Genomic DNA, 64,491 nt, shown 5'->3' on the forward strand with positions numbered 1-64,491 from the left:
TTTGGGAGGCTGAGGTTGGAGGATCACTTGAGGCCAAGAGTTTGAGACTAGTCTGGGCAATGTAGGGAGATCCTGTCTCTACAAAAAATTAAAAATTAGCCAGGTGAGGCAGTGTGCACCTGTAGTCCCAGCTACCCGAGAGGCTGAAGTAGGAGGATCACTTGAGCCCAGGAGTTTGAGGCTGCAGTGAGCTATGATTGTGCCACTGCACTTCAGCCTTGGCAGTTGGGTGAGATCATCTCTCTAAATAAATAAATAATTTTTAAATGGTTCTTTGAAAAGGTTACTGATACTGAAAAACTCCTGACAAGATTAATAAATAAGAGAAGTCACAGATAACCAATAACAGGATTGAAGAAGGGGACATCATTATACATGTAAACAGATGACAAAAAGCTAAGAGGATATTATAGGCTGGGCGTGGTGGCTCACGCCTGTAATCCCAGCACTTTGGGAGGCCGAGGCGGGCGGATCACGAGGTCAGGGGATCGATACCATCATGGCTAACACAGTGAAACCCCGTCTCTACTAAAAATACAAAGAATTAGCCGGGCGTGGTGGCACGCGCCTGTAATCCCAGCTACTCAGGAGGCTAAGGCAGGAGAATCGCTTGAACCCAGGAGGCGGAGGTTGCAGTGAGCCAAGATCATGCCACTGCACTCCAGCCTGGGTGACAGAGTGAGACTCTGTCTCAAAAAAAAAAAAAAAAAACTAAGCAGATATTACAAACAAATTCATGGCAATAGATTAAAAAATCTATCTAAACGTTCAGGTTGCTGCATGCATCAATAGTTTGATTCTTTTAATTCTGAGTAGTATTCCATAGTATGGGTGTACTATAATTTGTTTAACCATTTACCTGTGGAAGGAATCTGGGCTTATTCCAGTTTTGAGCTATCACAAATAAAGCTGCTATAAATATTTGTGTCCAATATTTTTCTGGAATAAATGCCCAGGAGTGCAACTGCTGGATAATATGGGTAATACGGTAGTAGCATGGTTAGTTTTGTAAGAAACTGCCAAACTGTTTTCCAGAGTAGCTGTACCACTGTGCGTTCCCACCACCAATGTAGGAGTGACTCAGTTTCTCCACATACTCACCAGCATTTAGTATTGTCACTATTTTTTATATTAACCATTCTGATAAGTGTACAGATTCATTTTTAAAAATATTTCATACAGATTTTGTTAGTATTCTGGAAGGATAAGTTGATTTGCAACATGCTAAATGATACTGTAACCTGTTAAACTCATTCTGTAATTGGTATTGAATCAGTTTTTTGACAGATAGGATCCAGACATCTAGACAGTTTTAATTTAATTTTTTTAAATTAATTTTTTTTTTTTGAGACAGGGTCTTGCTCTGTCACCCAGGCTGGAGCACAGTGGCATGATCTTGGCTCACTGCAACCTCTGCTTCCTGGTTCAAGTGTTTCTCCTCCCTCAGCCTCCTGAGTAGCTGGGATTACAGGTGCCAGCCACCATGCCTGGCTAATTTTTTTACTTTTAGTACAGACAACGGGGTTTCACCATGCTGGCCAGGCTTGTCTCGAACTCCTGACCTCAAGTGATCCACCAGCCTCAGCCTCCCAAAGTGTTGGGATTACAGGCAGTAAGCCACTGCGCCAGGCCTAGATAGTTTTTAAATCAACAAAGGTGAATCTGATTTGCAACCAGGGTTATGAACCACTGGTCTCAGAAGACACAAGCTTTGAGGGAAGTGACCACAGTCAATGATGGGAAGAGACAATGGGAATACACAGTGGGATAGCAGAGATGAATGATGTTGCATAAACATAAACAAGGATGCCATTACCCTGGGAAATAACATTTTTTGGAAAATAATTTTTAAACTTTTGAAATTATTTTTTTCTTTTTTTGAGAGAGTCTCGCTTTGTAGCCCAGGCTGGTGTGCAGTGGCGTGATCTTGGCTTGCTGCAACCTCTGCCTCCTGGGTTTAAGCGATTGTCCTGCCTCAGCCTCCTGAGTAGCTGGGATTACAGGCGCGAGCCACCACGCCCAGCTAATTTTTGTATTTTTAGAAGAGACAAGGTTTCACCATGTTGGCCAGGCTGGTTTTGAACTCCTGGTCACAAGTGACGAGGCCCGCCTCGTCCTCCCAAAGTGCTGGGATTACAGGCATGAGCCACTGTGCTCAGCCCTGGAAATTTAAAATAGATTGATTGTAAAGAAATCTACTTGGGCAAAAAAATTTTAAATTTAAATACCGAAATAATAACGGTTCCTTAGAGCCATAAAGCATTTATTAACAAGAAATACAGTTGATAAAAGATATGTATGATTGCCCAACTTACATAGAAAAGAAAAAAATTGAAAAAGTTCAGGTGGTGAGTAGTCAAGTTAATTGATTATTAAGGATATCAAAATCTCTGGGCGGGGCGCGGTGGCTTATGCCTGTAATCCCAGCACTTTGGGAGGCCGAGGTGAGTGGATCACTTGAGGTCAGGAGTTCGAGACCAGCCTGGTCAACATGGTGAAACCCCCGTCTCTACTAAAAATACAACAATCAGCTGGGTGTGGTGGCAGGTGCCTGTAATCCCAGCTACTGGGGAGGCTGAGGCGGGAGAATTTCTTGAACCCGGGAGGCAGAGGTTGCGGTGAACCGAGATCGCACCACTGCACTCCAGCCTGGGCGACAGAGCGAGACTCCTTCTCAAAAAAACAAAATCAATCAATCAATCAATCAATCAATCAATCAATCGGCTTACCTAGGAAAATTGTGGATTGTGTCGCTAGGGGGCGCTGAACCTCTACAGAGCAATGCAGGAAGGGCAAATTTAAAATTCTTAGAACCCTACATGTAACACTTCTCTATAAAAGACAAGGAACACCAATTAGAAAATTAGAGTATGTTATTTAAAAAAGAGCAAGTCTAAGAGTAAGACATTTAAGAGAAGGAGAAAGAGAAGTTCTGCCCACTGCCTCCTCTGCCTTACTCTGGTAAGAGGAAGGCAAACAGCCTTTTCCAAACAGCCCCGGCCTCTCCAGTGGGTTCTGTCATATGCCAGCAAGAATTCTGACTAATACCAGAAGCGACGTGCTATTTGGAGAACTGGTGGTCATGTCACCCAAATGGCTAGTCAGAGCCAGTCAGGGCGGATAAGGTCTGAGTAGTCAAACTTGCTCACCGTCTTGTGCTCCCCACCTGGATTTATGAAATCGGGATCCACCCAGTCACTGAGGCCAGAAACCTGAGCTCCATTTTCCACTCCAGTATCTCTTACTGATAATTTCACTAGCTTTGCTACCTGGCTATCTTAGAATTTAGACTGAAAAATCCTTGTGCTCCATCAGAATAACTGCTTCCGCAGCAAACTGAGTTCTAACCTTTCTATCTTCTCCACATTTCCCAGTATCGCCATTGACCGAGTCCTGGTCTCGAAATGCTACAGGTCCCTCAAGAGAATTTTTAGGACACTATCTACAAGTCTATGAACTCAAGTTTGAGTATTGTGTCTCCTCCTCCCTCCTCCTCCTCCTCCTCCTTCCTCCTCCTCCTCCTTCTCCGACAGGGTCTCCTTGTCTTGTCCAGTTTGGAATACAGTGGCACAGTCATAGCTCACTGCAGTCTTGAACTCCTGGGCTCAAGCAATCCTCCAGTCTCAGCCTCTCAGAGTGCTGGGATTACAGGTGTGAGACACCGTACTGGGCTGAGTATTGTATATTTCTTTCTTTCTTTTTTTTTTTTTTTTTCTGAGACATGGTCTCATTGTGTCACCCAGGCTGGAGCACAGTGGTGTGATCTTGGCTCACTGCAACCTCAACCGCCTAGACTCCAGTGATCCTCCCACCTCAGCCTCTTGAGTAGCTGAAATTACAGGCCTGGCTAATTTTTGTATTTTTGTAGAGATAGGGTTTTGCCATGTTGTCTAGGTTGGTCTCAAACTCCTGGACTCAAGCGATCTGCCTGCCTTCGTCTCCTAAAGTGCTGGGATTACAGGAGTGAGCCACCGTGTCAAGGCTATGAGCACTGTACACTTCTAAAAGAAAAAATTATTACGCTTTCAGGATTGATTACAATTATTATACTAAAATTGTTTTTAGCATAATGCTGCTTAAATGTGTCTAAACCCAATATCAGGTGTAAATTTCTTTTTTTTTTTTGAGATGGAGTCTTGCCCTGTCGCCCAGGCTGGAGTGCAGTGGTGCAATCTTGCTTCACTGCAACCTCCACCTCTGGGGTTCAAACAATTCTCCTGCCTCAGCTTCCTGAGTAGCTGGGATTACAGGCACTCGCCACCACGCCCAGCTAATTTTTGTATTTTTAGTAGAGACGGGGTTTCACCATGTTGGCCAGGCTGGTCTCAAACTCCTGACCCCATGATCCGCCCACCTCAGCCTCTCAAAGTGCTGGCATTACAGGCGTGAGCCACCGTGCCCGGCCAAGTGTAAATTTCTTATGCTTATAACTCTTATGCAACTATAAGAGCAAAACAAACCTACATATTAAATACAAAACAAATTACAAGTAATAAAATTAAATTGACAGCATTAACATACTATGATGGCTGATGCTGATTTGTTGAAACTAAGTCATCTCTCACATCATAGATTTCACAAAGCTGCTTTACAGCAGGTTCTTTTGCATTTGGCAAGTTGATACTACCTTTGGGCAGAGAAATGACTCAATCATAAAATTTTTCTCTAATTGAATTACACCCATCACTTGGTTTATGCATTCTCAGTTTATAAATTTTAGATGAAAAAAATCTGAATATATATACCTGTCATTTATTTTAAACATTTTAGATATTGTGTGTTTTCAAACCCAAGACGCTCTATGATATGACGTGGAAGATACATTCTTCCGTTACTTCAACTACCACCGTGATGAATAGAGAACTGATGGTGGAACTGGGGAAAGAGGTTACTGGCCCTTGTTTTATGGAGAACTGATGGTGGAACTGGGGAAGGAGGTTACTGGCCCTTGTTTTATGGAGAACTGATGGTGGAACTGGGGAAAGAGGTTACTGGCCCTTGTTTTATGGAGAACTGATGGTGGAACTGGGGAAGGAGGTTACTGGCCCTTGTTTTATGGAGAACTGATGGTGGAACACTGGGGAAGGAGGTTACTGGCCCTTGTTTTATGGAGAACTGATGGTGGAACACTGGGGAAGGAGGTTACTGGCCCTTGTTTTATGGAGAACTGATGGTGGAACACTGGGGAAGGAGGTTACTGGCCCTTGTTTTATGGAGAACTGATGGTGGAACACTGGGGAAGGAGGTTACTGGCCCTTGTTTTATGGAGAACTGATGGTGGAACACTGGGGAAGGAGGTTACTGGCCCTTGTTTTATGGAGAACTGATGGTGGAACACTGGGGAAGGAGGTTACTGGCCCTTGTTTTATGGAGAACTGATGGTGGAACACTGGGGAAAGAGGTTACTGGCCCTTGTTTTATGGAGAACTGATGGTGGAACTGGGAAGGAGGTTACTGGCCCTTGTTTTATGGAGAACTGATGGTGGAACACTGGGGAAAGAGGTTACTGGCCCTTGTTTTATGGAGAACTGATGGTGGAACTGGGGAAAGAGGTTACTGGCCCTTGTTTTATGGAGAACTGATGGTGGAACACTGGGGAAAGAGGTTACTGGCCCTTGTTTTATGGAGAACTGATGGTGGAACTGGGGAAGGAGGTTACTGGCCCTTGTTTTATGGAGAACTGATGGTGGAACACTGGGGAAGGAGGTTACTGGCCCTTGTTTTATGGAGAACTGATGGTGGAACACTGGGGAAAGAGGTTACTGGCCCTTGTTTTATGGAGAACTGATGGTGGAACTGGGGAAGGAGGTTACTGGCCCTTGTTTTATGGAGAACTGATGGTGGAACACTGGGGAAAGAGGTTACTGGCCCTTGTTTTATGGAGAACTGATGGTGGAACTGGGAAGGAGGTTACTGGCCCTTGTTTTATGGAGAACTGATGGTGGAACACTGGGGAAAGAGGTTACTGGCCCTTGTTTTATGGAGAACTGATGGTGGAACTGGGGAAAGAGGTTACTGGCCCTTGTTTTATGGAGAACTGATGGTGGAACACTGGGGAAAGAGGTTACTGGCCCTTGTTTTATGGAGAACTGATGGTGGAACTGGGGAAGGAGGTTACTGGCCCTTGTTTTATGGAGAACTGATGGTGGAACACTGGGGAAGGAGGTTACTGGCCCTTGTTTTATGGAGAACTGATGGTGGAACACTGGGGAAAGAGGTTACTGGCCCTTGTTTTATGGAGAACTGATGGTGGAACTGGGGAAAGAGGTTACTGGCCCTTGTTTTATGGAGAACTGATGGTGGAACACTGGGGAAAGAGGTTACTGGCCCTTGTTTTATGGAGAACTGATGGTGGAACTGGGGAAAGAGGTTACTGGCCCTTGTTTTATGGAGAACTGATGGTGGAACACTGGGGAAAGAGGTTACTGGCCCTTGTTTTATGGAGAACTGATGGTGGAACTGGGGAAAGAGGTTACTGGCCCTTGTTTTATGGAGAACTGATGGTGGAACACTGGGGAAAGAGGTTACTGGCCCTTGTTTTATGGAGAACTGATGGTGGAACTGGGGAAGGAGGTTACTGGCCCTTGTTTTATGGAGAACTGATGGTGGAACTGGGGAAGGAGGTTACTGGCCCTTGTTTTATGGAGAACTGATGGTGGAACTGGGGAAAGAGGTTACTGGCCCTTGTTTTATGGAGAACTGATGGTGGAACACTGGGGAAAGAGGTTACTGGCCCTTGTTTTATGGAGAACTGATGGTGGAACTGGGGAAGGAGGTTACTGGCCCTTGTTTTATGGAGAACTGATGGTGGAACTGGGGAAGGAGGTTACTGGCCCTTGTTTTATGGAGAACTGATGGTGGAACTGGGGAAAGAGGTTACTGGCCCTTGTTTTATGGAGAACTGATGGTGGAACACTGGGGAAAGAGGTTATTGGCCCTTGTTTTATGGAGAACTGATGGTGGAACTGGGGAAGGAGGTTACTGGCCCTTGTTTTGAGTGACTGTTAACTCTGGGGGGACTGTGTTTGCTGAAAAGCCAGTCAAGGTGTTTCTGTTGAACACATGCCCAGTTCAAACTCTGGCTAGCCTCAAACTCCTGGGCTTAAGTCATCCTCCAGCCTCAGCCTCCCGAGTAGCTGGGACTACAGGCATGCGCCACCATGCCCTGCTTGTATTATTATTTCTTTTTTTTTGAGATGGAGTTTCACTCTTGTCGCCCAGGCTGGAGTACAATGGCGTGGTCTCAGCTCGTTGCAACCTTCACCTCCCAGGTTCAAGCAATTCTCCTGCCTCAGCCTCCTGAGTAGCTGGGATTACAGGTGTGCACCACCATGCCTGGCTAATTTTTGTATTTTTAGTAGAGACAGGGTTTCATCATGTTGGCCAGGCTGGTCTCAAACTCCTGACCTCAGGTGATCCACCTGCCTAGGCCTCCAAAAGTGCTGGGATTACAGGCGTGAGCAACCACACCAGGCCTGTATTATTATTTCTAACATCATAATTTCAAACGAGACAAAGAAAATATGGAAAAAGTATTAATTTAAGTTGTGAAGCCTAATTTTAAAAATCCTTATTTTAGGCCGGGCATGGCGGCTCACATCTATAATAATCCCAGCACTTTTGGAGACTGAGGCGGGTGGATCATTTGAGGTCAGTTCGAAATCAGCATGGTCAACATGATGAGACTGTCTCTAATAAAAATATGAAAATTCGGTGGCCCACGCCTGTAATCCCAGCCCTTTGGGAGACCGAGGTGGGTGGATCACCTGAGGTCAGGAGTTCGAGACGAGCCTGGCCAACATGCTGAAACCCTGTCTCTACTAAAAATACAAAAAATTAGCCAGGCATGGTGGTGCGTGCCTGTAATCCCAGCTACTCTGAAGGCTGAGGCAGGAGAATCGCTTGAACCTGGGAGGCAGAGGTTACAGTGAGCTGAGATCGCACCATTGCTCTCCAGCCTGGGCAACAAGAGTGAAACTCCATCTCAAAAAAAAAAGAAAAAGAAAAAAGGCCGGGTGCAGTGGCTCACGCCTGTAATCCCAGCACTTTGGGAGGCCGAGGTGGGCGGATCATGAGGTTAGGAGATCAAGACCATCCTGGCTAACACGGTGAAACCCCGTCTCTACTAAAAATCCAAAAATTAGCTGGGCATGCTGGCAGGCGCCTGTAGTCCCAGCTACTTGGGAGGCTGAGGCAGGAGAATGGTGTGAACCCGGGAGGCAGAGCTTGCAGTAAACTGAGATCGCACCACTGCACTCCAGCCTGGGTGACAGAGTGAGACTCCGTCTCAAAAAAAAAAAAACAAAAAACCCATACACACACACAACGAAAATTAGCCAGGCTGGTGGTGCACGCCTGTAATCCCAGCTACATGGGAAGCTGAGGCAGGAGAATTGCTTGAACCTGGGAGATGGAGGTTGCAGTGAGCCGAGATAGCACCACTGCACTGGGCGACAGAGCGAGATTCTGTTTCCAAAAACAAAAAAAAAATCCTTATTTTAAGTGAAAAATTAGTAGAATTAAAGTAAATCAAGACAATATAAACATTAATGGTGGTGAAAGCTTGAAGCTCTAGTACAAGAGATTTGGGGTAGTAATAGGTCCAGAAAAAGCACTAAGACACTTGTCTTGAAACTGCACTTTATAGCAAGGAACCTTTAAAAAAATTAGTTTTCAGCCCCGATTCAGTGGCTCACACTTATAATCCTAGCACTTTGAGAGGCTAAGGCCAGAGGATTGCTTGAGGCCAGGAGTTCAAGACCAGCCTGGGCAACACAGGACCCCACCTCTAATTTAAAAAAATAAAAATAAATTAGTTTTGAGATATAACTTACATACAATAACATTCAATAATTTAAAAAGTACAGCTTGCTGAGCTCTGACAAATGTTTACAGTCATATAACAACTGCCAGAATCACGATAAATACCACAGAATATCCCCCATCGCCCTGAAAACTTCCCTTGTTCTTCTTTGCAGCCAATCCTATACCCTGCCTCTGACCCCTGGAAACTTCTGAGCTGCTTTCTGTTTTGCCTTTTCCAGAATGTCATATAAATAGAATCATATAGTATTTGGATATAAATGGAATCATTAGTATTTAGTCTGCTAGGCATATACTTGCTTCTTTCACATACCATAATGCTTTTGAGATTTGTCCATGTTCTTGCCTGTGTCCACAATCTGTTCCTTTTATTGCTCAATAGTATTCCAGTGCACAGACACACTGTGAGTTGTTGAACAGTTGAGGGACATTTGTGTTATTTCCAGTTTGGCTATAATGAACAAAGTAGCTATAAACATTTGGGTCAAGAATTTTGTGTGAACGTATTTTTTCATTTCTCTTTAAAATTTTTTTATTATTTCTTTTTCTTTTCTTAAAAATCCCAAATGTGATAGTATTTTATTTTTCTTGAGTAAATACCTAAAAATAGAATTGCTAGGTCATATTATAAGCATATGCTTAGCTTTAAAAGTGGCCAAACTGCTTTCCAAAGCGGCTGTACCATTTTGCATTCCTACTAACGATGTATGAGAGTTCCAGTTGCTCCGCATTCCTGTCAACATTGTCAGTCTTTATAATTGTAGCCATTCTAGTGGGTGTATACAGGTGTTACATTGTAGTTTTAATTTGCATTTACCTAATGACTATTCATGTCATGCACCTTTTCATGTACTTATTGGCCATTTATATATGCATATTGGTGAGGTGTCCAAATCTTTTGCCCATTTTTAAATTAGTTTTTTTGTCTTCTTTTTAAGTTGTAAGAGTTCCATATGTATAGATTCTGGATATAAGCTCTATAGTAGGTATACATTCTACACATATTTTCTCCCAGTCTGTGGTTTGCCTTTTTTTTTTCTTTTCTTTCTTTCTTTTTCTTTTTCTTTTTTTTTTTTAGACAGGGTCTCACTCTGTCACCCAGGCTGGAGTGCAGTGGCACGATCTCAGCTCACTGCGCCCCGCGTCTCCTGGGCTCAAGCAGTTCTCCCACCTCAGCCTCTTGGGCAGCTGGGACTACAGGCATGAGCCATCACACTCAGCTAATTTTTGTATTTGTTGTAGAGATGAGGTTTTACCATGTTGCCTAGGCTGGTCTCAAACTCCTGAGGTCAAGCTATCCACTGGCCTGGGCCTCCCAAAGTGCTAGGATTACAGGCGTGAGCCACCATGCCTGGCCAGCTTTTCATTTTCTTAATAGTTTTTTTTTGGAAGAACAAAAGTTTTCCACTTTGATAAGGTCCAATTTTCCAATTTTTTCTTTTATGGTTCATGTTTTTTGTGTCTTAAGAAATCTTTGCCAAATGCAAGGTCACAAAGATCTTCTTTTATGTTTCCTACATTTTAGAGCATTAGCTCTTATTTTTAGTTTTGTGACCCATTATTTATGATGTAACAGTTGAGGTTCATTTTTTGGCATATGGCTTCCAATTGTTCCAGCAATACTTGTTAGAAAGACTAAAATTTCCCCCATTGAATAACCTTGGTACCTTTGCTAACAATTTGTTTGCCATGAACGTGTAAACCAGTAAGCATATGAAGGGATGCAGAACATCATTAGTAATTAGGGAAATGCAAGTTGAAACTACAGTAAGATTCTACTTCATACTCACTCAGAAAACTATAATTAAAAAAAGACAGGCTGCTGGGAATGTAAAATGGTATAGTCACTTTGGAAAGCCATCTGGCAGTTCCTCAAAATATGAACACATATTTACCATATGACCCATCAGTTTCACTCCTAGGTATATACTTGTTCATAGCAGCATTATTCATAACAGCTCAGAAACAGAAACAGTCCACATACTCATCTGCTAATGAGAAGATAAACAAATTGTGGTATAGTATATGAGTACAGTGGAATATTACTCAGCCCTAAAAAGGAATGAAGTACTGATGCATGCTAAAACATTATCGTGAAAACATAATGCCAAGTGAAAGAAGCAGGCCTGAAGAAACCTCATATTGCATGAGTCAATGTATATGAAATGTCTGGAGTTGGCAAACTACAGAGACAGAAAGTAGAGTAACAGTTGCCTAGGGTAGGGGTGAAGTGGTGGTATAAGGTGAAATGGGAAATAATTGCTAATGGGTTCCAATTGTTTCCAGTGAGGTTTCTTTTTGGGAGAAGATAATTTTTTTTTGTTTGTTTTTAGGCAGTCTGTTTCTGTTGCCCAGGCTGGGAGTGCAGTAGCACAATCTTGGCTCACTGCATCCTCTGCCTCCTGGGCTAAAGCAGTCCTCCTGCTTCAGCCTCCCAAGTAGCTGGGACCACGGGCATGCAGCACCACGCTCAGCTAATTTGTGTGTGTGTGTTTGTTTGTTTGTTTTGGTAGGAGTGGGTTTTCCCAGGCTAGGGGAGAGAAATTTTCTAAGACTAGGTTGTGGTGATGCTGCAGGACCCTCTCAATTTATTAAAAGCCATTGACTCGTATACTTTATTCTTTCCGTGAACTTTGTAGAGAAGTAGATTTGTGTACTTTAAGTGGGTAAATTGTATGGCATGTGAATTATACCTCAATAAGGTAGTTTTTAAAATCAAAAAATATATAATGGTTGAATTTAAAAGATTGTTCCGGCTGGGCATGGTGGCTCATGCCTGTAACAGCACTTGGGGAGGCTGAGGTGAGAGGATCACTTGAGCCTACGAGGTCGAGGCTGCAGTGAGCCATGATCGTGCCACACACTCCAGCTTGGGCAACAGAGCAAGACCTCGTCTCAAAATAAATAAAGTTTTGTTCCTTAAAGTTATATTCTTGTTTCCACTACTACTATAAAACAATTATTTCCAGTGTTTGAAACAGCGCTGTGTGTCTTCTCTCTGACATTGTTAAAATTTTTTCTGAAGTCACAACACACACACATAGGCATACTAAGAAAGAAAAAAAAGTTTAGTAAGTAAGTTTAGTAAGTTTCATTGATAGGTTAATTACATAAAGAAACAGCAAGTGAAGTAAAAATAAAGTACACTGGAGAACCTGCAGACCACTGGGAATCCCGACTGACCTGAGTTTCAATCTGGTTGTTCCCCTGACGCATGGGTATCACCTGACCAGTGAGAATATGGAACTGCTGCCTCCCCAAGCCCCTCCTGTACGGGAAGACGTCAATCCTGTGGGCTTCCAAGTTCTCCTGCATATGATCCTGTTTTTATATTAGAAACAACATTTCCCCAGAGGTTTAATTTCTGCTTTGAAAGATCTATGTGAAAGAGCCAAGATACAGTTAAGAAGGAAGGAATGTGCCATCATCTGTGTGTTTAAAATTCTGTTTCGAGGCTGGGCGTGGTGACTCACGCCTGTAATCCCAGCACTTTGGGAGGCTGAGGTGGGCGGATCACCTGAGGTCAGGAGTTCGAAAACAGCCTGACCAACGTGGTGAAACCCCGTCTCTACTAAAAGTACAAAAATTGGCCGGGTGTGGTGGTGGGCACCTGTAATCTCAGCTACTCGGGGGGCTGAGGCAGGAGAATTACTTGAGCCCAGGAGGCGGAGGTTGTATTGAGCCAAGATCACACCACTGCACTCCAGCCTGAGTGACAGAGCAAGACTGTCTCAAAAAAATAAAAATAGAGTCTGTGAACTCAGAAGGCATACAATTCTTATAAACACTTTTCACTGTATTAAATTTATAATGTTACATATTTGATGGTGCACTCTGTAGAAATTCTAAGTACTTAGTAGCTAAACGTAAAAAAATTGCACTCAATTTTTAGGCCACTACATACCTGTGACCAGTTGTGTCAATATTTGTAAATCAATAGGACTTGTATTTACTTGATCACTCCACGCTCTGGATGCTTCTTTATTCACTGACTAGAATTACAGGAAAATAATGCCCAAGTAAACTTCGGGTTCGAGCATTTTTTATGGCTATGGAGAGGACTTGATGGAGGCTGTATTCAGCCCCAGCCCAGCCCCGTTCCTCACCAAGAATCAGGGATTAGCAGGGGCTGTCATCAAGTACTGGGGAGGTGGTCTGTATTTTTCCTGCATGCTCTCCTGGGCCTAGATTCGATCTTGCTCCTCGGGCTGGATATGACCCAGGTGGTACTGGTGATGGCAGCATATCTTGTTCACTCCAGCCGAGACTCTATACTGTTCCATAATGTCGCCCTGGCCTAGCAACTTAGTCTCTAAGTGAACTCTAGCTCAGTGAAAGGGACAATCTTCCCCAGCTGGGAATATCCCACAGGAAGAGGGCTGACTAGAAAGAAGGCCTGCCTCTGCTCAAACCCCAGACTGAGCTACAGGTTTCTCTTGTCCCCAGCCTCTCACCTCCATAAGCCCTGCTCATGGCTGCTGAGGGGCTTGTCTTCTGACCAGTTCTGGCTGCTACCCTCTCCTGCCACCAGGGCTTTTGTGCAGTAAGGATGGCATGAGGCATAATTGCTAGTCAAGACCAAGAATGTGAGTTATTGCTAAGTTTCTCATACATGATATCAGTATTAGGGTTATACTGGAAAATGTCCTTTTTTAGGAGACGCATGCTGAAGTTTTGAGATCAAGTGTGATATGGTTTGAGTGTCCCCACGCAAATCTCATCTTGAATTCCGTGTTGTGGGAGGGACCCGGTGGGAGGTAATTGAATCATGGGGGCAGGTCTTTCCCGTGCTATTCTTGTGATAGTGAATAAGTCTCATGAGATCTGATGGTTCTATAAGGGGATTCTAAAATTAGCTTGTGGTGATGGCAGTAGGACCTCCTCAATTTATTAAAAACCATTGACTTGGCCAGCGTCTCTACTAAAAATACAAAAATTAGCCGGGTGTGGTGGCAGGCACGTGTAATCCCAGCTACTCGGGAGGCTGAGGCAGGAGAATCGCTTGAACCTGGGAGGCGGAGGTTGCAGTGAGCCGAGATCGTGCCACTGCATTCCAGCCTGGCAACAGACTGAGACTTGGTCTAAAAAAAAAAAACACACCATTGACTTTTATACTTTATTCTTCTGTGAACTTTGTAGAGAAGTAGATTTGTATACTTTAAGTGGATAAATTGTATGGCATGTGAACTATACCTCAATAAGGCAGTTTTTAAAATCCAAAAATACGTAATTGTTGAATTTAAGTTTGTTCCAGCTGGGCATGGTAGCGCATGCCTGTAACAGCACTTGGGGAGGCTGTTATATGCTTGTTTCCACTAGTACTATATGGGGGAGTTTCTCTGTACAAGCTCTCTCTTTGTCTGCTGCCATCCATTTAAGATGTGACTTGCTCCTCCTTGCCTTCTGCCTTGATTGTGAGGCCTCCCGGCCACGTGGAACTGTACATCCATTAAATCCTTTTTCCTGCATAAATTACCAAGTCTTGGGTATGTCTTTATCAGCAGCATGAAAACGAACTAATACAGTAAATTGGTACCAGTAGAGTGGTATTGAAAAGATACCTGAAAATGTGGAAGCGACTTTGGAACTGGGTAACAGGCAGAGGTTGGAACAGTTGGGGGAGCTCAGAAGAAGGCAGGAAAATGTGGAAAAGTTTGGAATTCCCTAGAGACTTGTTGAATGGCTTTCACCAACATGCTTATAATGATATGGACAATGAAACTGAGGCTGAAGTGGTTGCAGATGAAGATGAGGAACTCGTTGGCAACTGGAGTAAAGGTAACTCTTGCTATGTTTTAGCAAAGAGACTGGTGGCATTTTGCCCCTGCCTTAGAGCTTTGTGGAACTTTGAACTTGAGAGAGATGATTTAGGGTATCTGACAGAAGAAATTTCTAAGCAGCAAAGCATTAAAGAGGTAACTTTGGTGCTGTTAAAGGCATTCAGGTTTTTTTTTTTTTTTTTGATATGGAGTCTCACTCTGTCGCTCAGGCTGGAGTGCAGTGGTGCAATCTCAGCTCACTGCAAGCTCCACCTCCAGGGTTCATGCCATTCTCCTGCCTCAGCCTCCTGAGTAGCTGGGACTACAGGCGCCACCACCACTCCCTGCTAATTTTGTTTTTGTATTTTGAGTAGAGACACGGTTTCACTGTGTTAGCCAGGATGGTCTCCATCTCCTGATCTTGTGATCTGCCTGCCCTGGCCTCCCAAAGTGCTGGGTTTACAGGTGTAAGCCACCACACCCAGCCAGCATTCAGTTTTAAAAGGGAAACAGAATAAAAATTTGGAAAATTTGCAGCCTGACAATGCAATAGAAAAGAAAATCCCATTTTCTGAGGAGAAATTCAAGCCAGCTGCAGAAAATTGCTTAAGTTAAGAAGAAGCCAAATGTTAATCCACAAGACAATGGGGAAAATGTCTCCAGGGCATGTCAGAAGTCTTCATGGCAGCCCCTCCCATCACAGGTCCTAAGGAGGAAAAAACAGTTTAGTGGGTCAGGCCCAGGGTCCCCGTGCTGTGTGCAGCCTAGGGACTTGGTGTCCTGTGTCCCAGCCAATCCAGCCATGGCTAAAAGGGGCCAACATAGAGCTTGGGCTGTGGCTTCAGAGAGTGCAAGCCCCAAGCCTTGGCAGCTTCCACATAGTGTTGAGCCTGTGAGTGCACAGAAGTCAAGAACTGGGGTTTGGGAACCTCTGCCTAGATTTCAGAAGATGTATGGACACACCTGGATGTCCAGGCAGAAGTTTGCTGCAGGGGCAGAGCCCTCATGGAGAACCTCTGCTAGGGCACTGTGGAAGGGAAATGTGGGGTAGGAGTCTCCACACAGAGTCCCTACTGGGGCACCCTCAGGTGGAGCTGTGAGAAGAGGGCCACCATCCTCCAGACCCCAAAATGGTAGCTCCACTGACAGCTTGCATCATTCACCTGGAAAAGCCACAGATTCTCAACACCAGCCTGTGAAAGCAGCTGGGAGGCTGCACCCTGCAAAGCACACAGGGGCAGAGCTGCCCAAGACCATGGGAACCCACCTCTTGCACCAGTGTGACCTGGATGTGAGACAGAGAGTCAAAATAGATCACTCTGGAGCTTTAAGATTTGACTGCCCTGCTGGATTTTGGACTTGTATGGGGACTGTAGCCCCTTTGTTTTGGCCAATTTTTCCCATTTGGAACAGCTGTATTTACCCAATGCCTGTACCCCCATTGTATCTAGGAAGTAGCTAACTTGCTTTTGATTTTACAGGCTCATAGAGGAAGGGACTTGCCTTGTCTCAGGTGAGACTTTGGACTGTGGATTTTTGAGTTAATGCTGAAATAAGACTTTGGGGGACTGTTGGGAAAGCATGATTGGGTTTGAAAGGTGAGGACATGAGATTTGGGAGGGGCTAAGGGTGAAATGATATGGTTTGGCTGTGTCTTTACCCAAATTTCATCTTGAATTCCCACATGTTGTAGGAGGGACCCAGTGGGAGGTAATTAAATCATGGGGACAGGTCTTTCCCATGCTGTTTTCATGACAGTGAATTAGGTCTCACAAGATCTGATGGTTCTATAAGGGGGAGTTTCCCTGCACAAGCTCTCTCTCGGGTTGCCTGCCGCCATCCATGTAAGACATGACTTGCTCCTCCTTGCCTTGCACCACGATTGTGAGGCCTCCCCAACCACGTGGATCTGTAAGTCCATTAAACTTCTTTCCTGTATAAATTATTCAGACTCGGGTATGTCTTTATCAGCAGCATGAAAACAGACTAATACAAAGTATCAAGGTACCTCACTTTCAAATAGTTCAGCCAACAAGACACACACACATACATACATACAAAACATATGTGCTGTGCATTACTGTTTTTCACTAATTCTTTGCTTGTAAATAGGAAAATTGTGGTCAAGGGAAGAGAGAGCTGGTCATAGGCTGATGGCACCAGAACTACACATGATTCTGCCAGAATGTGACTGATTAATCCTGAAAAGTATTTCTGCCCTTGGCAAAGAGTATCCTGGACCGATTTGGACCAGGATGTGGGCCTCCCTACGGTAGGTGGCACTGTATCAGCTTCAAGTTTGTGTATCCAGGACCACAAACTGATTGTAATTTGGAGAGGGTACATGAAATGTGAAATAATTTGGTAGGCCAGGGTGGGCGGATCACCTGAGGTCAGGAGTTCAAGACCAGCCTGGCCAACATGGTGAAACCCCATCTCTATTAAAAATACAAAAATTGGCCAGGCGCGGTGGCTCATACCTGCAATCTCAACACTTTGGGAGTCCGAGGTGGGTGGATTACTTGAGGTCAGGAGTTCAAGACAAGCCTGGCCAACATGGTGAAACCCCATCTCTACTAAAAATACAAATTAGCTGGTGGCGGGCACCTGTAATCCCAGCTACTCGGGAGGCTGAGGCATGAGAACTGTTTGAACCTGAGAGGTGGAGGTTGCAGTGAGCCGAGATAGTGCCACTGCACTCCAGCCTGGGTGACAGAGTAAAACTCCATCTTGAAAACAACAACAAAAATTAGCTGGGTGTAGTGGCAAACCTGTGTAATCCCAGCTATTCAGGAGGCTGACGCACAAGAATTGCTTGAACCCAGGAGGCAGAGTTTGCAGTGAGCCAAGATCATGCCATTGCAGTCCAGCCTGGGTGACAGTAAGACTGTCTCAAAAAAAAAAGAAAAAAAAAGAAAAAAGAAATGTGAAATGAGCATGTTTAGGCGTCTGTGAGTTCAGCATTGGTTAGGAGAATGTGTAGCCCTGTTAGCTGGTGTTAAAAATAATCTGAAGAGGCCGGGTGTGGAGGCTCATGCCTGTAATCCTATCCCTTTGAGAGGCCGAGGTGGGGATCACCTGAGGTCAGGAGTTTGAGACCAGCCTGGGCAACATGGCAAAACTGAGTCTCTACTAAAAATACAAAAATTAGCTGGGTGTGGTGGCGGGTGCCTGTAATCCCAGCTACTCAAAAGGCTGAGGCGGGAGAACTGCTTGAACCTGGGAGGTGGAGGTTGCAGTGAGCTGAAATCATACTACTGCACTCCAGCCTGGGTGACACAGCAAGACTTCATCTCAAAAAAATAAAAATAAATAAAATAAAAATAACTTGAAGAACAAGCAAAGGGTTGGGTCTAGTTGTCAGGCAATCCTGCCACCAGTTCCCTTCAGGCTTTTTTTCCTAACCACATTTTAACTTTCTGGATCTCCTTTGATTCATTTAATATCTTATGAGTACTGTTTGTGTTGGCTGGGGAGCCTAGGACAGGCCACACAATATGCTCTGAAGTGAAAGAGGGTAGTCTTTACCTTCAAGCATCTTACACTCCAATAAAAATAGAAAAGCACATAGTTATCCCTCAGTACTCATGGGTTCCACACTCTGTGGAGTCAATCAACTATACAATGATAAAAAATAAAATAATACAAATAAAAAATACAGAATACTATATATAGCATTTCCATTGTATTAGGGATTATAAGTAATAGAGATGATTTAACGTATATGGGAGGATGTACATAGGTTATTTGCAAAATATTATTTTAACATAATTCTTTAAGATTCATTAATCGGATCTGCAAAGATCCTTCTGCCAAATGTTTATAAATTTACTTATCATTAAATATTAATAATATTATATTATTTAAGTTACATAGCAATCTCATATTCACAATTAATATTTTAAATTAATTAAAATTTATATTTAATGGTAATAAGTAATACAGGTTCCAGTGATTAGAACCTGTTATCTTTGGAGGATGTTTTTCAGCCTTCTACAGGTGGGGGACATTGAAAGCTTGCTTCTGGGGGGTGACCACTGAAGTTCCTATTTGTCACCTTGAGTGGCCACTTGACAATTAGAACTAAGCTATATTCAAAATGATGTCCTGTTTCTCTGTAAACTTAGGCTGGGGTGCTTCTTTTGCTTACCCTGCCAGCATAGTCGCCTCAGCAGTATGCACCTGACTGTTCTTGGACTTCTCAGCTATGTAAGCCAATACATTCCTTTTTATTCTGTTAAGCCAATACATTCCTTTTTATTCTGTTAAGCCAATTTGAATTTGGTTTCTGTCACCTGCAACAGGAGTCCTGACTAAAACTGAACTTATGAAAAAGAGATCTCCACAAACAAGAATAATGGTAACCAATCAGATGGTCTCTTCAAAGCTTTGAATATAGGCCAGGTACGGTGGCTCACACCTGTACTCCCAGCACTTTGGGAGGCTAAAACAGGAGGATTGCTTGAGGCCAGGAGTTTGAGACCAGTTTGGCCAACATAGCAAGGCTCCTCTCTATAAAAAAATTAAATTAAAATTTAAAAAACTCTAAATATAAGAGTAGGCAGTATGAGTGAAAGCTGAAAGAACATGCAGAGAAGACAGCAATCCAGGCCTTAATGAAAAGGAACCTAACTCTTGACACCCTATCTAGGCCTCTATTCTCTTTTTTATCTTCTGCTTAGTCAGAATTTCTGCTTATTAATAACTGCAATTTATTCTCACTCCACCAGCATCATGGCCTGGATTGCTGCATAATACCCTAAACTGATTGGACCCTGGAACCCTTTTTGTTTTTTAGAAACACAGTGAAAGGTAATTGTCAGCAAAGCAATTTGGGCTTTACACAGAACAAGCAAGAACAGGTTTCCTCTTCCAACTTGGTAATGCTCCTCATGACATCCTGGGATCAGAAATAACCAATGTTATTTATTTATTTATTTATTTAGAGACAGAGTCACTCTGTCACCTAGGCTAGAGTGCAGTGGTGTGATCTTGGCTCACTGTAACCTCTGCCTTCTGGGTTCAAGCGATTCTCCCGTCTCAGTCTCCTGAGTAGCTTGGATTACAGGTACAGGCCACCAGGCCCAGCCAATTTTTGTATTTTTAGTAGAGATGAGTTTTTGCCATGTTGGCCAGGCTGGTTTCTAACTCCTGACCTCAGATGATCTGCCCGCATTGGCCTCCCAAAGTGCTGGGATTACAGGCGTGAGCCACTGCGCCTTGACAGAAATAACTAATATGGTGACCGATTTGGACCAGGATGTGGGCCTCCCTACGGTAGGCAGCTTAACAAGGTCCTTTCCAGACAAGTCGTTGTGCCTGCAATTTTCCTGGATCTTTAAGTTACTTAACATCTCTAAGTCTTAATTCCTGTGGCACTAAAATGGGGGAAATCACTTCAATGATTCGGAACAAGAAATCAAATATACGTAAAATGGCTGGTACATGGTACACAATGAATATTCATTCTCTTCCTCCAAACTTTAATATATCACTTACTATATAAGTACCCAATTGTCTTTTGTTCAAATATCTTAAAATTTGTACAGTAGAATAGTATGATTTTACATATAACAAACAGCTTAAATAAAGAACCAGGACCTTTCTTTTAATCTGAAAAACAGTTTTGCCACAATTCTTCAAATGTTTTTATTGGATTTAAAATTCATTTAAGGGGTATACAGATATACAACTAGTTTGATCAGCTACTAATATATTTTGGTGTCCCTTTATTTTTGTACCCAAGAGCCAGTTCACTTTTTCTCCATGTTCAATATTTAGCTTTGGTAAAACGTTGCCATGTTCTTCCTCATCTGTTACTGAAGCGTTAGTATTTCCACCCTGCTTGGTGCAAGTTCCTCTTTTAGGTTTCTTCCTGTGGGTACGTTTTGTAGGACTATTCTGTTTTTTCTCAACTTCACTGTTTGCATCCCACAACATGATCTTCCCATCATTCCCTCCAGTAAGCAGCAAATAGGATTCCGGGAGAAAGCAGACCTGGGATACCCCTAAAGTATGGCCCTTAAATCCCAGTTCCTGTTCACACTTAACTCCCGTCACCCGAAAGATTCGAACCTTACCATCTTCTGCACCACAACTAAAAATATTACCACACGAAGTCACGGAGATAGAGTGGGCTAGGGCAGGGTTTAAGAGCTGGCCAGGTGACTGTGGGCCTTCCATTTCTTCTGTTTCCTCCTCCTGTAAATTTGTAATCCAGAGTGGTCGGGCTTTTTGAAGACTCCACAGCATCACCTTTACATAAGAAGAAATTACACAGTCATACAAAATGCTAGCCAATTTGCTCAACTATCATGCTTTTTCAGCTTCTAATAAAATCGTTAAAGTAGTCTGAGAATGAGCAGTAGTGCACGTTCTCAGCAGTATTAAAAAATAATCAAATGCTGCCATAACATGCCAGTGGAATGCTACCCTGGGACTAAAACTAGAGTGCGGTAAGGTAGAATTAAGGTAGAATTAAACAAGATCCTGAATAATTTTTGATTAATAAACTCCATTAAAGTGTAATTGTTAAGCAGCTGCCGGTTTCTAAAGGTTTTTCTGCTCTCATCTCTTCAAGTAAAACGAAAGATTATCAAATTTGCTAGTTTTAGTCTATGCTGGTTATAGGTCAAAAGGCCTATCAACTAAATAAACTCGATCTGGAATATCACTGAAATGACTTCCATCTGGAATGCCTTCCTTTCCTTTCACATTACCCAATTACCCATCCAAGAGGCTTAAGCCCAGTCCCGGTGCCTCCAAGAAGGCTTTCCTATTTCAGCCGGCTTCTCCTTCCTGTATCTAGTTTCTATTCTATTAACTGACATATTCTACTAGCTTATCAGTTTCTTGAGACTTACTTAGTCTTTGCTAACGCCTAGCATAATGGCCGAGAAAGAGGAGAAATTCCAAACATGTCTGTTGATTAATATGACATCCTGGTATTAATTTCATTTGGCTTTTCGTTGTTTTTCCCGACCTGTTTTTTTTTTTTTTTAATAAGCTTTGTGAATGGGTTTTACATTATCATCTAGTGATTCATTCTTTTCCTGTATCAACCATTTGGCAAATAAAAATACTCTTAATACTTTCAAAGCAAACAGACAGCTTTATCATGTAGTTTACCATCAGCCCTGAATTATAACTCACAATTTTAACAGACACTGGAAAAAGCATGAGCTTGTTTAGACAGTGAAAAGCATAGATCTGAATTGGCAAGATTACCATTGCTGATGCTATTAAGAATTTGGTTTCCTATTCAAGGTAACTTCCCTTATGGTTATTCTCAGTGGCCTATTTTCAAAAGCAGTGACATCTAGTAACACTTACATTCTGCTTCTCTTAGATGAAAATCTCTTTGAATTGGGTTTATAACATTATACTATGTGACTAACAATCACTATTTGGGTGAAGTTAAAGTACTAACAAATTGAAATAAGCTAAAGTAAAATAAATAAATATTAGAAAATATAACACGAAGGAGTGCTGAAACTTGATATGAAAATAGTTTTTTTTTTTTTTTAAATAGGGTCTCACTTTGTCACCCAGGCTAGAGTGCAGTGGCACGACCATGGCTCACTGCAGCCTTGACCTCTTGGGTTCAAGTGATCCTTCCACCTCAGCCTCCCAAGTAGATGGGACTACAGGCACATGCTACCACACCCAGCTAATTTTTGTATTTTTTTTGTAGAGACGGGTTTTTGTTATGTTGCCAAGGCTGGTCTCCAACTGCTGGGCTCAAGCGATCCACTCATCTCCACCTCCCAAAGTCATGGAATTATATGCATCAGCCACAATGCCCCAAAACAGTTTCTATTAAAAAATCTAAACATGGCTGGGTGCGGTGGCTCACGCCTGTAATCCCAGCACTTTGGGAGGCCGAGGCAGGCAGATCATGAGATCAGGAGATTGAGACCATCCTGGCTAACACAGTGAAACCCCATCTCTACTAAAAATACAAAAAATTAGCTGGGCATGGTGGCGGGTGCCTGTAGTCCCAGTTACTTGGGAGGCTGAGGCAGGAGAATGGCGTGAACCTGGGAGGCGGAGCTTGCAGTGAACGGAGATCACACCATTGCACTCCAGCCTGGGGGACAGAGCAAGACTCCGTCTTTATACACACACACACACACACACACACACACACACAAAGGAAAATGGACATTCTAGAATCTGCTAGCTTCACTATATTGGCAGATAGCCCCAGTTCTTTCTCATACAGCCCTTATGAATGGACTGTATTTTCTGTCCTCCAAAGACATTCAAACATGAACTGCACCCAGAGTGTTTCAACAGCTGAAACACCTTTTGTATTTGACTTAAATCATCTAAATGTGTTAACAGCCATCCCAGATTCTGCCAAGTCTAGAATCATTTCCATGGATTGAGGATTCCAGACTGCTCTTGTCTGGACATTCCCTTTATGCTTCTTGACTTTTCCAAAATGCTAAAGACGCTGAGGTGTTTCACACTTAATTTCTCAACCAGCTGTTCAAGCAGTTCTCACCCTAAGCAAGAGAGCTAGAGATAGTGAAAGAAAAGAATGAAAGAGTTTGGGGCTTATGGTTCTGCAAAACATCGAAGGGAGAAAAAGTGGGGAACCAGCAAATGTTCAGAAGTGAATGTAATCATGACAAAGTGACCTTTCAAAAAAAAATTCCCCTTTTACAAAAACGTTTCTTTCCACATAAAAGACTCATCTTCAAGATAAAGAGCCTCTTCAGGCCAGGTGCAGTGGCTCATGCCTATAATCCCAGCACTTTGGTAGGCCAAAGCAGGACTGCTTGAGCCCAGGAGTTCGAGACCAGCCTGGGGAACACAGGGAGCCAGCCCTCCTCTCTAGCAAAAATAAAAAAAATTAGCTGGGTGTGGTGGCTTGTGCCTGTAGTCCCAGCTACACAGGAGGATGAGGTGGGAGGATCACTTGAGGGAGTGCGAGGCTGCGGTGAGCTGTAATTGTACCACTGCACTCCAGCCTGGATGACAAAGACCCTGTCTCAAAAATAAACAAACAAAAGAGCCTTCTCCACCATCCTGGTCTGTAAGTGTTGGTATTTTGGTCTTAAAAATCCAGAAAGAACAACAAACCCTTCAATCATTTGTTTTCAGATGCAGAAAGGGGCAGGGAAAGAAAATCAACATGTATGCTACAGAAATATGACAGTTTTAATTTTCTAAGTCTTTCATGAAAAAAACTATAGTTGAATGGTAGGTATACAGGTATTTATTTAATTTTTTTTTCTTTTTTTTTTTTTTTGAGACAAGGTCTCACTCTGTCACCCAGGCTGGAGTGCAGTGGCGCAATCTTGGCTCACTGCAACCTCAACCTCTCGGGCTCAAGCAATTCTCCCATCTCAGCCCCCCAAGTAGCTGAGACTACAGGCACTCACCACACACCTGGCTACTTTTTGTATCTTTTGTAGAGACGGGGTTTCGCTATGTTGCCCAGGCTGGTCACAAACTCCTGAGCTCAAGTGATCCACCTGCCATGGCCTCCCAAAGTTCTGGGATTATAGGCATGAGCCACTGTGCCTGGCCTAATGTTATTCTTTACACCTCATATATATAAATATTACTTTGTACTTATTAAATAAAAAATTAAGCAGTCTCATGTGTCTTAACGAACCACACTTTGCTATCAGGGTCCCTGCCTCTTTGAATGCACTTTGCCTATTTTATTTTTTTGAGACAGGGTCTCACTTTGTCACCCAGGCTGGAGTGCAGTGGCGAGATCATGGCTCACTACAACCTCCACCTCTCTGGGCTCAGGTGATCCTCCCACATCAACTTCCTAAGTAGCTGGGACCACAGGTGGATGCTAGCACACCTGGCTAATTTTTGTATTTTTTGTAGAGATAGGGTTTTGCCATGTTGTCCAGGCTGGTCTCGAACTCCTGGGCTCAAGCGATCTGCCTGCCTTGGCCTCCCAAAGTGCTGGGATCCCAGGCATGAGCCCTCAGGCACGTAAGCTACCACTCCTGGCCCTGCCTAATTATTTAAACCTAAGTCAAAAGAAATAATTTTATAATTACTGTTACATAAGAACAAAGATAGGTATGCTGAACATGGCAATCATTCAATTCCTGCCTTGAGATAAAATTTGTTTGCTCAGAGAGAAGTAACTCAAAATAGTCAGAACTCCCTTCCACTATTATTATGCCTACATTCTTGGGCTCCCCCATAGACTGGCTATCCTTAAAGTTTAGGATAATACTGGATGAACAGGTTTTAGGAAGACAAACGTGGAAAAAATTATAGAGTTTCAACTTCGGTTAAGGAAGTCATTTCTTAAAAGCATGGTTGTATGGCTGTTACATCACAACCCAGTGTAGAAACAAATCTACCGTGAACCTTTAGCAATTTTACCAGGCAAATCAAAATAAGAAATTACCTGAGCCTCCCTTTTTCAAAATACTTGTTTCCTGGGCTGTTCACTAGCAAGTGCCTGCCACTAAAACGTCTTATCTGGAACAAGGGCAAGACAGTAAATTCTGAATGCCCATTCCTTATCTAATCTGAAAAGTACACATCACTTTTGCATACACAATTGTCTATTGCCATGCCTAGTGGTTAATGAGCCACTGACGGAAAACTGGTATAGCTGAAGGATGACAGAATGACTACTCGAAGACACACTGTACAATCTGCCTACTTAAAACATATCCATCTGGTTGTATAGGTCTTTCTTTACAACTACAAGGGCAGATTATCACCACTAGGGTGGAGAATGTAGGAGATTTATAAAGGGCTTGGTCAAAATCTAGGAGTGGAAAAGGAAGGTAGAGGTTGTAGGGTCACTATGCCCCATACATGTAGAGTGAGTCTCAACCCAGGCACTACAGATGTTTTTGGGGGGACAATTCTTTATTGTTTGGAGACTATCCCAGCACTGCAGGATACCCACTGATTCTGCCTACTGAATACTGGTAGCTTGCAGGAGAGGGGAACAGCATGGTGACAACAAAAACAGTCTCATCATTCAATTATGAGGGGAATGCAGGATTGGGGAGGGAGAGGTAAAGACCACTAGCCAAGAGGGTGGAAGTCAAAACTTCTGATGGTATTAAAAAGAACATGGAATCTTAGAAGATACTGTATGTAACTGAGAACAGAGATTAAATGCCTAAACAGTGCTGGACACATCGGTCATTCACAATGGTTCTCTCTCTAGAAGCCACCTGACCCCAAACCAAGAAACTTTTCTGTGACATTATTGATGATACTCTGCTTGAATACCTGCCATCCTAGAGAAAAAACATAGCCTTTGGAGCCAGAGAGATTGAGGTTTGAATCCCAGTCAGGTGGCTATGTAGATACTTAATGTGAATTTCAATTTCTTTATTTATAAAAAAAAAGTAACTAGGAGGGTGTGATTAGAATTAAAACTAATATACACAAAGCATTGACAAGAACTAAGTGCTCAACAGACAGAAATCATGAGGACTCTCACTCCAGTGATGAGATTTACTCTCTCAAGAGGAAGCACATCCTGCCATAGGAACGTTCAAGCTATTTGAAAACGTTTACATTAAGCCCAAATCTGCTTTCCCATGACTTCTCTTATGAAGACCAGCATATTCCATTTTTTCCTCTCATGAAAACTAAGAATTAAATGCCTCCAGTTCTCTACATAATGGGTTTCTAGACACATCTACTCTCCTGATGGACTTCCTCTGTATTTGGGCAATTTGTGATGCTCCTTTCTTTTTTCCTTTTTTTTTTTTTTTTTGAGACAGAGTCTCACTCTCTCACTCTGTTGCCTAGGCAGGAGTGCAGTGGCATGATCTCGGCTCACTGCAACCTCCGCCTCCTGGGTTCAAGCGATTCTGCTGCCTCAGGCTCCCAAGTAGCTGGGATTGCAGGCGCCTGCCACCATGCCTGGCTAATTTTTGTATTTCTAGTAGAGACAGGGTTTCACCATGTTGGCCAGGCTGGTCTTGAACTCCTGACCTCAAGTGATCTGCCCACCTCGGCCTTCCAAAGTGCTGGGATTACAGGTGTGAGCCACCGCGCCCAGCTGTGATGCTCCTTTCAAAACTCAGCATTGAATACAGTGTTCTGATCCTGATCACCAATACACACTATTTCAGTTAATGTACCCCAGAACTTTAAAGTAAAAACAGACCCCTCTAACTTTTTGTTTAAACAGAGTTTATACAGAATGGGTGAACCAACTCTGCCTTTAGTACTCACTGTTTGTTTAAACAGATGTTTACAATCAAATATTTGAATTTTCAGGTTTTAGGAATATCTTACAGTATAGAGAAAGGAAGAGTAAAGGATTAATGATTACTTTGTGAATAAATTCTATTAGGTTTTATCAGACTAGCATTAAATGTAGAAATAAGGCTTATCGTTCATAAATGGATATGTTAGTAGAAAACAGAAAAAGCAAAGCTATTTCATGTGATCAATAATTTGACTGTTAGCAAATCCCACTTAGAAATTCCCCAAGTACTCTGTGCAAAAGCATCACCTGCATATCCAGTCCACATGACACCAGGCTCTGAGGCCTCTGAGGCCGAAAAGCCACCGAGGAGCAGATATTGGAATGTCTCTTCAAGGATCTGATAACTTTCTTGTTTTCCAAGTCTAGGATTTTGATTGCCCCAGAGTCGTCAGCAGAAGCCAGCAGGTTTTCCGTTTGATTCAATGAAAGACAATTGATTTCTTCTTCATTCACATGAAAATGGTCCAAGGAATCTTTGAGGGACCTGACATCCAGTACACTAATGGTTTCTCCATGTGAGGCATAGAGCTTGGTGGGGCAGGAGGGAGAAAATAAGACACTGGTAACATCATCAGCCCCTTGGAACCGCGTGTGTCCTAATGGAGTTCCATCTTCACCCCAAGCCGTGAGATCTCCACCCTCTGCTCCAGAAGCCAGCAGCCCTTCTTTACTTGCGTTCAGGCAGAGGATAGGAGAAGAATGCCCACCCGTCCACTTGACTGCCATAATGGTCCCGGAGACTCTGTGAAGTGGGGGAAACAACTGTAATCTGATGTTTTATACATCGACTTGATGGGAGGAGACAGATGTAATAAACAATATTTCATTTAAACGTTTTAAAAAGACATCTTTAAAAAACTCAATTAATTAAAAAAAAAAAAAGACACTTAAAGATCACGTCTCCAAAAGCCTAGCTGAACACAGGGTTATATCCTGGCTGGCAAATGCTTCAGTGGGCTTCATTTGCCATCAGGGATCTAGGTAAGGCTGGTCCTCCAGTCTTTCATATGGAACCCACAGAAGAATAAACACTAAATATTTTAAATTAAGAAAAATTATTTTAAAGAGAGGGCTGCAAAATCATCAGGTTATACCTCTTATCTAAATAATGTTTTAGATGGTGAGCTCTGTAGCTAGGCTCTCCAGGTTTGTAGTAGCTAGGTGACTGGACAAATTACTGAACCTCTCTGTCACTCACTTTTCTTCTCTATAAAATGAGGATAATAATAACAACACTCATTTCATAGGATCATAATATATGTAAATCACACATAATAGTGCCTGATACATAACGAATCCTCAACAAGTATTGCTATTGTTACTTTTTCGATTTTTATTAGGTTGGTGCAAAGTGGCATCACATATACTGCACCAGTACTCTCAAAGTGTGGTCCCCAGACTAGCAGCATCAGCATCACCTAGGAACTTGTCAGAAATGCAAATTGCCAGACCCAACCCTAGATCTACTGAATCTGAAACTGGGGGTGAGACCAAGCAATGTGCTTTTGTTGTTGTTGTTTTGTTTTCTGAGATGGAGTCTCGCTGCTGTTGGCCCAGGCTGGAGTGCAATGGATGATCTCGGCTCACTGCAACCTCCGCCTCCCGGGTTCTAGCAATTTTCCTGCCTCAGCCTCCCGAGTAGCTGAGATAACAGGCACCCGGCACCATGCCTGGCTAATTTTTGTATTTTTAGTAGAGATGGGGTTTCACCATGTTGGCCAGGCTGGTCTCGAACTCCTGACCTCAGGTGATCCACCTGCCTTGGCCTCCCAAAGTGCTGGGATTATAAGCATGAGCCACCATGCCCGGCCGCAATGTGTTTTAGTAAGTCCTCCAGGTGATCCTGATGTACGGTGGAATTGCAGAATCTGTATTAAACTAATAACCACCTGGGGAAATGGTGAAAATGGCAGGCCCTTGGTCTCCCCACCAGACACTTATTCAGTAGGTTATCTAATTTTATCTCAAAACAACCCTTTTGATTGGTATTATTCCATTTTAGGGATAATAAAACTGAGTCTCAGAAATGTTAAATAATTTTCCCAAGGTCACTTAACTCTTAGGATTTGTAAGGGATCCCAAATGTTTTTTGTTTTGAGACAGGGTTTTGCTCTGTCACCCAGGCTGCAGTGCAGTGGCACAACCGTGGCTCGCTGCAGCCTCGACCTCCCAGGCCTAAGCAATCCTCCCACCTCAGTCTCTTGAGTAGCTCAGACCACTTATGTGCACCACCATGCCTGGCTAATTTTTATTTTATGAAAATTTTTTTTGCAAAGTCGGGGTCTCCCTATGTTGCCCAGGCTCCAAATATTTAAATAATGAAGGTCCTTTTCTAACAACTCCACCTGACAACAGTTTTGTTATTATTCTTTGAAGAAACAGAAAATGACCAAAAGTTACCAGTAAGTCATCAGTGCTTGAAAATGTACTCATATATGTTTAATCATATTATCATCTACCTGCACTTACACAAAAGTGCAAAATTTAGATTTCTCATCCTCTAGGAATCCCAGATATACACACACCGGAAATGCCACATAATACCGGCCTGCCTTGCCTGCCTGCTGGTCAAGGCAAAAAGGAAATCAGGGCAATTTACACAACTGTAATCTTGGTCAAGACAAAAGGAAGCAAACAAATCTACCTGGACAAATTTAGTTTTTCATTTCATAAGCAAAGGAGAGCTTACCCGAATGCCAGCCCCTGAGCTGTTGTGCTATTTTCAGATAAGATACTTGAATTTAGCCCAGTGGTACAGAGATAAAATCATTTAAAATAATCTGGCAATCTGCCCAAAGTTTCCATTCCCAACACAAAGCTTTTTTTTTTTTTTTTTTTTTTTTTTTTTGAGACGGAGTCTTGCTCTGTCGCCCAGGTTGGAGTGCAATGGCACAATCTCAGCTCTCTGCAACCTCTGCCTCCTATGTTTAAGCAATTCTCCTGCCTCAGCCTCCCAAGTAGCTGAGATTATAGACGCCTGCCACCAGGCGAGGCTAACTTCCATTTTTAGTAGAGACAGGGTTTCACCATGTTGGCCAGGCTGGTCTTGAACTTCTGACCTTAAGTGATCCACCCACTTCAGCCTCCCAAAGTGCTGGGATTATAGGCGTGAGCCACCACATCCAGCCTCCCCCTACTTTTAGTCACACTATAGGATCACTGATTAGACTGCAAAAAAATCACTGATCTATTAGTAATCAAGGTAACAGAAACATGATCACAAAATCAAATACAGAAATGTTCATAACAATAACAAAATAAAAAAACAAAATTAAACTTTTGTTTTCAAGCAGAAGCACTCAACTAATATACAGAGGAAACTAACTGGAGACTAAAGCAATAATATTTAAAGGAGAGAATTGGAGAGGAAATGACTCAGAGGGAGGTAAAAACAGGGAGCCCTGGTGGTTTGATTTTTGCTGACAAATACTGAAACAGTGGCAGGTAAATACGCCGTAACGAAGACTGTTGCCAAAAGTTCCAGATAAAACAAAATTTTAAACGAAAGGCACTGATAGTATTTAGGCTTAGGAACTGTAATACTGACTTATCTCATGATAAAGATGCTATCCTACAAATTTGAATTGAGTATTGAAAAGTCAATTTAAGTTACAAATAATTTTGTTTAACGATTTCAATTTTTTTTTTTTCTTTTCTTTTTTTGAGACAGGGTCTTGCTCTGTCATGCAGGCCTTGACCTCCCCAGGCTCAAGTGATCCTCCCGCCTTAGCCTCCTGAGTAGCTGGGACTACAGGCTCTCACCACCAAACCCACCTAATTTTTTGTATTTTTTTTGTAAAGATGAGGTTTCCCCACATTCCCCAGGCTGTTCTTGAACTCCTGGGCTCAAGCGATCCTCCCGTCTCAGCCTCTCAAAGTGCTGGCATCACAGGCATGAGCCACTGCACCCAGCCAATGCTTTCAAATCTTTAGAATGTCGATCACTTTTTTGCCAAGTTATAGTTTTAATTTTGCTATGATGAATCAACTTTGAAGTCAGGAAGTCTGTACTCTAGAGCATTAAGATTTGCTGGTATTAAGATTTGCTGGTATTTGTGTGCATACAGGTTTTGGGGCCCAGCTGAGATTTTAGGCTTTCTCTGAAACAAGAATGAGGCAGGGTTGCTAGTGCTCCTGTTTCTCCATTACAAATCTACCCACAGGAGAGCCAAATAAATGCTGACTGACAGACAAAAGTTTTAGCAGGTTTTCTTCCTAATTTAATTCTTTTCTAGAAAAGATTAACTCAATCGTCAAGGTTCATTCAGTTAAATTTTACTCTGAAGTGTGAGAAGATAGGCAATAAACGAATTTTGTCCTTAAAGTGATTATTATAAAGACTACAGTTCCTATAAATTTTTCCACAATGGAACCAGTAGTAACTCTTGTTCTATTAGTCTCACAAGACCCCAAGAACACTTCCATCTTATTAAACTCTACACACTAAACTCCTACTCTCTAAATAACATAGATAATATTTACTGATCATTTATCTAGTCAGAAAAATAAAAATAAATAACTGTTACTGGGAATGTTAAAAAAAAAAAAAGGCGGGGGCAGGGGGAGGCTGGGTGTGGTGGCTCACGCCTGCAATCCTAGCACTTTGGGAGGCTGAGGAAGGCGGATCACTTGAGGTCAGGAGTTCAAGACCAGCTTGGCCAAGATGGAGAAACCCTGTCTCTACTAAAAATACAAAAATTAGCAGGGCATGGTGGTACATGCCTGTAATCCCGGCTACCCGGGAAGCTGAGGGCTTGAACCTGGGAGGTGGAGGTTGCAGTGGTGAGCTGAGATTGTGCCACTGCATTCCAGCCTGGGCGAGGGAGGGGGCGGGGGGGAGTTTGGAAAGCCCCAGAAACAGAAATCCATACACTCTGAGGCTATTAATTTTAGTCAATCAAGATTTATTATGCAAACTATTGCTCAGTGATTCAACTAGAGCCTCCAAAATTGTTTACTTAGTCTCTAAAATTAAAATGATTTGTTATTATTTGAAACACACCAAAGAACACTATCAAAAAGTTAATCAGATTGCTGTGATAGAAGGGTAGTGGGAAAAAATGTAATTAAAGTTGGGTTAAATCAAAACAATTTTTCAGAAATGAGTTGGCAAGCCACTGTTTCTTGCTTTTCTATGACTGCAACTGGAAAGCCTGGCAGAAAGAGGTGAAGTGTCACCATCCCCACATTCACGTCAACAAGCTTCTCTTTTCCTATGGAGTTGCCTAAAGCGTTAAGCACAGCAGTTAATCATATCCTACTGTAAATTACTTTAATTAGACAATAGATCACTTCCTTCTAATACCTAATGAAATCACACAGAGTGGGTGAGGGAAAGGTGAGAGTTTTTTCTTGTTTTTTTTTTTTTTTTTTGAGACAGGGTCTCCCTCTGTTACCCACACTGGAGTGTAGTGGCCCAATCTCTGCTCACTGCAACTTCCACCTTCTGGGCTCAAATAATCCTCCCACCTCAGTCTCCCAAGTAGCATGGATTACAGGCATGCAACACCACGCCCAGTTAATTATCGTATTTTTTGTAGAGACAGGGTTTCACCATGTTGCCCAAGCTGGTCTAACTCCTGAACTCAAGCAATCCGCCCACCTTGGCCTCCCAAAGTGCTGGGATTACAGGCATGAGCCACTGTGCCCTGCCAGGTGAGTTATTTTGAGAGCATTTTTTCTTTTTCTTTTTTTTTTTGAGACAGAGTTTCGCTCTCGTCGCCCAGGCTGGAGTGCAATGGTGCAATCTCGGCTCACTGCAACCTCCGTCTCCCAGGTTCAAGCGATTCTTGTGCCTCAGCCTCCTGAGTAGCTGGAACGACAGGCATGCACCACCACGCCCGGTTAATTTTTGTATGTTTGGTAGAGATGGGGTTTCGCCATGTTGGCCAGGCTGGTCTCGAACTCCTGACCGCAGGTGATCCGCCCGCTTCGGCCTCCCAAAGTGCTGGGATAACAGGCATGAGCCACGGCACCCGGCCGAGAGCATTTTTTAAAAGCGTGAAGTGCCACAGCTGGCAGTTCTCATCAGCCAGAGCGCAGAATGAGAGTACTGAATATGGGGAAGGGGCTTGGTGGGGTAGGTGATGAGCAGGTGAAAGATTTGTAAAAAAGAAAAGGAGGGTTGAGAAGGGTCATCTTTTACTTTGAAATTCTACCTGGGGCGCTTAGGAGACGGTCTGCCGTTGAAAGTCACCTAAGCGGCTGGACTAGATTAGTACCAGAATAACAACATCCGATCCTTCAAAGGCTCTACCTCGGCTGTACTGTGACACGATAAAGGCCAGTCTTTAAAAACTGAATGATCTCTACTTTAAACACTCTGTACCAGTCATACCACCACCGTCCCGTTCAAGTGTCTGTGCCTTTAAGGCTGTTCATTCTGTCTAGTTCATGATCCCTTTCTCAGATGGATCAACTCTGCTTATCTTTGAAGACTTCAAAGAAATTAGTGAGAGACAGTCACCATCACCAGAGTCAGCACAGGTCAACTTTTCTTTACAGGCTTGGGGATTCTAAAGTTGGGCTTGATGTGGAGAAGCTGGATAGCAACCACAATGATTGAAGGGCTGTGGCGCTGGCATTGGTAAGAATGAAAAGAATTAGGGTTACTGGACTTGGTGAAAAAGACATATGAGGAGAAGGGACAGGCAAGTAATACTCAAACACCATGAATCAGAGGGTAGGGAAGGTAGCCGCCGTTCCTTTGCTTTTACTAGAGACTAAGAAATGGATTATACATAGCAAGAAGCTTCAGAAAACATTTCTTACTACATAAAGGTTCCAAGACATTGGAGTTGACCAAGGGAGTCTGTGAACCCTATTATTTTAATTACTTAGCTCTTGGAGTTGTTTTGAGAATTACGTATATAAAAATCTGCGTAAATGACGTAGTATATAGTGCCTGGTTCACACCGTGGCTCAAATGATGGTTATTATTATTCTCTTACTAAGCATTCTTTAAAGGCTGTCGGAAAACTTTTGGGGCCACCTAGGAAACCGTAGTATAATCAAATAATGCTGAAATTCTTTGGTGTGTGTGTGTGTGTGTGTGTGTGTGTGAGGTAGGGGCTCACTCTGTCGCCCAGGCTGGAGCACAGCAGTGCGATTACGGTTCACCGCAGCCTCGAGCTCCCGGGCTCAGCCTCCCAAGTAGCTGGGACCAGAGGCGCACGCCACCACCCTCGGCTAATTTTTCTATTTTTTTGTAGCGACACGGTCTCGCAATGTTGCCCAAGCTGGGATGCTGAAATTCTTCCCCTTCTATAATCCATCTATAATTATAGCCTCCACGTCATTCTCCCTATTTGAATGTTTAATTGACTGAAACTACACTGCCTTCATCTGCTTACTAAGCGGTGGATCCAGTAAAGACCACATCTTGTCCAAAAGACGGCAGCACTTAACTAACACTCAAATGGCACTTGAAGGTTTGGGCGCGGGGGTGTTCAGTCGCAGCCACCTTACTTTCCGAAGGCACATTTAGGGAGAACGAGAGGGCCTGACCAGGTAAAGACGGCCTCCGCTGCCCAAGCTACACAAAAAGGTGGGGGAGCTAGGAACTGGCAAGCAAGGAAAGAAAAGTTTCATGCGTTGAGTTGGAGTCTGAAGCAAGGACCTAACGGACACAGGGAAACATCACAGGAAAGGGGGCCCAGGAGAGCAGACGCGGAGCCACCAGACCAAAAAGAGGAAAAAGCACTGGAAAACAGCATCGAAGTCACCGGAAAGCAGCATCGAAGCCACCTGCGCCAGCCTCATACCTGTGCTTCCCGCTCCCCTCCTCGGCGCCTAGTGATGACTTCACCCGCCGGCGCCCAATCCCGTCGAGCGGAAGGCGTGAGACGGCGCAGCCAAACAGTCACATCCGGGGCCGAGAGGAACCGCGAACGAACTGGGCGTGCGCCCTTGCTTCGTGCCCTCAACCCGCATGGCGGAGCCGCTGGCGCGCCGCGGAGAGGCCGGGCGAGTCGGGCGGTTTCGGCGCCCGCGCTGAGCCGCGGGGGAGGGGCGGAGGACGCCGGTGTAGCCGGTGCGTCTGCCCTCAGTGAGGCGGGGCGCGCGGCGGACGCCCCCGGGCAGGGGCGGGAGTGGTGGAGGCGCCGGCGGTTGGCACTGAAAGGGGCGGTGAGCGAGCCGCTCCGGTCTCCGGGCGAGGCTTGGCCTTCCGAGCAGAGACGGCGGGAAGCGGCGGCGGCAGCGGCGGCCCTCGGGCCGGCTGGTGAGGCGATGGCGGCGCCGGCCCCGGGGGCTGGGGCAGCCTCGGGCGGCGCTGGCTGTAGCGGCGGCGGCGCGGGCGCGGGCGCGGGCTCGGGCTCTGGGGCCGCGGGGGCCGGGGGCCGGCTGCCCAGCCGGGTGCTGGAGTTGGTGTTCTCTTACCTGGAGCTGTCCGAGCTGCGGAGCTGCGCCCTGGTGTGCAAGCACTGGTACCGCTGCCTGCACGGCGATGAGAACAGCGAGGTGTGGCGGAGCCTGTGCGCCCGCAGCCTGGCAGAAGAGGCTCTGCGCACGGACATCCTCTGCAACCTGCCCAGCTACAAGGCCAAGGTGAGAGAGCCCCGGGCCACACCGCTGCCCCCAGTCCCGCTTCCCGGCGTCGTTGGCGGTGTTTCTCATCCAAGCTTCTGAGTCAGAAGCCTCGCCTCACCAGCCCGCCTTTCCATGGCTCCAGTCAATATCTTCCTCACCTCCCCCCAACATAAAGATTCTCTTTTCTTTGGATCGAAGTTCTGCTCCTTAACCATCCCACTTCCGTGATCCACTTTTCAAACAGCTGGGTTGTTTGCATCACTCATTCAACTTCTGACAGTTTTCCCCGTTAAAGACAGACCACCAGTCTTGTACCTTTTAATGCCTTCATCCTAATTTTCTCCCTGGCCTCCAAATAGACATTATATTAAATTATCCCGGCTACCTTAACATGGGCTTAGTTTCTAAGTTTCTAGTTTGCTTTCACTCCACGTTTATCTCATCTTTTCCAAGCTCTGATTTTTAAGCATTTTTTTTCATTATTTTCCCCCAAGTTCTCTTTACTTCCCTCCACTATATTTGAGGCTTACAAGTGAGTGTAGTCCTGGTCATCCTGCTCACTTAAAAGATACAGGCTTTTATAGAACGTCCACGGGCACCACCTAACATACTGCTTTGTCCTACTGTTATTGGCTGTTTTCCTTCCTAACTTTTTAATAGTTGCACGTTAATGGTGTCTCTTTTTTTCTATTTGTCATCTAACGTGCTGATTACAGTTTCACTGCATCCTTCCTGCATATTCTGCCCGCCTTCATATACAAAATAAAAATGTCAAGGAACAAGTTGTGGTAGGGCTGAAAGGACTCTCAGGCCGCATAAACAAAGGGTCTTGGCCTTGGGTCCAGTTGAATGGTTAACAGCTATTCAGTATAGCAGTCAACCAAGATCATATATAAGAGAAGATGAAGTCTGATTGCAATGTATTAAACATAATAAATGCATTAGTAACTAAAAGGATAACATCCTTTTTTTCTTGAGACGGAGTGCAATGGCTTCATCTCGGCTCACCGCAACCTCTGCCTTCCGGGTTCAAGCGATTGTCCTGCCTCAGCCTCCCGAGTAGCTGGGAATACAGGCATGCGCCACCATGCCCGGCTAATTTTGTATTTTCAGTAGAGTTGGGGTTTCTCCATGTTGGTAAGGCTGGCCTCGAACTCCTGACCTCAGGTGATCCGCCCTGCTCGGCCTCCCAAAGTGCTGGGATTACAGGCGTGAGCCACCGCATGATAACACCCCTTTTTAATGCAAGCTTGCCAACAGGGGTCGGAGTAAGAAGTAAAAATTTTTCTTTCATGTGAAGCATGTAAAATTTATACTTACGTAGTGAAACCGGTTTTAGTTATAGAAGATAGGGAACATTGCCATTAAATATGTAAACTATCAAGTTGTTTCTTTTTTCTTTTTGCTTTTTTGAGACGCAGTCTCGCTCTGTAGCCCAGGCTGGAGTGCAGTGGCGCGATCTCAGATCACTGCAACCTCCGTTTCCCGGGTTCACGCCATTCTCCTGCCTCAGCCTCCTGAGTAGCTGGGACTACAGGCGCCCGCCACCCCGCCTGGCTAATTTTTTGTACTTTTACTAGAAACAGGGTTTCACCGTGTTAACCAGCATGGTGTCATCTCCTGACCTCGTGATCGTCGCCTTGGCCTCCCAAAGTGCTGGGATTACCGCCGTGAGCTCATGCGCCCGGCCTCAAGTTGTTTTTCTGTTAAGCGAAATAACAATAATTTACTAGGACTATTTGTGCGTGGTGGCTATTCAGTGGATACTGCTTGTAATTTATATAGGTGAGTGCAGACGATTGGAATTTTGTCCTACTTTGATAAATGTGTCGGTTTCATAAATTTTATTTAGTTTTTATTTTTCCATAAAGTGTATTGTTTTTGCTTATTTTAAACTAGGAGTTTTTGTTGTTGTTTTTGAGGCAGGGTCTCCCTCTGTCGCCCAGGCTGGAGTGCAGTGGCACAATCATAGCTCACTGCATCCTCGACCTCCTGAGCTCAAGGGATCCTCCTTAGCTTAGCCTCCCGAGTAGCTGGAACTACAGTCATGTGCCACCACACTGGCTAATTTTTTATTTTTTACAGACACTAGGTCTCACCTTGTTGCCTAGGCTGGTCTCAAACTCCTGGGCTCAAGCGATCTTCCTGCCTCAGCCTTCCAAAGTGCTGGGGTTACAGGCATGAGCCACTGCACCCAGCCTAAATTAGGAGTTGTTGTTTTGATAATTGACTTGTAATAGAAATGTTCACATGATTCAAGATTCATATTATAATATGTAATAGATAATGTGTTCGTGTGAGTCAAGCTTCAATAGAAGCAAAATGATATCAAGCAAAATGTTTTCCTTTCATCCTTGTCCCCCAGCTACCCAGTTCCTCTCCATGTATGCAACCTGTCTTACGATTTCTTTTGTATCCTTCCAGAGATAGTTTAGGTTTCTGAGGTTTTTAATACTTTGCCTTTCTGCTATGTGCATTATAGATGTTGTAGACTTGTACCAATCACTGTTCATTCACACATTGTAGGACTTTCCTTGAATATTTTGAGGATAAAAGATTAATTCAAAAGGAGTCAAATAGTCTAGTAGGAAAGTCTTTCAATCTAGTAGAGGAGAGAAAAATGTATAGAAAGAACTGTTAATGTGTGGTAGAAATTGCTCCTTACTGTTACAGACATAAAGTATACTAGAAGTTCAGTGAAAGGAGGAATTTACAAATTGAGTGGAGGATTGCAGAAGATTTGAGGTTGAGGTTATATTTGAGCTGAATTTTAAAGATGAGGAGGAGTTGAGTATTTTAGGAAGAGGAAGTACTCTGAGCAGAAGCAGGACAAGAGGAAAGTAAAGGGTTTGTACAACATATATTTTTATTTAAAAAAATGAGTGCCAGGCACTATGCTCAGTTTTGCAGATGCACTGACGAATAAAACAAACACAGACTCTTAATGGTTGTCTTGCCTTATGGAGCTTACAGTCTAGTAGGGGAAATGGATATTAATCAAATAATCACACAGATGTAAAACCGCATCTGGTAAGTAGTATGAAGGAAAAATACCTAGTGCTCTGATTGTCAGTAGTGGAGAATTTAACCTAGGTGGAGAGGTGAGGGAAGGCTTTCTCAGAGGAAGTGATCCATGTACTGAGACCTGAAGGATGATAAGTAGGCCAAGGGGAGAGAGAACAGCCTTCCAGGAAGGAACCTTATGAGTGTGAGGGACAGAAAATATATCAATGTGGCTGGAGCACAGAGAGCAAAGATGATGCTGGTTTGAGATAAGATGGAAGAAGTGGACTGGGACCAAAGTGTAGGGAAGCCATTTTGAGTTGTAAGCAAGAAGGATTTGAGGTGTGGGGATTGGTGATATGATTATTTTGCATTTTAAGAGATTATTTCTGACTTTAGTATGGAGAACTAAATTGTTGGTTGGAAGGGGACCTTAGAAATATGGTAGATCGATTAAGAAATAGGTAGTGGAGGAGATAGAAATGGGCAGATTTAGTAAAATCTATAGAATTGGCAATAGATTTGAAATAGGGATGAGGAAGAGGGAAGTGGTAAGGATGACTCCTAGTATTTTGCTCCCATAATGTAGAGATCATTCGATCTAGATTTTTTTTTTGAGATGAGGTCTTGCTCTGTTGCCCTGGCTGGAGTGCAGTGGAATGATCATAGCTCACTGCAGCCTTGAGCTCCTGGGCTCAAGCGATCCTCCCACTTCAGCCTTCTGTGTGGCTGGGACTACAGGCATGTGCCACCATGCCCAGCTAATTTTTAATTTTTTTTTTTGTAGAGATGTGGTCTCATTATGTTGCCCAGGCTGGTGGGCTAGGTTTTGAAGAAATGGCAATTAGTTCAGTTTTGGGAGAGCAGCATTTACAGTATTTTTGAGACAGAGATTTCAAATAGGCAATGTTGGAGGTTGGAGCTTAGAGGAGAGATCTGCGCTAAAGATATAAAATAATATAGTTAGATTGAATGAAAGGAAGTAGTGGGAAATATTATAAAGCTGTATTATGGGACTAGATATATCACGGAGGGCTTTGAAATATAGCCTTCAGTCTATAGTTTGGGTTTTGTGCTACAGTTGTAAAGCATAGAAGTTTGAACAGCAGAGTGACAAAGGCTGTACTTTAAAAACGCTAGGCCATAGGTGAGTTGGAGAGGGCAGGTCTTAGTGCCTATACCAGAGATACTTAAGACCAGACAGGCACGTCGAGGAGAGAAGGGATGGCTGGAGAGCTGTCGTAGAAAACAATATACATAGGTAGACAGCTGACTGGGTGAATGGGATGAGGAAGATGGAGGTGTCAAATGGATTTTCCCAGGAGCCTGGATAACAGAGAATGACAGGAAAAGGTTTAGGATAGCATAAAACAGGAAAGTGGAGTTTGTTAATCTGTTTAGTTTTTTTTTTTTAAGTTCATGTTTTACATATCACCCCGTAGCGTTAATTATTTCAGTCATACTTGGCATCTGATGAGAATTCTCTAAAGTTCAGACTTAGATTTTAAGCTAGGTCTTCATGCTGCTTTTGCTATAACAAAATCCAGGTTGTGCATGGGACTGTGAGGCTATGGGTTGTTTTTAACTTATTAATTTGGTCTTCATTTTCCTTTTTTTTTTTTTTTTTTTTTGAGACAGAGTCTTGCTCTGTTGCCCAGGCTGGGGTGCAGTGGCGCGATTTCAGCTCACTGCAACCTCTGCCTCCTGAGTTCAAGCGATTCTCCTGCCTCAGCCTCCCAAGTAGCTTGGACTACAGGAGCCTGCCATTACGTCCAGCTAATTTTTGTATTTTTAGTAGAGATAGGTTTTCACCATGTTGGCCAGGACGGTCTCGATCTCGACCTCGTGATCCGCCCGCCTCAGCCTCCTGAAGTGCTGGGATTACAGGTGTGAGCCACCATGCCCGGCCTATTTTCCCATTTCATATGAAGTTTCCAGTATCTGTTTCTAAAAAATAAAGACACTTAATGTAATCACAATATGGTTATCACATCTAAATATAAATGTACATTAATTCCTTAATGTCAAAAATGCAGTGTTCAAATTGCCAGTTGTCTCATAAATGTTAAATGTTGCATTTTAAACTTATATTTTATATAATCAAGATCTATATAAGGGTCCCATGGCAAAGGTTGACATGTCTCTTAAGGCTATTTTAGTCTATATATTCACTCACCATCTCCCCAACCTCCCATCTTATTTGTTGAGGAAACAAGGTTGTTTACTCTCAGCTCGATTTTGCTGATTTCATTATCATCATGTTGCTTGACATGTTCTTCTGTCCTCTATTTCCTATTGAGGTTTGATCAATTTAGATTAGATTAGATTTTTTTTGCAAGTTATTTTTTACTAGAATCAATGGTTAAAGATGTGTTAGGAAATAAGAGTTACTAAATTGTTACGTGGTACAGAAAGTGGTGGGTAAGCACTCAGCAGAGAGAGAAATAAAGGGAATCGGGTGGCCCTGGTTAAGAATAGCTTAATAGAGGTGATCTTAGAGAATGTGTGGGAGAAGAAAGCACATATAATACTTTAAGCAAGAAGAACATCATCAAGGTAGAAAGGGAAATAGGAAGAATCAGATTTGGAGGGCTTTGAAAGCCAGGCAGAAAAATTTGCAGTTGGTAATGGTACTAAGTATGGAACTACCAAAGGTTATAGAACTGGGATGAGATGTAGTAAAGGTGCTGTTTTAGAAAGACAGGTCTGGAAATAATTCACATAGAGAGTTGAGGACTGAGTTTGGAGAATTTGGTTGGGGCAGAGGAAGGGTGGTCACCAAAAAAGGAAATGATACAGGATCAGTCCAGGGAAATAGGAAGATGTCATAGAAGTTTGAGGAAGAGAGGGCCAGGCGTGGTGGCTCACGCCTGTGATCCCAGCACTTGCAGAGGCTGAGGCAGGTGGATCACCTGAGGTCAGGAGTTTGAGACCAGCCTGGCCATGGTGAAACCCTGTCTCTATTCAAAATTCAAAAATTAGCCAGGTGTGGTGGTGCATGTCTGTAATCCCAGCTACTCAGGGGAGGCTGAGACAGGAGAATTGCTTGAACCCAGGAGGCAGAGGTTGCAGTGAGCTGAGATTGAGCCACTGCACTCCAGCCTGGGTGACAGAGTGAGACTCCGTCTCAAAAAAAAAAAGAAAAGGAAGTTTGAGGAAGAGGTTGTCAATATTGTCAATGTGAAATTGGAATTTATAAGAACTGGGGAGTAGGCATAGGGAAATATTAATTAAATATTTTATAGCGAATTATTGATATTATTCTCTTGAGTTATTTAGACAGTATTTGCTATTTTGGGAACATGTTCCTTCCCCATTTAATCTCCTTTTCCTGTCTTTGTTTCTTTTTTTTTTTTGAGACAGGGTCTCGGTTTGTCACCCAGGCTGGAGTGCAGTGGTGTGATTTTGGCTCACTGCATCCTCTGCCTCCTGGGCTCAAGCATTCCTTCTGCCTCAGCCTCCCGAGTAGCTGGGATTACAAGCGTGCACCGCCATGCCCAGCTAATTTTTTGTATTTTTACTAGAGTTGGGGTTTCACCATGTTGCCCAGGCTAGTCTTGATCTCCTAGTTCAGGCGATCTGCCCACCTTGCCTTCCCAAAGTGCTGGGATTGCAGGGGTGAGCCACTGCGCCCGGCGCCTTCCTTGAATCTTATGTTTTGGTCTTATAAGTGCCTTAAAGTATTTTATAATACGAGCAGATAGGAAAAACATTGGGAATGCTTCAGTTTTATTGTGAATGCATGGGATACTGGAAACAAATAGTTGTCTTTTTTTAAATCTGTGCTCTGCAGTTCAATGAAACAGTAGAGTACCAGCGAACGGTAAATGAACAGGTGATGAGGGAACTGGATCCTTGATCTCTCTTTGGGCCTCTTGCACTAACTCGCAGTTGAAATCCCTGAGAAAGACTAGGTGACCTTTAAGGGTCTTCCTAAATGCTGACATTCTGTGACTCTGGAGTTGATTTTTCAGGTTAACTGAAGCATAGGTCCCAGCCTTCCACTGCTTTTGGGTAGTTTGACTAAAGTAGAGAAGGGATTTTTTTAAAACATACAAACCAGGCAGGCGTAGTGACTCGAACCTGTAACCCCAGCTACTCGGAAGACAGATGGGAGTATCACTTGAGCCCAGGAGTTCAAGGCTGCAGTGCGCTATGATTGTGCCACTGCACTCCAGTCTGGGTGACAGAGTGAGATGTTGTCTAAAAAAAATTTAAAATACACAAACTAAAAGTTTAAAATTGTTTATGAGAAATTGTATAGAAGAGCTATTTTCATACCCTCTTTATTTTGGAAGTGTAAACCTTTGTATTTACTGAAGAGTCAACTAACTTGTCTTATTGATAGCTTCTCTTTATAAATTCTAGTAGTTGAACCTAGATGCTATCTAGGGGATTATTAGATTTGGTAAAATGAGATTGGTGATTTTTTTATTGTATAAGTCATATCCAGCAAGTAGGCTGAGGATCTAAGGTAGTTTGTGTTTACTAAAATTTTTCGTAAACTTTAGAGCTGCTAGGATTAAAGTTTCTGTTTTATGTAAAATATAATTATTCTTGATGACAACATTGCCCATATGAAAACTGTACATCTCAACTTTTTGGTATAAAAATATCAAATATAAACAAAAGTAGAGAAAATAGTTTGATGAACTTCCTTATACCCATCACCAAGCTTTGCCAATGATTAATTTATGGCCAGTCTAGTTTCATGTTTCTATCGCACACTCTCCCACTCCATCTCTGGATATTTCAGAGCAATTCCCAGGTACCATTATTTTATCCATAAACGTTTCAGTATTATCTGTAAGATATAAGGATTTTTTTTTTTGTATCTTTTGATGTTTTAAGAAGTCTGTTTGAGGAAATACTACAATTTAAAATTTTGGTCAGTGATGAAACAGTTGGCAGTTATTTTTAATGTTATTTATTCTGTTAGTATCCCATCCTGAAACTTCAGCCATTATTTGGAAATACTTGTGTTATTTTAAAATATATAACTTCATTATTTAAAAACATATAGCCTGAAGTTTGGGTACTTTTTAATATTTAAGAAAAATAAAATTGTTATTTATTTGGTCTGTTTTTCATCTTTTTAGATACGTGCTTTTCAACATGCCTTCAGCACTAATGACTGCTCCAGGAATGTCTACATTAAGAAGAATGGCTTTACTTTACATCGAAACCCCATTGCTCAGAGCACTGATGGTGCAAGGACCAAGATTGGTTTCAGTGAGGGCCGCCATGCATGGGAAGTGTGGTGGGAGGGCCCTCTGGGCACTGTGGCAGTGATTGGAATTGCCACGAAACGGGCCCCCATGCAGTGCCAAGGTTATGTGGCATTGCTGGGCAGTGATGACCAGAGCTGGGGCTGGAATCTGGTGGACAATAATCTACTACATAATGGAGAAGTCAATGGCAGTTTTCCACAGTGCAACAACGCACCAAAATATCAGGTGAGAAACTGGGGTTTTTCTCAAGTATGGGCCTTTGTCAAATCACGCCTTAATTTGTTTTAAATTTACAAATTTTTATATAGCAGTTTTGTTTGTCTTTTTGGTAATTTTTATTTTTATTTATTTTTATTTTTTCAAATACCCAGACTTCAAGGAGATTTTTTTTTTTTTTAATGTTAGGAGGTTATAGTTAATTTTGTTGGGTGTTATATTTTGATTTTGGCTATGCAGAAAAATACTCCTTTTTTTTTTTTTTTTTAGACGGAATCTCGCTCTGTTGCCCAGGCTAGAGTGCAGTGGCGCAACCTTGGCTCACTGCAACCTCCGCCTCCCAGGTTCAAGCAATTCTCTGCCTCAGCCTCCCGAGTAGTTGGGATTACAGTCGCGCCCACCACCATGCCTGGCTAATTTTTGTATTTTTAGTAGAGATGGGGTTTCACCATCTTGGCCAGGCTGGTCTTGAACTCCTAACCTCGTGATTCACCTGCCTTGGCCTCCCAAAGTGCTGGGATTACAGGCGTGAGCCACCACGCCCAGCCTCAAGGAGATTTTTTGACCATTTTAAAATAAATGTATAAATGATCTATCTCAATATTTGTTTCCTAATACAACTTTAAGCAGCCTATTTTTGCTCCAGATCAGGGGTTGGCAAAGCTTTTTGTAAGGGCCAGGTAGTAAATCTTTAAGGCTTTGCAGTCCATATTGTCTCTGTCACAACTTTTTTTTTTTTAATGTCATTTTCAAGGTAAGGATCTGTCACAAGTTTCAACTCTATATATAGTACAAAAGCAGTCATCGATAATACGTAAATGAATGAACGTGGCTGTATTCCATAGACCTTATTTATGGTACAAAAGCAGTCATCGATAATACGTAAATGAATGAACGTGGCTGTATTCCATAGACCTTATTTATGGTACAAAAGCAGTCATCGATAATATGTAAATGAATGAACGTGGCTGTATTCCATAGACCTTATTTACGGGCTGCAGGACAGATCTGGTCCAGGGGCTGTAGTTTGCCAGTTCATGCTCTATAACAAGCTTGTCCAACCCACAGCCTGCATGCAGCCCACGAGGCTTTGATTGCGACCCAATGCAAATTCATAAACTTTCTTAAAACATTAGCAGGTTTTTTTGCAATTTTTTTTTTTTAAAGCTGATCAGCTATCTTTAGTGTTAGTGTATTTTATGTGTGGCCCAAAACAATTCTTCCAGTGTGGCCCAGGGAAGCCAAAGGATTGAATACCCCTGCTCTAGATGGTCGTCTTTCCTGTATCACGGCACATCCAAATCTTTTTCTAGGCTCCTTACCCCAGTAAATACAGCTCTGTGCATGCACATACGCGTGTACCCTCTGTTTGTGGATTCAAAGCCCCTGGAGGCATCAGTGATTTCTGCAGAGACAGGCAAATTCAGGCAAACTGCTGTATTTTTTATTCTTTTCATCTTAGGCTTAAGGCATACTCATTTGCCTCAAGTTAAAATTATAGTTCCTATTTGTAAAAGCCGTATTTATTACTATAGACTTAACAGGGTGTAATATACAATAATCTGATAAGAAATTGGAAGTCTTTAAAGAACTATAGATTGAATATTTCAGAGCCACCTGTGGTGTGAAAGTTCCAGCCTCAGTAATGACCTCAAGTCAGGCATACTAAAGCAGAAGAACCAAAAATACATCCCATTTTCTGAGGTATAAAAGCTGGAAGGATTTTTTTCATAGAATGTTTCCTCACTATCCTTTTAGGCTCTGCGGATACTATAAGGAGAAGGGTGTGTAGAATTTATCACTAAAAAGGAAGTCCTGTCGCTACCCTTGTAATGATTTTGTAAGTGAAAGTCCTTAAGTCTGTTTTTCAGAGAACATGCGCTATGGTTTCAGTCCTTTTAAATTTATTGAGATTTGTTTTATTCTAATATGTGGTCTGTCTGGATGAGTGTCCCATGTGTGCTTGAAAAAATGTATATTCTTTTGCTGAATGGAATATTCTGTAAATGAGGATTAGGTGAAGTCGATTGATAATGTTCAAGTCTTATATAGTGTTACTGATTTTTTTCTACCCCTTCTATTATTTACTGAGAGGAGTATTGAAATCTCCATCTATCTTTGCTAATTTGTCTCTTTCTTTTAGTTCTCTCAGTGTTTGCTTCATGTATTTTGGAGCTTTGTTGCTACTGGTGCATATAGATTTGTAATTGTTATACCTCCCTGACTGATTTATTCTTTTATTATGAAATGACTTCCTTTGACTCTAGTAATCCTCTGTCATTCTGTCTTTGTATTTAAAGTGGAGCTCCTACACAGCATATAGTTGGCTCTTCTTGATTTTTATGTAACCCAGTCTCTGTCTCTGACTTTTTTTTTTTTGAGACAGAGTTTCGCTCTTGTTGCCCAGGCTGGAGTGCAATGGCATGATCTCGGCTCACCGCAACCTCTGCCTCCCGGGTCCCGGTTCAAGCAGTTCTCCTACCTCAGCCTCCTGGGTAGCTGGGATTACAGGCATGTGCCACCACACCCAGCTAATTTTTGTATTTTTAGTAGAGACGGGGTTTCACCACGTTGGCCAGGCTGGTCTCGAACTCCTGACCTCGTGATCCGCCTGCCTCAGCCTCCCAAAGTGCTGGGATTACAGGCATGAGCCACCGCGCCTGGTGAGACGGGGTTTCTCCGTGTTGGTCAGGCTGGTCTCGAACTCCCGACCTCAAGTGATCCACCTGCCTTGGCCTCCCAAATTGCTGGGATTACAGGCGTGAGCCACTGCGCCCAGCTTCGGTCTCTGACTTTTAAGTGTTGAGTTCATTTACCTTTAATGTAAGTGTTGGACTGCTTGATTGTTGTCCTTATCTCTGCCTCTAAAACTATGTTCTTGTTTTTTCCCCAACCTTGTTTCTCTCTAATCTTTGCATTAGATAATTTCTTTTCCTTTTTTTTTTTTTTTTTTTTTTTTTTAAGATAGGATCTCGCTCTGACACCTTGGCTGGAGTGGTGCAGTGGTGCAGTGGTGCAGTGACACGATGATCTTGGCTCACTGAAACCTCTGCCTCCCAGGCTCAAGCGATCCTCCCAAACCTCAGCCTCCAGAGTAGCTGGGACTACAGGTGCTCCCCACCAATGCCCGGCTAATATTTGTATTTTTTGTAGAGACAGGGTTTTGCCATTTTGCCCAGGCTGGTCTTGAACTCCTGAGCTCAAGCAGCTGCCTGCCTCAGTCTCCCAAAGTGCTGAGATTACAGGCATGAACCACTGGGCTTGACCTAAATTAGGTAATTTCTGTTGTTCTGTCTTCAAGGTTATAAATTTTTTTCTTTTGCCATCTCACCTCTGCTATTGAACTGAGCTAGTAAATTTTGCTTATTGTACACTTCAGCTTTAGAATTTTCTTTTTTTTCTTTTTCTTTTTTTTGAGACAGAGTCTCGCTCTGTCGCCAGGCTGGAGTGCAGTGGCACGATCTGGGCTCCCTGCAGCCACCGACTCCCGGGTTCAAGCGATTCTTCTGCCTCAGCTTCCCGAGTAGCTGGGACTACAGGTGCCCACCACCATGCCCAGCTAATTTTTGTATTTTTAGTAGAGATGAGGTTTCACCATGTTGGCGAGGATGGTCTCAATCTCTTGACCTCGTGATCCACCCGCCTCGGCCTCCCAAAGTGAAAGTACTGGGATTATAGGCGTGAGCCACCACACTGGGCCTGGTTCTTTTTTAGAGTAAATTTCCTTTTCGAGATTCCTTATTTATTTACTTACACTATATTTAAAAAAAATTCTTTGGACATGTTTATTATAGCTGCTTTGAAGTCTTTACCAAATCCAACACTTAGGCCCACTTGAGTTCAGCTTCTATTGATTGCTCTTTTTTCCCCTAAATATGAATCACGCTTTCCTGTTTCTTTTCATATCTGGTAATTTTTTAATTGAAACCTAGATGTGTAGATAATATGTAGTAGTAACTCCTGAATGTTTTGTTTCTAGAAACTGCTTTATTCTTCTGAAAAGTATAGGTTTTCTTGCTTTAGTAGGCAGTTAACTTGCCTATACTCAGACTATAAACTCTGTCTCATGTGATGTGTAGCAGCTAATGTCTGCTCAGTTTTTTCAGCTTTGCTGTTTTTTCAGTTCTGGGGGTTTACCTTGTGCCTTTGTAATATAGTGGTCACTCAGGGATTTGGGCAGTTAATTCTCAGATTTTGGGGTTCATCCTTTCTGTGGTTCTGTTGCTTCTGGAGTTCCTCCTCTAAGTTTACAGTTGCTCTGCCGTCTCCCACATTTTACCCCTGGCACCTAAAGATGGTAAGACTTCCGCTTTCTCCACCCTGTGCTTTGTGCGTGCTTTGTGCGTGCTGTGTGCTCAAAGGTGAAGCAGATTTGCAGATTTCACCAGGAGTAATTGTTACTTAGTTTCAACTTCTGTAAAATAGGGATAATTCCTAGGATTAGTGTGAGGATTAAACGGGATAATACAAATACGACACAACACAAATACCCAACAAAATTAGCTTTTCATTTCTACTTTGTTAATATTTTGTTGGTAGGAGTGGTGGTGATGATGATTTGGAGGTTCTTAGATCCATAAAATGGGGTGTGGGTTAATCTGTGAGGTGGGCAAAGGGAGGAAAAAAGCAGATGTTGGCAGTTACTGTTAACAGGAAATACAGTGAAAGAAAGTAAATGACAAAAGCAGGGGTTATAATCAGGTAGAATTAAATTTTGATTGCAAACATTAGGACTTTCTGTTTCCAATTTTGTAGATACAACATCCTTTTATAAATGCAAACTATAAAGATGAAACATCCTTTTTTTTTTTTTTTTGCTTACTTTTCCAAATGGGAAAAAACTGGATATATTCTGCTTCCAGTTTCGTTTAATAATCAGTGCTGCTGTTTTTTATAACAAACAGGTGTTTCAGAGTTGTGAACCACAAATTGACTATTTAATAAGCCTATTCTATATTCTACATTAGAATTTGTGGCCGATTGGATTATTCATGATTCCACATTACATGTGGAACTGCTTTGTAAACTTTAAAAGCTGTGTCTTACTATGGTGATTTTTAAAATTGTGGTGAAACATACATATTTATTATTTTAACCATTTGTAAGTATACAATTCAGTGGCATTAAATACATTCACACGTGTTGTGTAACCATCACCTCTCTATATACCCAAAACTTTTTCTGCACCCCAACGTAATCTCTATTATGTTCATTCCCTATTTCCTTCACTCCCCACCCCTGGTAAACTCTATTCTACAACTATATGTATTTGACTATTCTAGATACTTTATATAAATGGAATCATACCATTTAGCCTTTTGTGTCTGGCTCATTTCACTTAGCATAATATTTTCGGGGTCTATCTATGTTGTAGCATATATCAAAATTTCATTTCTGTTTATGGCTGAATAATATTCCATTGTATGGCTGGGCGCGGTGGCTCATGCCTGTAATCCCAGCACTTTGGGAGGCTGAGGCAGGCGGATCACGAGGTCAGGAGATTGAGACCATCCTGGCTAACACGGTGAAACCCCGTCTCTACTAAAAATACAAAAACTTAGTCCGGTGTGGTGGCAGGCGCCTGTAGTCCCAGCTACTGGGGAGGCTGAGGCAGGAAAATGGCGTGAACCTGGGAGGTGGAGCTTGCAGTGAGCTGAGATCACACCACTGCACTCCAGCCTGGGCGACAGAGTGAGACTCCGTCTCAAAAAAAAAAAAAAAAAAAAAATCCGTTGTATGTATAGTATAGTAATTTGAGAAGCTGATTTAGATTGCTCTTTTTGGTAAAATATGCCAAGTTATAGATTTTAGTTTTAACCTTAAGAAAAACCTTTAAACAAAGAGTAAATAAAATCAATCTAGGGAGTGTTCAGGTGAAACATTAAATTGTAAGTAATTAAATGTAGATTCCATGTGAGTCTTAAAAACAAAACTATCAAAGTAGGCATTTGTGATGTGTTACCCAGGCTAGAGTGCAGTGGGCAGTGGTGCGATACCGGCTTTGCGCCACCACACCCAGCTAATTTTTGTATTTTTAATAGAGATGGGTTTTCGTCATGTTGCCCAGGCTGGTCTTTAACTCCTGGGCTCAAGCAATCCTCCCGCCTCAGCCTCCCAAAGTGCTGAGATTACAGGCATGAGCCACCATGCCCGGCCAGATGTATGTCCTTTTTTTATAGATGTTTCTTCCTGACTAGAAAGCTTCCCTTCTGATTTTTCTAGATCGCTTTCAGGATAATATTCTTAATATTTTCAGCTTCTTGATTTGTGTCTTGTTTCTTCTAGCTATGCCCTTGGCAGATTTTCTTCTAACCTTTTGATGTCTGTTTGCAGATAGGAGAAAGAATTCGAGTCATCTTGGACATGGAAGATAAGACTTTAGCTTTTGAACGTGGATATGAGTTCCTGGGGGTTGCCTTTAGAGGACTTCCGAAGGTCTGCTTATACCCAGCAGTTTCTGCTGTATATGGCAACACAGAAGTGACTTTGGTTTACCTTGGAAAACCTCTGGACGGATGACAGTGGCTTTCTCGTGATGACAGACAGAATGGAGGAGAGATCTGCTTATGGGAATTAGAACCATGAAGTGACTGTCACACGTGCATGTCCAAGAAACATCCTGAAAACACATGAGGTTGTAAACTGGAGAAGCAGCTCTACAGCAGAGATTATCTTCGTGTTTCCTCTTTCTACTGGGCCAGAAAAATCCTCAGGGTTGCAGTTGGTTGAGTGGGCAGTTGACATATGCATGTTGCACCCGATGTTGTCTCTGAGTTAGCAATGTGTTATTTCCAGCTTTAAAGGTGAGATTGTAGAGATGCTGTCAAAGGGATAAGATAAGGAAATAGCAAGATTTTTAAGTAGTGTGTTTGTGAAGACTGATCCCATTTTACAACTGCCTGTTCTTTCTCCAGTCCCTTTTTTTCCAGCCAGCTTGACTATTAGAAAAGTATGAAACTGGTTGGGTTTTATTTAATATTTTTAATATATTGAGAAGCATGGTCTGCCTGGACTGCACTTCTCTAAAAGTGAGATATAAAATTGTGCAGCTATTTTAAAAGTTGTATATAATATGTGTGTAAAAAAAACTGTAAAAAAAAAAAAGGACAAACAGGTTGCTTTGTTCTAGTTCTAATTTCTTAAAAACCACTACATGGTTACAAAATTGGAATAACATTTGGGGACAGCTGGGTTAACTACAAAGAAGAGGATTTTCTTCTTTGTAGAAGGAAATGTGTTGTATTGACTCATTTTGTATTATTTTTGGCTTACAGTTCCCATAGCTGTTAGAGTCTGGTTTGTTTTTGTTTTTACTCTCAAAATCATAGTAAAGATCTCTCAATCTCCTGGCTAAAGATTGAAGGAAGGCAAATCTATTTCTAATTATACATGTATCAGTAAGGATGATCTCAACATAATAGTAATGTGTATCTTTTGGTATCCAGTTTTATTTTTGGCCTTCTAAGAAAGTGTCTCATAACACAGAACATTGCCATTTGCTCTTGTAGGCCTCAAATATGAAAGCTATTAGTCATAGAGCCTAGAAAAAAAAGAATTGATTAATGGTCCTTTTATTTTGTAACCCTATAAATGCTGTAGATATTATCAAAAAAATTTTAATTTCATATTGTTTACATCATGCAACTAATCTAAGCCTCAAACTCGTTATTGGGGCTATAAAGAAAACGTTTACTTACCCACCTGAAACAGGTTAAGAATATTCTTAATCTCATTATAGATAATTGCCCCCATGGGACTTGAAATATAACACCTTGTGCTGAAAACTTCAGGTTGGCAATATTTGAAGGTTTCATTGTAGAAGAGTTTAACATTAACTCCTATTTTGACTTACAAATCTTATTTCTCATCACTAAAATGCTTTTGAATTAATAATCCAACCCACATGAGCTGAGAGTTTTTCTTTTGTTAGAAAAGAAACAGACATCTTTCTGTATGAAAGTATAAATTGTATGGTTTTAGATACATAAGAATTGACAAAGGCGAGCGAAATCTTTGTACTTCTGAGTTCTTGCTGTATGTATGTTTTGTTTTAAATCTGATTAGGGACACCCAGCAGCTGGCCGGGATTCTTGGATTGCTCCTTGGGAGTTAAGATTGTCAATACTCCTGCGAAGCAAGGGATTTTAGCCATAGAACAAAGATTTATTGTTGCCACCTGAAAAGTTTACAAGTATTTATTGTGTATTTGATACATTGCTTGAAAAGATGAAATCTGTTAAAGATTCTTTTCGATGTCCAGGTTAAGAAGAAACCTCCGTGTACTGAGTGAAATTATATGTTAAACGTATTAGAGAATGTAGATGGTATAGAAATTGATTTTTCTTGGTGTAGAACAACTCAATTCGGCAAAGTTTAAAATTTGATTAAACAAGAGAAGTGGTTCAGGTTGAAGATGGACTTGTTAGAAAGTGATCAAGTCCTTTAAGTACTTGTTTCTTTTTCAGGTTGTGATGTGGCCATTCCGAATTTTGTTGAGAGTTTGGTTTATAATTGTCTCTTTTGTCTTGTTAGTAAACATTCATTTGCAACAGTTTTGAAGGTGCTGAGTGGAAAACTGAAACACATGGTTATTGCATATTGGACCTAGAATGAAATAATTGCCTCAATATTTAACAACAAGCCATTCTTATCTCAAAGATTTAAATTCCCGAATAGCCCATTTGCAGATCATATGCAATTGAAGTTAACAGCACGAGCATCTGGGTAATGAAGAGCCTTCATTTACGTAAATTTGTCACTTAAACCCAGTAGTAGCTCTACAAAATATTAAACTGCTACAGTGTTCAAGGAAATGGGATATCTTTGTCATTGGTGCTGAGAAGAGTATTTAGGTAGAAGACAGTTGCACCTGAAGATTGAGTATAAATCATTCAAACCAGTGGTTCTCAACGTTGGCTGAATACACTTTGTAGTCACTTTGGAATGTTTGAAGATGCATCGATGCTTGGGTTCCGTATGCCAAGATTCTGATGTTGGTCTGGAATATGAGCTGGTCATAAGGATTTTTAAAAACTTTCTGGTCATTTCAATATGCTGCCAAGGTTGAGAACCATTGTTCTAAAATTCACCTTGAGTTTTCTCATCTGCAAAATAGAAAAAAAAAAATCCTTGCTCCCTCCCTTCACTACCTCACAAGGATATTGAGGGTAAAGGAGAAAATAATGGGAAAGTGCTTGTGCTGTGGATGGAAAGTGCTATTAAAGTCAAAGGAGTGTTCTGTTTCAATTCATAGTATGATCAGGGAAAGTGTAACTGACTATACTTTGTTGACTTGGGGAACCTGGAGCACTTTCTTTGGTTCGTTAACGAAGCATGCAGATGTGGAAGCAGACGTTACTGTTATCCCTACTATGGTCTTCTGTCATACTGAGACAGGCTGTTTTAATTACCTGGTTTTACATAGGAAAGAAGAAATATTAAGGCTTAAAGTTTGTAATGGTCAATGGCTCATAATTCATTAAATCTTTTCATACAAGGAATTTGTGGTTAATGTCATTTCATAATTGCCATTATTTTCTCATTATTTGACTTGAATGTTAAGCCATTTATTTCATCTCCCTCATTCACATAAAGTGTAGATACGGATTCAATAAGACACCTAAAGAAAGTAAGATTTACCCAGTTAATATTTGAAATCATTGTTCAGTGATTAGTCATTTTCTGCCTTTTAGAATTATTTGACTGGAGAAAGAGTTTCAAAAATAACAGAGCCCTAAACCATAAAGAAACTACTATTGTATAATGAACTTTTGTTTGTTTTTGGAGACAGGGTTTCACTCTACTGCCTAGGCGGGTCTTGAACTCCTGGGCTCAAGCAATCTTCCTGCCTCAGCCTCCCAAGTAGCTGGGATTACAGGTGTATGCCACTGTACCCAGCTTTAACTTTTAAATCCCCAAACTATGTAGATTGTCATATTAATATTAATTTTTTTGGTTATTTTGAAGAAGCGAGTAGTTTGAAGAGATAGAAACTTAGGGAGTGGTGTGTGTGTTTCTTTTTTGGAGACAGAGTCACCCAGGCTGGAGTGCACGATCTTGACTCACTGCAACCTTTGCCTCCCAGGTTCAAGCGATTCTCATGCCTCAGCCTCGTGAGTAGCATGTGCCACCACACCTGGCTAATTTTTTTTTCTTTTTTTTTTAGACGGAGTCTTGCTCTGTTGCCCAGGCTGGAGTGCGGTGGTGTGATCTCAGCTCACTGCAACCTTTGCCTCCCGGGTTCAAGTGATTCTCCTGCCTCAGTCTCCCGAGTAGCTGGGATTACAGGCACCTGCCACCATGCCTGGCTAATTTCTGTATTTTTAATAGAGACGGGTTGGCCAGACTGGTCTCGAACTCCTGACTTTGTGGTCCACCCACCTAAGCCTCCCAAAGTGCTGGGATTACAGGCGTGAGCCACTGCACCTGGCCCTAATCTTTGTATTTTTAGTAGAGGGGGTTTTGCCATGTTGGCCAGGCTGGTCTCGAACTCCTGGCCTCAAGCCATCCACCCACCTCACCTCCCAAAGTGCTGGGATTACAGTCGTGAGCCACCGTTCCAGGCCAGAAATTTAAGGAGTTTTAAAGGTTAGCATTGAAAAGATTACTTTCCAGAAATCGAGACCACCACAGTTCCACAATTGGGACTGTGGTAGATAATCAGGACCCCTTCAAAGCCTTTATTAGGAACAGGCCACGCCCAGCCCAAATGCTGTCCTCAAAAACATTCCTTAGTTTCTCTAGCTGAATGTAATCTCTCCTTGAAATTTCCCTAGTTTTATATGTCTATAGTTGACTCATGCTGTATTTATTTATACCTTGTTTAAAATTATTTATTGATTATTTATTGGTGTCATATCGCCCCTAAACTGGGACAGGATCTCTGACGGACTCATCTTTGTGCCACAACATGTAAGCCCAATAGGCAGGAGCTCACATATTTGCTGAAGGAACAGAGAAAGAACTACGGAGAAAGACAAAAGCTCCTCTGAAGTTTTAGACTATAGAAGCAAAAATTGTAGAAGCAAAAGATGAATGAGAAAGTCTGTTCTAGTCCAAGTGAAGCAGGAAGGAAAGGGTTGCAAACTTGAGGCTAGTAAGGAAGAAATAATTACTGTGAATGCATTTAGCCACTCCCCTCTACTCAAAAATACTGGTAAACTCTGATTTTTATATTTGTTTAGAATTTAAATTAGAATTCTGTATCTTTATTTTTTGGAATTCTGTTGTTTTGCCTTAGTTTCTTAATAAAAAGTTAAACATTAACCACCTGTGATTGCTTACATTTAAAGAAAGTTTTTACACATTGGTCAGAAAGAAAAATTGGGGTGCCTTAATAGCCAAAGGTGGTGATGGAATTTACCTATAAATTCCATGGCTTTAATAATAGAATCCACATTCCCCATGTTTAGAATGGAAAGTGGACAGAGAACAGTAATTCACTAGGGTCTTATTTCCCAATTGCCTCTACTGCCCCCCTACCCCACCCTCCTGCTGACACTTGTTTGATAATGCAGTTGTTTGCCAAGAATTATAAGAGACAGGCATGCTATTCCTTAACTGGCTGAATAAATGGCTCCTGTGATCCAAAAGCTTAAAAGAGAATCAGTTGATTATGTTGCTAAACAAGTTGCCTAATATGTTAAAGTTCATACAAAGCATTTTAAATTTTTTTTTTTTTTTTTGAGACAAAGTTGCTCTGTCACCCAGGCTGGAGAGCAGTTGATGTGATTTTGGCTCACTGCAACCCCCGCCTCAGGTGATCTGTGTGCCTCGGCCTCCCAAAATGCTGGGATTACAGGCTTGAGCCACCGTGCCCAGCCCAAAGCATTTAAATTTTGTAAAAGAAAAATAGGTGTAAATGTTCTGTATTTGTGTATTTGCCGCTTTGTTTAGTGGAAGGAGATGCCAGAGACAGCTTTACCAGTCTGTTGTCCTGATTTCTTTTTTGGATCCTCCCCCAAACTGTTTGCTTCTTATTTAATGTGTTCACTAAAATACAGTTGAGAGCAACATGTTCTCTAGTCTTCAGAATATAGTTTGCTGAAAGAAGTAGCCCTTTAAGATTTAAGATTGTTATTCAACTTTTGTATGTAGGATTTCATGATGAGTGGCTCAAGAAGTAGGAATCATTTGGGGAGTTTCCTTAGGTCACCCTGTTGATAGTGCTTAATTTCTGTTTCTTTTAAGGCAGGAGAACATTTAAGAAAAGATAGGGAAGTCAAGTCCTGTCTATGATATGATATGATACTTGTACACCATATTATATTTCTGCTCCCTTTCCTCTATAAATAAAATGGGGATAAAATCAAGTAATGGTTTTGAGGTCATATCTCCCTGGAGAAAGTCTCCTTGAAATAATGTATTAAAATTGTAGCATCTCAAGTTAGATTCATTAGAGGCATATTGTAGTGGGAATAGACCAGATATCTTTGTTTATTTTAATGTAGCTAACTTGTTCATATTCCCAACCCATGTTTAAAGAGTATATTACTCATCTGTGTCCCTTTGTTGGTCATCTTCACCTTGGAAGGAAAGGAGGCTTAAGGTTGGAATGAGAGTTGCTGATGACATCTTTAACCCCTCAATAGGCCAAAGAGTGATACAGTTCATGATGAAATTGCCCAGAACAGCATGGACAGAGGGCTACTTACTAAAAGACATGTTGGTAGCAAAGACGCTGCTCTGAGCAGAGACTGGTGGCAAAGCCAGCGCAATCCACCCTTCTGAGCACAGCCTACAGGAACTTCAGTGCCGATGGAGTCACGGAGCTGACAGTGACTCCATAGGCCACTCTAGGTTTTATTTGGCCATAGTTGAGCTTCTGAAATTTTGAAGGATCTCGCTGCCCACCCAGCTACTAGTCATCCACTTGGTAATGTAGAAAGAATGAAAAAGGCAGGAAAGATAATTCATCAAATTATTTTCTAACATCCATTATATACCAGGCTTTTACCAGGTACTAGAGATGGAAAGATGAGAAGGAAAAAACGAAGTTGCTGACAAGCTTCTGTGAAAGCAAATGTGGAAACAGACTACCGTGAAACTGAGGTAACTGCTTTAACGAAATTACAGGTGAGGCCCAGGGTGGCAGAGGAGAGGGAATAGTTAACCTGGGGCGATGTTTAAGCTGAGCTTAGAAGATAGTAGGTGGGAGCTAATGAGGATAAATCCACTGTTCCAGGCAAGTGGGATAGGACGTGCTATGATACGGAGGCACAGATAGGTCCGCTGTGTCTGGAACCATGCTGGACAAGTGATGAGGGAGGCTATAATTGCCATACTAAATAGTTTGGGTTTTGTCTATTTTTTCATGGAGGAAGCCATTCAAAGGTTTTCAGCAGGGGCATGATTAGCTACAAAAAGCAATATCTGAAAGGTGGGAGTCAGGACGTCTAGGCAGAAAATGATGAGGACATAAACTAAGGTGACTAAAGATGGAGGAGGGATGTATATAAGAGAATTCAGGAACAAATGTGGACACCATTTGTATGTCAAGAGTGAGACACTTTTTGGTGCAGACATTTGAGACAATAATGGTACTGTTTATTAAGAAAGGATATTGAAAAGGAGGAATAGATTGGGAGGTGAGAGGCCGAGCGCGGTGGCTCACACCTGTAATCCCAACACTTTGGGAGGCTGAGGTGGGCAGATCACCTGAGGCCAGGAGTTCGAGACCAGCCTGGCCAACATGGTGAAACCCCGCCTCTACTAAAAATCCAAAGATCAGTTGGTTATGGTGGCAGGTACCTGTAATCCCAGCTACTTGGGAGGCTGAGGCAGGAGGATCACTTGAGCCTGGGAGGTGGATGTTGCAGTGAGCCGAGATTGCGCCATTGCACTCCAGCCTAGGTGACAGAGCAAGACTGTCTCAAAAAAAAAAAAAAAAAGATTGGGGGGTGAGGGTAACGAGTTCAGTTTTGAACATGTTAAATCGGAGGTGGAAATACTGAAAAGGCAGTTGGAACTAGTGAGCCTGGAGTTAAGGAGATCGGCAGCCAACTGGATGAGAGAGCTGCTGGTGTGTCGTGTTCCTCACTGGCTGTGCTGGCTCCACAATCCAGCAGGTAGAGCGAGGGAGGCGGGTCTGCAATACCCTCAAAGGACAACCAACTGCCTTCTAAACCATGACTCTGCCGACTAAAGGCTGCGGGGGTGTTCATTTTGTTGTTTCGGGATTTTCTTTTTTTCTTACATACCCCACACCTCTGAATAACAATCCTAGCAGTTCAATTTTTTTTTTTTTTCCCTTGGAGACAGAGTCTTGCTCTGTCGTCCAGGCTGGAGTGCAATGGTGCAATCTCAGCTCACTGCAACCTCCGCCTCCCGGGTTCCAGCCATTCTCCTGCCTCAGCCTCCTGAGTAGCTGGGACCACAGGCGTCCGCCACCACGCTCGGCTAATTTTTGTATTTTTAGTAGAGGTGGGGTTTCACCATGTTAGCCAGGATGGTCTTGATCTCTTGACCTCGTAATCTGCCCGCCTCGGCCTCCCAAAGTGCTGGGATTACAGGCGTGAGCCACTGCGCCCAGCCTCAGTTCAAAATTTTTAGGTGCCTCTTTTTAATTTTGGGAGAAGCTCCGCAATGTTCTATCATTTTGGTCTTGAGGCAAGACCACTGGATCAATAGCACAGGACTCACACAGTCTAAGTCCTGGGGGAGCTGCTGGTCACGACGCGATTCCGGAGCAGATGTCTTCCTTCCTGGGGCTGTTGCTGAGGCTGACCTAGTTCAATGAGTCTCATTTTGTGATGCCCACTAGAATCACCTGGGGAGCTTTTTATTTCTTTAAATTAGCTTTATTGAGATAATAACTGACATCAAATAAGCTATACATATTTACCAGTGCACAATTTGATAAGCTTTGATGTATGTATATATCCATCACAATCAAGATAGCCTATATGTGGGAAGCTTTTAAAAGATAAGATGCAGCCGGGTGCGGTGGCTCACACCTGTAATCCCAGCACTTTGGGAGGCCGAGGCAGGTGGATCACCTGAGGTCGGGAGTTCAAGACCAGGCTGACCAACATGGAGAAACTCCGTCTCTACTAAAAATACAAAAATTAGCCGGGTGTGGTGGTGCGTGCCTGTAATCCCAGCTACTCAGGAGACTGAGGCAGGAGAATCATTTGAACTCGAGAGGGGAAGGTTGCAGTGAGCTGAGATCGAGCCATTGCACTCCAGCCTGGGCAACAAGAGCAAAACTCCGTCTCAAATAAATAAATAAGATGCCCTGGCAAATTAAATTCCATGGAGTGGTAGAGTGGAGTTTTGTTTGTTTGTTTTTGTTGTTGTTTTTTTTTTTTGAGATGGAGTCTCGCTCTCGCCCAGGCTGGAGTGCACCTGGCCTTTTGTTTGTTTTTAAGTCTCCAGGTACTTCTCCCCTGAAATAGGAGACCACCATTCAGGAGTGACATTTGAGCAGCCTCAAGTGGAGGCAAAAATTTCTGGTCTATTCTATTATTCTACTCTACTCTACGCTATGCTACGCTACTCTACTCTACTCTACTCTACTCTCTACTCTACTCTACTCTCTACTGTACTCTACTCTACTCTCTACTCTACTCTACTCTACCCTACCCTACCCTACCCTACCCTACCCTACCCTACCCTACTCTACTCTACTCTACTCTATTCATTTCGAGACGGAGTCTCATTCTGTTGCCTAGGCTGGAATGCAGTGGCGCGATCTCGGCTCACTGGAACCTTTGCCTCCTGGGTACAAGCGATTCTCCTGCTTCAGCCTCTTGAGTAGCTGGGATTACAGGCAAGTGCCACTACACCTGGCTAATTTTTGTATTTTTAGTAGAGACGGGGTTTTACCATGTTGGTCAGGCTGGTCTCGAACTCCTGACCTTGTGATCCACCCGCCTGGGCCTCCCAAAGTGCAGGGATTACAGACGTGAGCCGCCATGCCAGGCAAAAATCTCTGGTTTATAACCAGGAAAACTGTATGAGAAAAAAGAGCGCTAGCTCTAGAGACCAAGAGCAAGGTGATGGCAGCGCCAGAGTGAGCACCTGAGGCAAGACTGTCTCTTCTGTGGGTCTTTCTATGGCCCTTAGTGAGCTAAAGTGAGGCTGTCATTTAAAAGAGGTTCTAGCCCGGGTGGGGTGGCTCACACCTGCCGTCCCAGCACTTTGGGAGGCCAAGGCAGACAGATTATGAGGTCAGGAGTTCAAGATCAGCCTGGCGAACATGGTGAAACCCCAGCTCTACTAATAATACAAAAATTAGCCGGATGTGGTGGTGGGTGCCTGTAATCCCAGCTACTCGGGAGGCTGAGGCAGGAGAATCGCTTGAACCCAGGAGGCAGAGGTTGCAGTGAATCGAGATGGTGCCACTGCACTCCAGCCTGGGCCACACAGTGAGACTCCGTCTCAGAAAAAAAAAAAAAAAAAAAAAGAGGTGTCCTTATCAGGATTCTTTCAGGAATTAGTGATTTGGTCCTTCCTATATCGGAGTGGCAATGACATTTGGGTGCCTAACCAAAGCTGAGCAGCTGCACCTGTGGTTTGTCACATCTTAAAATCAAACTTCTTACCTCTGAAAAAAGGTGATTGAAAATTGCTACAGGAAAGAAACAATAAAACCTAATGTCACGGGCTGAGTTGCATCCCCTTGAAAATTTATATGTTGAAATCCTCCAGTACGTCAGAATGTGACCTTATTTGTAAATGGGGTCATTTCAGATGTAACTAGTTAAGATGAGGTCATACCAGAAAAGACTGGGTCCCTAATTTAAGATAACTGGTATCGTTATGAAAAAGAGAGATTTACATGCAGACATGCACACAAGGAGGATTCCATGTGAAGAAGGCAGTAATCAGGGCTATCCAGCAGAAGCCAAGAAGTGCCAGAGACTGCCAGCAAACCAACAGAAGCCGGGCAGCGGTGCGGGGAGCAGATTCTTCCGCACCACGCTCAGAGGAAACCAGCCCTGCTGACACCTTCATCTCAGACTTCTAGCCTCCAGGACTATGGGATGATACTTTTTTTTTTTTTTGAGACGGAAGTCTCGCTCTGTCGTCCAGGCTGGAGTGCAGTAGTGCAATCTCGGCTCACTGCAACCTCCGCCTCCCAGGTTCAAGCAATTCTCCTGTCTCAGCCTCCTGAGTAGCTGGGATTACAGGCGCCCGCCACCACACCCGGCTAATTTTTGTATATTTAGTAGAGACGCAGTTTCACCATATTGGTTAGGCTCGTCTTGAACTCCTGACCTCAGGTGATCCACCTGCCTCGGCCTCCCAAAGTGCTGGGATTACAGGCGTGAGCCCCCGCGCCTGGCCAGGGACGACACATTTTTGTTGTTGAAGCCACCAAGTTTCTGGTACTTTGCTGTGGCAACCCTAGGAAACACACCTTTTACTTTTTCTCTCTAGCAATTCTGTTTCTTTCTGGAGGCAACTTTGATGCTGTGTTTGGCTGTTCACCGGAACCATGGGAAAGGCCAGGAACAGTTTTAAGGTGTTATAGATTTGTTGGAAGGTCTTTGTCAGGTTGCATTCGTAACCCAGTGTTTGTAAAGTACTTAGTGTAGTGGTTAGGGGCATGGATTCTGGAGTCATGAATTCAAACCCACGTTCTACCACTTACTAGTTCTGTAACCCTGGGTGGGACACTTGATCCCTCCATGCCTCAGTTCCCTTATCTGTAAAATGGGGGGGCAGGGGGAATCGTGCTACTTACTTTAAAAGGTGATGTGAGCATTACATGAAACGCACATTGAGCCACTTAGAACAGTGCCAGGAGTGTAGTAAGCATTCACTGTATTTTTCATTATTATTGCTGAACTGTTCTATACTAGGTAAGTATCATTAGGAGCCAACCATGAAAGAAAAGCAATTTTAGTCACTAAAAAAACAAACAAACAAAAAAAAATTGTGGTGAAATATAAAACGTTCCATTCATCTGGTTCTAAAATTAAGAATAGGAAACATTTTAAAATAGGAAATGTTTTAAAATTTAGGAAACATTTAAAAATATTCAAAGCAACAGAACTTGAAGTAGTATAAGCAAAATTTTATTTTAGAGATACAGGGCTGGCTCCCAGAGATCAATAGCAGGAATGCCTTGTTTTTCATGAGGAAGTTGGACAAAGCAATGGAAAGCCATCAGGAGCCTGGGAATACCACCTCTTCCTTATTCCCGAGATATTTCTTCATTCTTTCCCCAAACTTCCTCTTCTACATGGTCCACATTGTGAAAAATGGCCACCCACACTTCTCCCCTCCATCCAAGAGATCAGCTCAGGGTCCCAGACAGAGACTCCATTCCTACTACTGGTCCAATCAGCTATGGCCATGGCATGAGGAGTGGGCTCACAGTACCTAGGATGCCACTAGAGTCTCAGCCCTATGACTCTGTGGCTGGGGGATGATGGGGAGGGAAGTCATGAAGAAGAGAGAACGGGGACTGCCGGAAGACACTAACAAACATGCTTCCTCCCACCCCAAAGTTTGGCCATATGAGGAACAGCACATTTGAGGACTCCCCAGAAGAAAAAAGACAAAGGAGGCTGAAAGGAGTGAAGAGGAAAAGAGACACAGAGGGGAGAGCAAAGTAACCCCATCAAGTACTGGAGACTCACAGCAAGACAGCCACCTAGAGGGGGAGTGTGGCGTCTCGGTGTAAGACTCAGGATGGTGCCTTGCCCAGCCTCTGCCCTGAGAAGCAACAGACACTACCTGGGCTGTCAGGGGCTGTGTCTGAGCAGGAGCTGGTTTGCTAAATCAAGGGCAAGAAGAGAAAGCTCAGGTCTTTTGGATCTTGAAGGAACTGTACTTCTTACCTTGTCCTTCTCTGTTTTAAGGGAGAGACTAAAGACTGGTGAGGTTTGAAACTCAGAGGAAAGCCAGCTTGGTGATCTGTTTTTTGTTTGGCTGATACGAAATCATTCACACCCAGCAGCTCACTGGCTGCTTATTTTGAGCATGAAAAATGAGGGTAATAAGTTTCTCCCTCTCTTATGGGAATTATGTTCACATCTTTCACTGGACTCCTTGCCTACAGACCCAGAGCTTAATTTTGGTTACTTTTGAAATACTAAAATGAACTGAGGGTCCCAGCCTGGAGGGGAGTTTGGTGATGAGGTGAAATGAAGAGTATTTTAGGGCAAGGATGGCAACGGAATTCAAATCCTCTGCTGCGACAACCAAGTGAAATGTTCTGCCTCTCAGAGTGACACTTAGAGCTGTGGGTTTTGAGATAGAAAAGGATCTCTCTTGGTTGTTTGTTTTTTGAGATGGAGTTTCGCTCTTGTTGCCTAGCCTGGAGTGCAATGGCGCAATCTCGGCTCACAGCAACCTCCGCCTCCCAGGTTCAAGCGATTCTCCTGCCTCAGCCTCCTGAGTAGCCAGATGCCTGCCACCATGCCCCACTAATTTTGTATTTTTAGTAGAGACAGGCTTTCTCCATGTTGGTCAGGCTGGTCTCGAACTCCCAACCTCAGGTGATCTGCCCTCCTTGTCTTCCCAAAGTGCTGGGATTACAGGCGTGAGCCACCACGCCTGGTTGAAAAAGATCTCTTGTAGGAAGATGGAACCCAGAGGGGCTTAAGAGGACCTACTGCACCCGCAGGCCTCCTCTCCCTGCACAAAAACATACGCGTCCCCTGATTTCATGACCAGTTGTCATGAAATCACACCTAAGTCCCTCACTTAGGAACCCCCATGAGAAGTTAAAAAACTCTTCACTGGCCGGGCGCGGTGGCTCACGCCTGTAATCCCAACACTTTGGGAGGCGGAGGCAGGTGGATCACCTGAGGTCAGGAGTTCGAAACCAGCCTGGCCAAGATGGCAAAACCCCGTCTCTATTAAAAATACAAAAATTAGCCGGGCATGGTGACGGACGCCCATAATCCCAACTACTCAGGAGGCTGAGGCAGGAGAATCGTTTGAAGCTGGGAGGCAGAGGCTGCAATGAGCCAAGATCACGCCATTGAGCTCCATCGTGGGCGACAGAGTGAGACTCAGTCTCAAAAAACAAAAACAAAAACAAAAACAAAACAAACAAAAAAAACACCCTTCCCTGCAGCTTCCCTGCCTGTAAAGAAACGCACGCTATAGTGAAAGAAAGGGGTACAGCCTTGTCTTCTGTGCATCTGTCTTCCAGGGCCTTAAAGTGGCTGGCGGACAATTTATGATTGAGGACTTCTTACCTCTTTTCCCATCATAATCATGACTAGCAGCAAGAATGGAATATGTAGAGCCCTAGTCTAGGAGATCAGTATAGCACTAACATTCCTTTGACTCAGCAACTCCTCCATGGAATATGCAGCGCAGGTACTGTTAGGACTCTGCTGCGTGGGTACTGTTAGGACTCTGCAGCGCGGGTACTGTTAGGACTGGATCCCTGCACTCCAGGTCTTCAGAGATGTTGTGCTTAATATTTCTGGGCACCTGCTATGTGTTTTATCTACATTATTTGATTTATTTATTAGAATATCTTGATGGTATTCACATTTCATGGAACACTGAGGCTCATAGACGATAAATAACTTGCTAAAGTCACACACCTTAAGTTTCAGAGTCTTGTTTCAGCCTAGATCTCTGACTCAAAACCTTGGTTACTTTCCCCTCAAGGGGGAGGCAGACATGTCAGCAGATAAACATCCAATAACAAGTAAGTGCTCTTGAAGAGATAAACATGAGTAGTGTTGGGGTGGCTGACTTGCCTGGAGAGTCAGTAGGTACATTT

General features: G+C 42.9%; 2 protein-coding genes across 4 annotated transcripts; one reads left to right on the top strand and one right to left on the bottom strand.

The window, feature by feature from the left end:
- Positions 1-20,215: 20,215 nt before the first annotated feature.
- Positions 20,216-35,097, bottom strand: WDR53 (WD repeat domain 53). Of its 2 annotated transcripts, XM_002814456.6 has the most exons (3): positions 34,578-34,715; positions 27,061-27,556; positions 20,216-20,837 (listed from the first exon to the last, which is right to left on the bottom strand). In XM_002814456.6, exons 2-3 carry the CDS (start codon positions 27,538-27,540, stop codon positions 20,241-20,243), a joined length of 1,077 nt encoding a protein of 358 aa, XP_002814502.1. In that variant the 5' UTR covers positions 27,541-27,556; positions 34,578-34,715; the 3' UTR covers positions 20,216-20,240. The 2 variants fall into 2 exon arrangements, with proteins under 2 accessions (XP_002814502.1, XP_024096966.1); XM_024241198.3 differs by lacking the exon at positions 27,061-27,556 and having other exon boundaries at positions 34,578-35,097.
- On the top strand, positions 35,027-53,293 carry FBXO45 (F-box protein 45). 2 transcript variants are annotated; one of them, XR_010139330.1, is made up of 4 exons: positions 35,044-35,361; positions 43,446-43,802; positions 45,552-45,633; positions 50,127-50,193. XR_010139330.1 is itself a non-coding variant. In XM_024241200.3 (3 exons), exons 1-3 carry the CDS (start codon positions 35,044-35,046, stop codon positions 50,310-50,312), a joined length of 861 nt encoding a protein of 286 aa, XP_024096968.1. In that variant the 5' UTR covers positions 35,027-35,043; the 3' UTR covers positions 50,313-53,293. The 2 variants fall into 2 exon arrangements, 1 of the variants encoding a protein (XP_024096968.1); XM_024241200.3 differs by lacking the exon at positions 45,552-45,633 and having other exon boundaries at positions 35,027-35,361; positions 50,127-53,293.
- Positions 53,294-64,491: the final 11,198 nt, after the last annotated feature.

This window comes from Pongo abelii, chromosome 2, assembly GCF_028885655.2.
Source record: "Pongo abelii isolate AG06213 chromosome 2, NHGRI_mPonAbe1-v2.0_pri, whole genome shotgun sequence".
NCBI classification, from domain to species: Eukaryota; Metazoa; Chordata; class Mammalia; order Primates; family Hominidae; genus Pongo; species Pongo abelii.

Coding starts and splice junctions, on each gene's coding strand:
- WDR53 (XM_002814456.6), bottom strand. CDS start 27,540: ATGGCAGTCAAGTGGACGGGTGGGCATTCTTCTCCTATCCTCTGCCTG. Junction 20,838..27,060: donor CATGTGGACTGGATATGCAG/GTGATGCTTTTG, acceptor TCTTATGTAAAG/GTGATGCTGTGGAGTCTTCA.
- FBXO45 (XM_024241200.3), top strand. CDS start 35,044: ATGGCGGCGCCGGCCCCGGGGGCTGGGGCAGCCTCGGGCGGCGCTGGC. Junction 35,362..43,445: donor TGCCCAGCTACAAGGCCAAG/GTGAGAGAGCCC, acceptor TCATCTTTTTAG/ATACGTGCTTTTCAACATGC. Junction 43,803..50,126: donor ACAACGCACCAAAATATCAG/GTGAGAAACTGG, acceptor GTCTGTTTGCAG/ATAGGAGAAAGAATTCGAGT.